Source organism: Symphalangus syndactylus, chromosome 1 (assembly GCF_028878055.3).
Source record: "Symphalangus syndactylus isolate Jambi chromosome 1, NHGRI_mSymSyn1-v2.1_pri, whole genome shotgun sequence".
Classification (NCBI taxonomy): domain Eukaryota; kingdom Metazoa; phylum Chordata; class Mammalia; order Primates; family Hylobatidae; genus Symphalangus; species Symphalangus syndactylus.
In genome coordinates, this window is record NC_072423.2 from 4,816,282 (window position 1) to 4,888,370 (window position 72,089).

Sequence of the window (72,089 nt, forward strand, 5' to 3'; positions counted from 1 at the left end):
GAGGATAATAATACATGAAGCTAAACTATGCCCTCTTCCATGAAAAATCATAGGCTCAAATTGTCTATGGAGGGGCTAGGCCACTCATAATGACAAAAGATGAAGACATTAATAAGAGTTATATAACATTTTTGTAGTTATATTAAGCTTCTAAGTGAGGGTAAAAAGTAGCAGAAATATTCCCAACCGTGTGATAAAAACAATAAAAAATTACTACAATTGACAGAACTCCAGGATCATAAGAGACTTGTTAGATTCTAAAGGAAGTTGCTAATGAATAAGGAAAGCTGTTAAACAGGCATTGAAAGTCTCCAAAGAACTAGGGCATGCATTAAAGAAATCCTCAGGAAAATGCAATATAGTAAAATTCAGAAAAAAATGTTTAACTGTGGTGTGGTATAAAATTCCAGTGGTGTGAATTTCAGAATCAAGAATAGACCTGAGAAAGAAGAGGAGGAGGAGGAGGAGGGGGACCTTTCTAGCAAAGATCATTACCTGTCAAAACCATGAAGTCTCTTAATAAAATAAGCTACTGACTAGATTTTAAATTTGCATTGGAAATGCCATGATTATTAAAAATTTTTACATAAAAAAAGGCCTGGGTTATTTGAATGTGTTCTCTAACTCTGGTTGTGTGCTTGGAAATAAAGCCCTATCACTGGCGTTCCAACTCTGCTGTGATCCTATTTTGGGGGTTAGTTCCTGGCAGTGCTGCTATGAGCGTATTTGCCAAATTGTCTAAAGACCACTTTTCTTGTTATGCAAATATCAGTTTAGTCGTCCAACTTGTGTATACAGTTCTGGAACAAGAAGCATCTGGAAAAAAAGAACATATTATGACAGTTAGCTAAAAGTGGGGGATGGTGATATTCTTTGGAGGAAAAGAATTCTATCAAGGACCTAATGTATTTAATTCTGTTCGTTAAAAACAAATTTCCAATGGTTTCAAGCCAGAAATTAATTAAAATAAAAATGGGAGTTAACATGAAATATTAACAAAACTTTATCATTTCTATTTGTTTTTGTTAACTGTGCTTAATAAGTGTTCAGAAAAAACATGGCATTATATTAATGTCTCCTAAATATTTGAAAATCTGTAATTTAGCACTTCTTACATTTCTTTATTATTATTATTATACTTTAAGTTCTAGGGTACATGTGCACAATGTGCAGGTTTGTATACATGTGCCATGTTGGTGTGCTGCACCCATTAACTCCTCATTTACGTTAGGTATTTCTCCTAATGCTATCCCTCCCCCAACCCCCCACCCCATGACAGGCTCTGGTGTGTGATATTCCCAACCCAGTGTTCAAATGTTCTCATTGTTCAATTCCCACCTGTGAGTGAGAACATGCAGTGTTTGGTCTTCTGTCCTTGCGGTAGTTTGCTCAGAATGATGGTTTCCAGCTTCATCCATGTCCCTACAAAGGACATGAACTCATCCTTTTTTACAGTTGCATAGTATTCCATGGTGTATATGTGCCACATTTTCTTAATCTAATCTATCATTGATGGACACTTGGGTTGGTTGCAAGTCTTTGCTATTGTGAATAGTGCCACAATAAACATATGTGTTCATGTCTTTATAGTAGCATGATTTATAATCCTTTGGGTATATACCCAGTAATAGAATTGCTGGGTCAAATGGTATTTCTAGTTTGAGATCCTTGAGGAATCACCACACTGTCTTCCACAATGGTTGAACTACTTTACAGTCCCACCAACAGTGTAAAATCCTTCCTATTACTCCACATCATCTCCAGCACCTGTTGTTTCCTGACTTTTTAAATGATGGCCATTCTAACTGGTGTGAGATGGTTTCTCATTGTGGTTTTGATTTGCATTTCTCTGATGACCAGTGATGATGAGCCTTTTTTCATGTGTGTGTTGGCTGAATAAAGGTCTTCCTTTGAAAAGTGTCTGTTCATATCCTTTGCCCACGTTTTGATGGGGCTGTTCGATTTTTTCTTGTAAATTTGTTAAAGTCTTCGTTGATTCTGGATATTAGCCCTTTGTCAGATGGGTAGATTGCAAAAATTTCCTCCCATTCTGTAGGTTGCCTGTTCACTCTGATGGTAGTTTCTTTTGCTGTGCAGAAGCTCTTTAGTTTAATTAGATCCCATTTGTCTATCTTGGCTTTTGTTGCCACTGCTTTTGCTGTTTTAGTCATGAAGTCCTTGCCCATGCCTATGTCCTGAATGGTATTGCCTAGGTTTTCTTCTGGGTTTTTACGGTTTTACATATAACATTTAAGTCTTTAATCCATCTTGAATTAATTTTTGTATAAGGTGTCAGGAAGGGATCCAGTTTCAGCTTTCTACATATGGCTAGCCAGTTTTCCCAGCACCATTTATTAAATAGGAAATCATTTCCCCATTTCTTGTTTTAGTCAGGTTTGTGAAAGATAAGATGGTTTTAGATGTGTGGTGGTATTTCTGAGGCCTCTGTTCTGTTCCATTCATCTATGTATCTGTTTTGGTACCAGTACCATGCTGTTTTGGTTACTGTAGCCTTGTAGTATAGTTGGAAGTCAGGTAGCATGATGCCTCCAGCTTTGTTGTTTTTGCTTAGGATTGGCTTGGCAATACAGGCTCTTTTTTGGTTCCATGTGAACTTTAAAGTAGTTTTTTTCCAATTCTGTGAAGAAAGTCATTGGTAGCTTGATGGGGATGGCATTGAATCTATAAATTACCTTGGGGAGTATGGCCATTTTCACAATAGTGATTCTTCCTATCCATGAGCATGGAATGTTCTTCCATTTGTTTGTATCCTCTTTTATTTCATTGAGCAGTGGTTTGTAGTTCTCCTTGAAGAGGTCTTTCACATCCCTTGTGAATTGGATTCTTATGTATTTTATTCTCTTTGTAGCAATTGTGAATGGGAGTTCACTCATGATTTAGCTCTCTGTCTGTTACTGGTGTATAGGAATGCTTGTGATTTTTGCACATTGATTTTGTATCCTGAGACTTTGCTGAAGTTACTTATCAGCTTAAGGAGATTTTGGGCTGAGATGATGGGGTTTTCTAAATATAAATCATGTCGTCTGCAAACAGGGACAATTTGACTTTCTCTTTTCCTAATTGAATATTTATTTCTCTTTATTTCTTTATTTCTTTCACTTGCCTGATTGCCCTGGCCAGAACTTCCAGCACTATGTTGAATAGGAGTGGTGAGAGAGGCCATCCCTGTCTTGTGCCGGTTTTCAAAGGGCATGATTCCAGTTGTTGCACATTCAGTAAGATATTGGCTGTGCGTTTGTCATAAATAGCTCTTATTATTTTGAGATACGTCCCATCAATACCAAATTTATTGAGAGTGTTTAGCACGAAGCGCTGTTGAATTTTGTCAAGGGCCTTTTCTAAATCTATTGAGATAATCATGTGGTTTTTGTCTTTGGTTCTGTTTATGTGATGGATTATATCTATTGATTTGCGTATGTTAAACCAGCATTGCATCCCAGGGATGAAGCCAAATTGATCTTGGTGGATAAGCTTTTTGATGTGCTGCTGGATTCGGTTTGCCAGTATTTTACTGAGGATTTTCGCAGCGATGTTCATCAGGGATATTGGTCTCAAATTCTCTTTTTTTGTTGTGTCTCTGACAGGCTTTGGTATCAGGATGAAGCTGGCCTCATAAAATGAGTTAGGGAGGATTCCCTCTTTTCCTATTGTTTGGAATAGTTTCAGAAGGAATGGTACCAATTCCTCTTTGTACCTCTAGTAGAATTCAGCTGTGAATCCTGGACTTTTTTTGGTTGGTAGGCTATTAATTATTGCCTCAATTTCAGAGTCTGTTGTTGGTCTATTCAGGGATTCAGCATCTTTCTGGTTTAGTCTTGGGAGGGTGTATGTGTCCAGGAATTTATCCATTTCTTCTAGATTTTCTAATTTATTTGCATAGAGGCATTTATAGTATTCTCTGATGGTAGTTTGTATTTCTGTGGGATCGGTGGTGATATCCCCTTTATCATTTTTTATTGCGTCTATTTGATTCTTCTCTCTTTTCTTCTTTATTTGTCTTGCTAGCGGTCTATCAATTTTGTTGATCTTTTAAAAAAAACCAGCTCCTGGATTCATTGGTTTTTTTGAAGGGTGTTTTGTGTCTCTATTTCCTTCAGTTCTGCTCTGATCTTAGTTATTTCCTGACTTCTGCTAGCTTTGGGATGTGTTTGCTCTTGCTTCTCTTGTTCTTTTAATAGTCATGTTAGGGTGTTGATTTTAGATCTTTCCTGCTTTCTCTTGTGGGCATTTAGTGCTATAAATTTCCCTCTACATACTGCTTTGAATGTGTCCCAGAGATTCTGGTATGTTGTGTCTTTTTTCTCATTGGTTTCAAAGAACATCTTTATTTCTGCCTTCATTTCGTTATGTACCCAGTAGTCATTCAGGAGCAGGTTGTTCAGTTTCCATGTAGTTGTGCAGTTTTGAGTGAGTTTCTTAATCCTGAGTTCTAATTTGATTGCACTGTGGTCTGAGAGATAGTTTGTTGTGATGTGTGTTCTTTTACATTTGCTGAGGAGAAGCACTTCTTACATTTCTGATGTGAAAACTGTTTAAACACTATGGCATCCTAGTTTAAAAATTACATATTGAGTGGTCCAAACAGACCGTAAAGTTTTCAGAAAGCAATATTCATATCACGTACATTGAAGTTAGTTTCGACTGGATATTATACGATACTGCTTATTTAGGCAAGATAGTGTTTTCTTTTAATATTGCAATGTGTGATGTACTAAAGAACTTTAATGTTGAAGCTTTAAAAAGACAGAAATAAGAGAAACCCAAACACATTCTGACTGGCTGTAAAAGTAAGAATAAATAGTACTTGCAAAGCATCATAAAATGGATATAACAGCAAAAAAAAAAAAAAAAAGGGTAGAAATGTTATCGTTGATTTTTCTTTGTTTCCTCAAGGAGGAAAAATAACACTTTTATCATGGTTGGGACATAACTTCTAAAGAAAAACAAGTTTAGAGCTTTCTATGTATTTTCTATTTCTTTCTTTAGACAATGTTACCACGTGGTCTGGTCTAATGCAGCTGTGACACATACACATACACACACATCACCGACCAGGATATGCTGTGCTATTGCTTTTGCTTCTTCGTGTGAATATTGAAAGGCCACAGGGTCACCTTCAGCTCCTTGGACACTGGCTTCCTGTGTGTCCTGCTGTGCATATAGGGCCTGCTACCGTGGTGTTTCCTCTGAGTCCCACACGCTGTGCCATTTTTGTACGAATTGAGCCAGATATTTTCTACATGGCATCATGGTCTGCCACTGGAATTTTACACTGAAAAGTTAGCAATAAGCATTTTACTACTCATTATTATTTATATGTTGCTATGTAATAAAGCACCGCAAAGCTTAATGACTTCAAATCACAGCCATTTTATTGGGTATGATGCCATGAGACAGCAATATGGGCAGGATGAAGAAGAGAGAACTCGTCCATGATTGACATGGTTTTGGCTGGGACAGCTCAGCTGGACATAGTGGAACCCATTGGCCTCATTTGCACGTGGGGCCTGGTACTTGCTGTTGGCTGGAATGCCATGGGTCTCTTCCATGTAGATTGTGTTTCTGCCTGTGGCCTGTCACTCTCCCGTCTCTCTGTGTGGTTACCCTCCTTAATAGGAGATTCCGGAATTCTTTATTCGGAGCTGAGTTCCGAAAGGGAAAGTAGAAACTGAAGACCTGAGCTCAAAAGTCCTAGAACATAACTTCTGTGACATTTCATTGATCAAAGCAAGCCACGTGGGCAACCCAGATTCAGGAGTTAAAGAAACAGACTTCACCTCTTGACAGGAGGGTGGCAAACACCTTAGAAAACGCGCATAGGCATGACCATTGGTGGGCAGTTTTCATCACTGTAGCACACTGCTTTTATGGGAGATGTGCAGTGGCCTTTGAAATGAACAGCTGTACCCAATATCATTTTGCTTTGAATAAGGCAGGAGCATGGATTCTAATTTTTCTCCCAAGTATTCCCTGAAGGAAAAAAATTTATATATCCATTTGTGGTTATAATGTTAAATTAGTTTTAAAAGTTTACAATTTTGATATAATCTCTTCCTCCTCAAGTAGCTTAGCTGGTTAATTCAGAAGGACTAAATGCATCTATTTCTATTTTTCTCCCTGTTTGAAAATAGACAAGTCACCTGTACTAATTTTCTATGATAAGACGTGGAGACTAGGTTATATATCTTTGCAGATAAGCACGCTCAGAACTGAAAGAATAAAGTTGAAAGTATGTTGTTTCAGTAGGGAACAGTGGGAAATAATTAATAACCCACATTAGTTCTGTGTGTTGGAATGTTGTTGTGGGGGTAGGAGAAGTAATTATTTTGCAGTTAAATTAATACAAGTCTACTTCCTGATGCTTCTGCTACAGTAACTTCTTTTTGTCTTACCACCTCGAATCCATGTGTTTTGTGATGTGCCATTATCTTGCTTTAAGCTCTTCAGTTTCTTCCAGTGGCTGGTAGAAAACAGTGAAAATTCCTTAGTGTGACATTTATGAGCCTTGCCTGGTTCCAGCTGTCACTCATCATGCCCCACCTCACGGCCTGTGCCCCAGCCAATCAAACTGCCTGTAATTTTCTCAGATGGCAGTCTGGGTCAGACCTGCAAGGCTGCTCGTTCAGTGCTCTCTGTTGTAGCTTCCTTTGGTCCCGGACTTCTTTTACTCTCCCACCTCCCAGAAAACTTGGTCCAAGAACAATGCTTCTCTCTTTAACCTTAGCCAATACTGAATCTTAAGTGAATCTTCTTTATAATCGCCTCCTCTTATGTAGAAGTGACTGTTTTATCCCATGTGTGCTAATTTCCAGACCTTCATAAGTTTTATCTTTGAAGCTATAGTATACTCCTGCATTTAATTACTTACTTATCTTTTTCTATGGCTGGACTGCGGTAAATATATCTTTATTTTTTTTTTTTCTAAATCCTCTCTTCCTAGGACAATGTCTGGCGCATGTTTGGTATTGAAGAAATGAGGCTTGCTGAATTAATGCACATATGCCAAAATCCCTTTTGATAGTGAGTCTTCCTAGTAAATATTCTAGACATGTTCTAAGACAGATGCATAAGTATTATCTCAGCATGGACTTTCCCTGTATGATTCAGAACAGATTACTCAAATATGATTCTTTGTTGTTTTTTTTTTTTTTTAATTGAGACTGGAACCATGATGAGAAGGTGAATGTGATCAGTCTGAGGATGTGCTCGGCTAGATTTCTGCAGGGTAAATTTTCTCCTCTATGCCATAAAATAACCAGCAGACTGTTTAAGAGCCACCAGGAACTCCAGTTTTTCTTTCAGAAGTCTGTTAAGACATAATGTTTGATGTGCTTGCTTTCCAAGGCATACATTAGTTGAGTGCAATTATATAAAGGAATGTTGTACCCACAAGCCATATTGCACTGAGTATGTTCTGCAGAAATGTACCTTGATATGCCACATAACACCCATACACATTTGCGGGCCTGCACTCATTATCGATTGAAAACAATCTGATCGAAAAGTGACAGTCTCGATTGCGATTTTCATTTGATCTTACAAGTTATTTCCAAGGGCCACGGTGTTGGCACATTTTTAACTCCTGTGTCTCCTTCACCCTCTAAAACAGACTTAGCCCCACCTTTTCATGGAAAAGCACAAGACCCTCAAATCATTGTGTTGTCCTAACGGCTTTCAAAGAATTACTTCCTTCGAAGTTATTTTCCTCTTTTTTTAACTTACGTTTCTAAAGCTAGAGTCAGGATAGTTGATTCTGGTGCTGAAAAAAATCAGTTAATAACCATTTTTATAAACTTCTACACATTTCTTTGGTGTAGGGTTGGTGTCGTGGAATATTGTGCATTTGGAGGTTAGAAAGAAACTGTTTCACTTCTTTTTTTTTTGAGGCAGGATCTCACTCTTGCCCAGGGTGGAGTGCAGTGGTGCGATCCCGGCTCACTGCAACCACCGCCTCCCGGGTTCAAGTGATTCTCCTGCCTCAGGCTCCCAAGTAGCTGGGATTACAGGCACCCGCCACCACGCCCAGTTAATTTTTGTATTTTTAGTAGAAATGGGGTTTCACCATGTTGGCCAGGCTGGTCTCAAACTCCTGACCTCAGGTGATCTGCCTGCCTCGGCCTCCCAAAGTGCTGGTATTACAGGTGTGAGCCAACGCGCCTGGCTGGTTCACATTTTAAATATGCAACTTTTTAACCAAATGATTTGGGGCAAGTTTCTCCTGTTTTTCTTTTTTTTTTTGAAATAGAGTTTCATTCTTGTTGCCCAGGCTGGAGTTCAATGGCGCAATCTCAGCTCACCACAACCTCTGCCTCCCAGGGTCAAGCGACTCTCCTGCCTCAGCTTCCCTAGTAGCTGGGATTACAGGCATGCGCCACCATGCCCAGCTAATTTCATGATTTTAGTAGAGACGGGGTTTCTCCATGTTGGTGAGGCTGGTCTCAGACTCCCGCCCTCAGGTGATCCGCCAGCCTCGGCCTCCCAAAGTGCTGGGATTACAGGTGTGAGCCAACGCGCCTGGCTGGTTCACATTTTAAATATGCAACTTTTTAACCAAATGATTTGGGGCAAGTTTCTCCTGTTTTTCTTTTTTTTTTTGAAATAGAGTTTCATTCTTGTTGCCCAGGCTGGAGTTCAATGGCGCAATCTCAGCTCACCACAACCTCTGCCTCCCAGGGTCAAGCGACTCTCCTGCCTCAGCTTCCCTAGTAGCTGGGATTACAGGCATGCGCCACCATGCCCAGCTAATTTCATGTTTTTAGTAGAGACGGGGTTTCTCCATGTTGGTGAGGCTGGTCTCAGACTCCCGCCCTCAGGTGATCCGCCAGCCTCGGCCTCCCAAAGTGCTGGGATTACAGGCATGAGCCACCGTGCCCAGCCATTTCTCCCCTTTTTCACATGTTTTCTCAGCTATAAAATATTTATCCCTGTAGATCTCTGTTCACCTCGAAAGTCAAGATAAAACTTTCCATTTGCTTCCCAGTATATATTTGGACATTTTGCCATAGTGAACTTACCCATGCCTGTTTTTAAGTGTGTTCATTTGTATTACTTTGGAAAAGCAATTATCTTGCCATCCTCTTTGTTGTCTTCAGATTTCTACTCCCTATTTTTCATTGAGATTTTCTTCTGCCCTCAAGTAGTACATGCTCATCCATCTCCATTGCATATCAATAGGCCTTTGAAAATAATCCTAGCTATAAATCCTGACTATTAAATAATTCAGAATTATTTACTCATCTGCATCATCCTGATTTATATTCCTATGTTTCCCACACCGTGTTCAGTGGTAGAAACACATGCTAAATTATGCATGTACATTTTCTTTTTTCTTTTTTTTTTTAGACAGAGTATCACTCTGTTGCCCAGGCTGGAGTGCACTGGCACGATCTTGGCTCACTGCAACCTCTGCCTCCTGGCTTCAAGCGATTCTGCTGCCTCAGCCTCCCAAGTAGCTGGGATTACAGGTGTCCACCACCATGCCTGGCTAATTTTTGTATTTTTACTAGAGACGGGGTTTCACCTGTGGGCTGGGCTGGTCTCAAACTCCTGACCTCGTGATCTGCCCTCCTCGGACTCCCAAAGTGCTGGGATTCGCATGTTCATTTTCCAGTCACTATTTACGCATTCTTCAATCATACTGCTTTTCTCAGCGTATACATACATAAAATGTTTTCTGTGCATCAAGCCTTATTCTAGGCACTGGGGATAGACTAAAAACAAACAAAATAGGATAATCTGTTCCCCTGCCCCCTTGAAACTCACGGTCAAACAGAAGAAAAATATATGAAACAAAAGAATAAAGTAAATAATTTTGTCATTTGAATAAACACAAAGATAGAGTGATATTATAGAACAAAATCCTTAACTACTTTTGGACAATGAGTAAGAGTTTTTAAAGAAATGCCATTTAAACAGATACTTTAAAAATAAAGAAAGATTCACCGAATGACAGGGATCAAGGAGGACGTATGAATAAGTAAAATTAACCTAGAGAGGAACTTAAGGAAGAAACGTAGATCAGAATGTGCAGAGCTTTGAAAGAGTCATTTTAAGAATGTTCTTACCTTTTCTGAAGGGTACTGGGAAGATACCGAAAAGTTTCAGCAGAAGGGTAACTTGACCTCATTTGTATTTTTAAAGAAATCATTCTAGTTTCTGTTTGTGGAGCAAGAAAAAAGAAAGATTGTTTGGGAAAGAACAGGAAGTGGGGGAAGATGGTGAGTAGAATTCTACAAGTAGGTTTTGCAAATATATGTGTAGAGCTAGAAGAAATATCTGGTACAGATATAAATTTGGGTCCCTTCAGTCTATCATTATTAAAGGAAAGAATGGGAGTAGGTGAGATTGCATTGAGTGTATATTGCATGAAGAGTGGGGAAAAGAAATTATGAGAAACTTCAACACTTTAAAATTAAGTAGAAAAGTAGGACCTGGTAAGGAACAATCAAGATGCAAGAATGATAGAGGTGTGAGGAACATCCTCAGAATGAGGTTACATTGTATGATGGGTGCTGTGATCACAGCCCTCTTTAAGGGTGGTCTCAACTGCCTGCAACCAATGACTGATCAATAGACGGATATGAAGGCACAGTCTACCCGTTCCAACTAGAACTTGGCCTTTATACAACTCTGAAGTGTTATTTTACCAGTGTCCCCATAGGCTGAAGCTGCGTCCAGCCCACTTTCTCTCCTTGTCCTACCATGCTTCTCTCTACTTTCCTAGGTATTGATCCCAAGAGAATTCCATAAAAGACATCCTTCTTGTTAGTATCCATCTGACATTCTCCTTCCCTGGGAACACAACTGGTAGCACATGGAAAACTGCATGTGTGTGTGTGTGTATGTGTGTGTGTGTGTGTGTATCTGTGTGTGTATGTGTGTGTATGTATGTGTGTGTGTATGTGTATGTATGTGTGTGTATGTGTGTTTATGTATGTGTGTGTATGTGTGTGTGTATGTGTGTGTGTATGTGTGTGTATGTGTGTGTATGTATGTGTGTGTGTATGTGTGTGTATGTGTGTTTATGTGTGTGTGTGTATGTGTGTGTTAAAAGAGTGTGCTAGATTGTGTCTAGTAATCTTGCACAGTCAATAAATAATGTCTGCAATAGGAACAAAGTAGTGATTCGCCCTTTTGTTTCAGTAGTGAATGCAGCTAAATTGGTCAAGTCATGCCAGCAGCAATGGAATTGGACCGTGTAGAGGAATAAGAGAGGGAGACTTAGGATGGGTAATGTTGACAATCTTCCTGAAGAGCTTAGGAGGAAACACAAAATCAGGACAGTGGTAACACATGTAAAATTTGTTTCAGGTGGAAGAAATGACATTGACTTTGGAATGTTCCTCCACAGGTGGCGGAGGGGACATAGGAAAGACTGGCGTTAGGTTGACTAGAGGAGGATGCAGCACAGTTTCCTGTCTTGGCTTTTGTTTGTTTCAGGGAAGAAAGAGACAAAGATTAAGGACAGCAGAGGGAAATACAGGTTGTGTTTGTGGTGAAAGATTAAAATAGTCATTCTGAAGGGTGATGGGTTGAATTGAGAAAATAAACGTGGTCTCTTTTTTTTTAGGCAGCATCAGGAGTTCAGTTGAGAGTAATGACAATGAATTTATACGGCACAAATGTAGGCAATCACATGTTCTACTTGTTTTCTTGTTTAATATAAATGGCCATGCATTTTGGGTTGGTTGGTAAATGGTGTTTGTGATGAAAACATCTGTTTCCCTTTTTTTTTACTCTCTTAAGAAAAATACCATTTAAAGAAAATTTAAATTACCTTGCATTTGAAAAGAACACATCAATAAGCTTATATAAACATTTTCTCTGTTGGGGAATACTTCCTAATGAATCGCATCCTTTGTCTATAGGGTAAAAGGAAAGAACATTATCTGACTAATAAGGAAGAAGGAGCTCTTTGTGAATCTATAATAATAAGCATAGATATTTGTCAGGCTAAACTTACCTGGTTGAGCCTCTATAATTAGAATATGACTGATGAAGAGAAGAAATATTTGTATATAATGTAATGAAAGGCTTTGTAAAGTTTATTTGCATAGGGGATGTAGGTGGAAGGCTGGCTCAAATTAATCAGTATTATCTGCGGAAGTGATGGCATTCCACTTCGGAGAATAAACGACATGACATCCTGTGGTTCCTTTGAATTCTGGACATTACATGAAAGGGGACATATTATTGCTCTCTTAAATAATATCCGACTTGTAATTAAAAATGAATGTAGGGTTTAATGACTTCTTTTGTCTTCTTTTTTGTGCAGAGAAAACTTCTAAAGCTCATTTTTAACATTTGCTATTCAATTTATAGATTTATAAGCCTAGTTCTTCTCTAGGTCTCTTTCATTACTGAGATTATTTTATTTTTAAAATGGGAAATTGCAGCAATTATTTTAAGGGCTTATGAATTTTTTTAATCTTGTTTACAAATGTAAGACATTTTCAAATATTTTTAAATTTATTTATAAACCTTTATAACTTATTTTTTGAGTGCTTCAAATTTAGGACAGTAAATTTTTTCTGCATATCTAAATAACTTTTATAAATCTAATTAATAAAAATAGTGACCCTAAAATGCATCTAGTTGTTCCAAAATAATATATAAATACTAAAATATCAATTTAAAATACCATGTCAAAATCAAGCAAATAATTACATATTTTAAGTTTGAAATTATGAAACCATCATTCCAATTCACTAGGAATTCCAAATGTAATATATTTTATTTCACTTAAGTTCTTTAGTGTCTGCATCTACAAACAAAATTTCCCCGATAATTTTATTTTTGTAAGAACAATCAATATGGTGAATCCAAACGCTTTGCCAAATGTTCCAATATTGTTTATATTAGTAAGAAATTTAAAATCAAATATCTGTTTCAAGTACTCAACTGCATATTAGATATTGTACCTTTAAAACTCACTCTCTGCTGGGCATGGGGGCTCATGCCTGTAATCCCAGCACCTTGGAAGGCAAAGGAGGGCAGATCACCTGAGGTCAGGAGTTCAAGACCAGCCTGGCCAACCTGGAGAAACCTTGTCTCTACTAAAAATACAAAAATTAGCCGGGCGTGGTGGGGTGCATCTGTAGTGCCAGTTACTCAGGAGGCTGAGGCAGGAGAATTGCTTGAACTGGGAGGGGAGGTTGCAGTGAGCTGAGATCCCACCACTGCCCTCCAGCCTGGGCGACAGACTGAGACTCTCTCTCAAAAAACAAAACGAAGCTTTCTCTCATAAGCGAAGTTCTCTTAAACATTACACGTATGTAGATTTCCAACACAGATTGGATCCTTTCCAATGCCAAACTATCTTTACTAGGATTTCAAATTTTTAAAGTATTTCTATGCTTAATTGGAAACCCTGCCGAGGCTAAGGAGACGTGTACACATCATGAGAGCAATGACTATCTGGTAACTGAAGATACTCACAATACCAAACGCTTAATTCTAAATCTTATGCTGTGGGAGATCATGTCATCCTGCGCGACTATGATTTATTATGACCGGAAATCTTTGCCAGGATTTTGACTGATCTTTTTAGATTCTATTTTTTTTCTGAGCTACTAATAAAAACTTATGTAGAGCTTTTATGTTGGAGACCCTCAGACCTCAAGGAGGAAGTTATACCACCCATTCCCTGGAGTTCCTTGGAACAGATTTTCTAATTCTCCTGTCTAATCACAGAACTCTGCCCTCCCACCCACATTGGTCCTTTGTCTGTATGTCGAATGCATTATTTTAGCTCTTAAGAAACATATGTGTATTTTCCAACTAAACCTTAAAACTTCATGGGAATACCAATGAATGCCTTTTCCATCTAACTTTAAAGAACTTTGAACTTCATAGAATTTTCTATTTTTTCGTGTTCTTAATACCACAAAACACAGGTATTAATATCATATGTTATATGGCATTTGGATATCTCTTATAGCTTTATCTGACATGGGTTTGGAAATTATAAGGTCATTCTATTGGCATTTATTTAATTATTGCTTATGACATTTTATGTTGATTGATCCCTACATTTTTGGCTTTTGGAAATAAAGACTGCTGTGATTTTGTCTGTAATGGCACAAACACATTGTCATTCATTGACATATGAATGTACTTCAAGTTTAAGAGATGTCCTGTTTCTCTTGATCATCAGAAATCTCAGAGCTGACAGCACCAGGCATGTGTGTTTGTGTGTGTGTGACAGAGAGTGAGAGAGGGAGAGAGAGAGAGAGAGATTAAAAAAAACACTCCAGAACATAGTAAAGTGACAGAAACAAATTAAAGATGAATTAAATTTCATCCAAACTTTAAATATGGTCATTTTGCATCTTTGAGAAAGTTGGGTAGCTTATTCTAGGACGATCATATTGCAGAAAGGATGGAATACCTGATTAGTACATTAACGTAATTTTGAAGACATGAAATGAATAAAGTACTTGATTCTAATGCATGATATGCAGGTGTATGTAAGAACTTTGCTAATAGTTGTCTTTTTGAAACAGTAATAGATGTTTCCAGGTGTGCACAGGTATGTGCGAATATCAGAGATTAAAATAGAAATGGAACCAAAAAGCTGTGCCATCATTGAAAATGTATTTGTTTAAAGACTATATGACACTTAGGAGGCATTTTAATACGGTATTTTATGTATGCAATTATTTACATATGTTTAAGTGATTTTTATTTGACTTCCATAAAGTTTAGATTTGTTGCAATCTTATTTTTACCCTTGAGGGAAGAGAGAGACCCTCTCATATTGTTTTATATTGTTTTATACTCAGTACCTGTTTTAAGAAAAAAACAAGGAAGTGAAATCAAAGACAGGCAGCCCAGCGCCAGTCCCAAAACCAGGCCTGGGCCTGCCTGGCCTAAACCTAGTAGCTAAAAATCAACTCATGACTTAGAACCCGATGTTACCCATAGATTTCAGGCATTGTATGGAAGAACATTGTGAAACTCCCTGCCCTGTTCCGTTTCACTCTGACCAAAGGTGCATGCAGCCCCTGCCACGTACTCCTTGCTTGCTCAAATCAATCACAACCCTTCCTTGTGAAATCCTTAGTATTGTGAGCCCTTAAAAGGGACAGAAATTGTGCACTTGGGGAGCTCGGGTTTTGAGGCAGTAGCTTGCTGATGCTCCCCACTGAATAAAGCCCTTCGTTCTACAACTCAGCGTCTGAGGGGTTTTGTCTGTGGCTTGTCCTGCTACACCCTTAGTAGTTTTTGAATCTTGGAAAGGAAGGGGAGGGAATATCCAAATATCTTAAACGGGGTTCTCAGACTTCTAATAAACAGTTAAAATTTTACACACAAGGTATTTAAAGCATACAGATGATTCTACATGTGTCCTAACAGATCATAGTGCCATGAATATTTGTCCATTAACGAACATTCCTTACGTGTAAGAACATTTTGCCACTGTGCTTTTAGTTATCTCCTTTTCACCTACTGTCCCCTGGAATAGTCTCTACCTTTCGTTTCTCAGAGGTCTTCTTGAGCCTGAAGCTTTTATTGGGCCTCACTTTTTGCTGCTTTATTCCTTCGCCAGTTCTGGGCCTTTGTGCTGCGTCGACTACAGGTTGAAAAAAGGAGAAAGCGCAACCCCAAGCTACTGACCTATGAGTAACAAGGTCACCGAATTCCCCTTAGTCCTGCTGGGGTCTGATCCTCTACTCTGTGAAGACCACGGCTGGGGAAGACCTAACCTTCACTCCAGCTTGCCTGGATTTGTCAGTCTTTGATGATGGAAGCCTGAAATGCAGACCTTATACCCTAACCAATTCTTCCTCGGCCAAAAAAAAACAACCAAAAACCAAACAAAACAAAACAAGAAAACACGGCCACCTCTTTATGACCAACCATACTTTTGGTTTAAGCCTTCAAGACGCCCTTGTCTACTTAATCCATAATTACTTTGTAGTATCACGCTAAGCCTGGAGTTAATATCAAGGAGCAAATGGCCTCTGGCCTTTTGGAATCCACATGATCTTGGAACTCTGTGGAGATTGTCTTCGGATCACTTTGCCCTGCTGTTGTCCCCCCACCCCGTGCATTTTGTCTTTTCTATCTCCTTCCCTATTGTCGTGTAAAGTTACATCACGATGTTGAGTGGTGTGTTTTACACCCCGATGTCCCATAAACAAATACTTTTAATACCCTTTTGTTGGTCTAATTTGTAAGTGACCATTTTATACGCCACAGTAAGTACCTGTAAAGTTGGAGACAAAGAAAAGAGAATTGTGTTGTTCTTGTGCTAAGAAAGGGCAGCATTAAACTCCTCCGTAACCTCATTTCTGTATTTCCGTTTTAACAAGGGTAAAGTTATCACAAAGTGGGTGAATGTAAGCATTCTTCCCTCAAACATCTGTGTTCTTCAGCCTGTCCCACTTCACCCTTTCCAAAGAAGGGCAGGTTTTTAAATAGAAGAGAAGCAATGTTGAATAAAGACTATATCAGAACGCTCCATAATTCATCTAACCTCCAGACAAGTTCTCAGGTTTATTGGTCAGAAAACACATGGTGACATTCACTACATTTTTGTTATTATTGTAAAGATTTCTGTGAGAGTGTGGGGCTCAGTCAAACTTTGTAGGGAGAAATAAGCCACAGTCACAGAGATTCATTCATTCATTCAACACGTAGCTTTGTTTCTATTATACCCCACTGTCCTAGGCTCTGGTGATGAGACAGTGACCAAAACTGACAGGTATTTAGCCTCATGGAGCTTAAAGCATATTGAAGGGAACAGACAAAACTCACATAGGAATATGCGATGTGCATAAATAAAATACTTTCGGTAAGTGCCATGACTAAAATACACCGAGGGCTGACATACAGTTGCATGTTGCGTAAGAGAGACTTGCGTTAGGTAAGGTGTCTAGGTTAGCTGTCTCTGAGGAAATTGCATTTCAGCTGGGACCTAAAAGATTACAGTGAGGTCGGAGAGTGTCCTAGGCAGAGATAAATAGAATGCGTAAAGGAATTTACGTTGAAAAATTCCTAAGCTGTTTGAAAAACTGATAGGGGCCAAGTTGCAGGTGAAATGGATGAGAGCAAGTCAAGCTATTTCCATTTTATTACAAACCACACATAGGGTCTTTAAATGTTCCAGAATTTTGATTTTTTTTATTACCTGGGAGAGAATGTAATTTTATTTTCATCAAATCTTGTTCTTATAAACTCCTTTTACATTTTGCTTTCATCTGAGTAAGCTGACCATATAGTGCCCTCGTGTGGCGTAGTGCTGTATTACACGATTAATACTGTAGACTCTTTGAGGCATGATTTTAGCAAAATTCTTTTACACCTTTTTCAGTTAATCTAAGTCACCTCTAGCTGCTCTCACTCAGACTCAAACATAGAATCTTATTTATTTGTATTGTTGTGTTTTACTACTTTCTCACATTCCACTGTGGAATGGACACGCGCTGGGAGCACAGACTCCAGTGACCTCAGGATCCAGGCAGACTGAGAACAAAAATGAGGGAGGCCAGACTAGACCTGAAACAAAGACTCTGAGAGATTTGGAGACGCAGGTTATAGGAAAGACTTTCAATTTTATGTATTTACTTTATAAATAAGTAATGCCAAAATAAATAGCCTTGGGGACCATTGTATTTTTCAGTCTCTGTCCCCAGATTTCTACGTTTAACAAATGTACATGGTTAATTTCTCAGTCAACACCACAAATGCTTTGTATCCTTTTGTACATTTTGACTATTTTAGAACTGATTATTTTGTGCATCAAGTTGTCTATTTCTGTTTCCAAGTTCAGCATTTTGCCACAGGTTTATTTTGGAAAGTATTTCAGGAATCTTTGTTGCTCAAAACCAAGCACTGTAGCTGGAGCTGGTTTCTTTCCTCCTCTCCCTTCCTCTCTCTTCCTTCTTCCTTCCTAAGGCTTGAGCCATTTTTCACTAGAAGAGTTTTATTTTTAATTTTATTTTTATTTATTTTTTTTGACAAATGACTGCCAGTATGATTTATGGAATGCAGCTGTTGAACTTTATTTCCTGCTTTTCTTTGCATTAAAGTAGTCCCAAAATTGTTTTCTGAGGAACTCTTCACTTTGACTGCCAGCGCTGCTTGTGTACCTTTCAAGTCAGAAATTGAGCGGTCTGTTCAGGCCCATCTTTATCCAGCTCCTGCTTTTCACATGAGGATGTTTGTGCTACATGCAATTTTGTTGACTTTTGGAGTGTAAAGCTTTGTTTGTAAATGAAAACATAGAATTACAGCTTTCCCGGTACTTGTCAGGGACTATAATCACGAATTCACTGCAGCTGGATACTTTTCAGACACGTGGATAAGATAAATAATATTTATGAAAGATGGCCTGGAGGAAACGAAGCCATCCATTCTGCCATGTTATCTAAAATCTGTTTCAAGATGAAGTGAGACCATCAAAAATGCCTAACTGGCCAGGCGCAGTGGTTCACGCCTGTAATCCCAGCACTTTGGGAGGCTGAGGCGGGCGGATCACAAGGTCAGGAGATCGAGACCATCCTGCCTAACACGGTGAAACCCCGTCTCTACTAAAAACACAAAAAATTAGCCGGGTGTGGTGGTGGGTGCCTGTAGTCCCAGCTACTCAGGAGGCTGAGGCAGGAGAATGGGGTGGACCCGGAAGGTGGAGCCTGCAGTGAGCCGAGATTGCGCCACTGCACTCCAGCCTGGGGGACAGAGAGAGACTCCGTCTCAAAAAAAAAAAAAAAAAAGGACCACATCATACTGGGCCCAACACAGTCGCTTCTTACTGAACTGCTTTAGCCATCATAAAACCTTCTCTTCATGAGGGGCCGTAGGAAATATTTTCTCTTATTTCATATTGGTGTTCTCCCAAATAACTAGAATATATCATGCACGGTCTTGTTACTGGTTATATTTTCTCCTTTCTGCATGTTAATTAGAAAACTAAAAGTCAAATTTGTGCTCTGCCCTGACTCAGTGCATGATTCGTCAAAGTGTCCATTTGTTCACTGACCACATTTCTGACACCATCTTCCTTCCCTATTTTTTGTATTTTCTAAAGGTTCTTTCTAAAGAGTTTAAGTATTTTATATTGCTATATTGTATGCATTTGCAAGCAACTTAAATGCATTTGGAACAGAAGTGATAGATAAGTAACAACCATGGGATCGCTATCGATTCTGTACCTAATTATAAGTACATAATTCCTGGCTTAACCGTCTGTAACCTAAATAAGTAAGAATTAATACACCCTATAATTCCTCGATAGCTGAAACCTCCCCCCAGATAAATTTTATAAGCCATGCTAATCCTATTTCTCAGTGCACAGAGGTTGAACTTGTGGACTAATAATGCATTAATATTCCTCATGAAAAATATAGCTAAATAGGGAGAAAGAGATGAAAAGAACCAAAAATATTCTTTTAAGGATAATATTTGATCCTCTGCATCCATTCATTAAAGCTAATATTCATTCTCCATTTCTCTCTGTCCGTCTGGTTCTATGAAAAGACCTAGCCTGCCCTCAACATGTGTGTGACATTAATAGATGTTAGTGATACAGAGATTGCCCTCAGTGCAGATTGACAGCACTGTGTGGAGGTGAGAAGGAGTCTTGTTTACCACTTAGGATCTGGATCTCTGGTCTGCTTTGTCATGCAACACAATCCTTCTGGGATTTGTAAGTGATGACAAGCCTCAGCGATGATTATATTAAAATGCTTTTAACTTAGTGTAAACATAATTTAATAAGATGTAGATGTTCCAGTAGGCTAGCCTTGAATTCAGTCTTGAGACCAGAGACAATATGCCTTTGTGCATGATGTATGTCTGGAAAGCATGTACATTCTTTGACCCCAGTTAATTTCTACGAAGAAGTGTGTTAGTCTCTGATCTAATAATCTCATCTGCAGATTACTACATTTTTATTACGATAAAGAACACCTGGGCTTTTAAAATATAGTAAGGTTATCTTACCTGGAATATTAAATATTATTGAAGTTACAACTTTGGAGAAATTATATTTTGAATGAATATGGTTATATTATACCTGTTTGTTATTAGAGTAGCCCTCAAAGTTGGCGATTTATCAATGCGTTGCTGCTGAATAACAATAGCTTTATTGAATGTCTGCTTGATACTGAGCGTTGTATTAGCGGCTTTTCATATATTATCTCATTTAGTCATCGTAAAACATTTTATGGAATGCATTGTCAACATGTTGAGAATGATAAGTGGAGTAAATTGTTTGCATTCCCTTAGGTGGGCAGGTATTTTATGCTAAAAAAAAAAGAAAATAGTTGCATTCACATCTCTTAACCTATATGCACACTTCCTTTGCACGGTGGGGTTTGGCAAAGCTCTATCTTCTGCTAGTGATAGGGCAATTCTGATTGAAATCATACCATTTTAGATAAAATTAAAATTAAACTTGTATTTGTATAACTTGAAAATTGTGAATTTTTCCTGCAATGACAGGGAGGCACACATCATGATTGGCACTCAGGTTTATGTTTTAGAGTAGCAAACAGACAGTGATAAGCCAGAAAAATGAGTTTGTACATAAACTGCAAATATTTTTACTTAATATAGTAAGCAGTAAATAATTAGTCAATGTTTTTGATCATATGAATGACAATTTGAACATGGGAATATTGCAGCCCTTATGCACTGCAGATGAGATTATGGATTGTCACACTGGTTGAAAAAACAATATGAAATTATACAATATGTTTTAAGATGCTCACAACCCCTAAAAAGCTAGCAAGGAAGCTCAGACACATGTGCATAAGGACACACAAGAGCATCCATGGCAGCTCTGTTTACGGTAACGGGGCACTGAAGATCAGCAGGAGAGCAAGTTAACAAATCATAGCATGTTTACAAATGGAATACTACACAGCAGTGTGAATGAGGGACCGGAACTGTAAATGTTAACAAGATTAATCTCAGGAACACAATGTTGAATGAAAATAGCACACCACAGAAACATACATACTTCTTGAGTATACTTGAATAAAGTTCAAAGCATGCAACACTAAACAACATATTAGAGGCACATATGATGGTACAACTATTAATAAAAATAAAGAGGAATTAAAAACCACACAAGATACAGGATAATGGTAATCTCTCTGGGGGAGAGAGTTGTCAGGTTGAGGGACCCTCAGGGACCCTAAGGGTTTCGGCAACTTCTTTTTTTTTTTATTTTTTTTTGAGGCGGAGTCCCGCTCTGTCACCCAGGCTGGAGTGCAGTGGCGCGATCTCGGCTCACTGCAAGCTCCGCCTCCCGGGTTCCCGCCATTCTCCTGCCTCAGCCTCTCCGAGTAGCTGGGACTACAGGCGCCGCCACCACGCCCGGCTAATTTTTTGTATTTTTAGTAGAGACGGGGTTTCACCGTGGTCTCGATCTCCTGACCTCGTGATCCGCCCGCCTCGGCCTCCCAAAGTGCTGGGATTACAAGCGTGAGCCACCGTGCCCAGCCTCAGCAACTTCTTATTTTGAGCTGGGTAGCTAGGCGGTGGGTGTAAGGAACCCCCTTTTACATTTAATCTCATTGTCTCACGTTTATCACAAGCATTTTTTGTTTTTGCTTTTGTTTTTTTGAGACAGGGTTTTGCTGTGCTGCCCAGGATGGAGTGCAATGATGTGACCACAGCTCACTGCTGCAGCCACGACCTCTTGGGCTCAAGCAATCCTGTCACCTCAGCCTCTGGAGTAGCTGAGACCACAGGCGCATGCCACCACCCCTGGCTAATTTAAGTGTATATATATATATTTTGTGTGTGTAGAGACAGAGTTTTCCATATTGCCCAGGCTGATCTCAAACTCCTGGACTCAAGTGATCCATCTCCCTCAGTCTCCCAAAGTGCTGGGATTACAGGCGAGAGCCACAGAGCCTGGCCACAAGCGTTCCTTTAGTGTCTATGTATTCAATATTCCAACAAGGACAAACAATGAGAAAATATTTAGACCTTAAATATTTTCTAAGTAAAGTTATTTATATCACGCTCTTTAGAGAAGCACCTCCTCTTACTTTATTATTTACACATATTCTTCTCTGAATTTAATTCATAAAAGTTATTGTCCAGTGTCCTCTAATTTGTGCCACTTTTTCATCAAACGAGGAAGATATGTGTGTGTCCTCGTACCCTGGGTGGCATGTTGCAAATTTTTCACTCCTGGTAGTGCATAGTCCCTCTCTGGAAATCAGGTCAATTGGTAGAGTCCTCTGTATTTCTGCCTCCTGCCCCAGTGTATTAAAAATGATAAAAAGATAGGCCTCTTCTTCTTCGTGTTGTAATACAACCCAAGCATAGCAAAGCTTTGATTAAATGAGTACAGAATAGTTGGTAGCTGATGCTTGCTATTCCCCAGTGTGATGGTTAATAACGAGTGTCAACTTGATTGGGTTGAAAGATGCAAATAACTGTTCCTGGGTGTGTCTTTGAGGGTATTGCCAAAGGACATTAGCATTTGAGTCAGTGGACTAAGAGACACAGACCCACCGTCAATCTGAGTGGGCGCTGTCTAAGCAGCTGCCATTGTGGCTAAGATAAAAGCAGGCAGGAGAACGCAGAAGGACCAGACTGGCTAAGTCCTCAGGTCTCCATCTTTCTCCCGTGCTGGGTGCTTTCTGCCCTCGAACATCGGACTCTTGAGTTCTTCAGCTTTCAGACTCTTGGATTACACCAGTGATTTGCCAGGGGCTCTCGCGTCTTCGGCCACACACTGAAGGGGACACTGCTTGCTTCCCTGCTTTTGCAGTTTGGGACTCAGACTGGCTTCCTGGGTCCTCAGCTTGCAGATGGCGTATTGGGGGCTTCACCTTAAGATCATGTGAGTCAATTCTCCTAATAAACTCCCTTTCATGCATACATCTATCCTATTAGTCCTGTCGCCCTAGAGAACCCTGACTAATACACCCAGCTAGGAGGTACAGTTAAGTTGTAAATACCACCCACAGGCTGGTTCTTGTGGCCACTGCCTCTTACAGTGTTTATTTCTCCATCGAGTTCGCAATGGCTGTGTGCTTGCTGTGCTCTCCCTCTTCTCTCTCAGTACCTGATGGCCAGAGCTGTTTCCAGATCTTTGCCTTTATAAATGCCTTCTTCCCTCCTACAGCTGATTCCTTCCAACAGGGCTCAGCAGGTGAAAGGCAGTTCACACAATTCTTCTCTAATGAATACTGCTGTGATGCTTTTTGAAATTACTAACATTCCTATCGTTTTCATTAAACAGTGAAGATAGAAGATTAAAGGCCACTATCCCTGCACAAGAGCTCCTCCTTGTGGCCTGCCCATGTTTTAAATGTGCAAACCTTGGTGATATATTGATATCCTGTGATGAGTTTATCCCACATCAACAATTGAGTTTTCTTCTGTTCTTTCGTATTTTATCACGTGTATAATTATTTTTCTCCAGATGAATCTTGTACTGTTTGTTATATTTACTTGTTCTTATATATATTGCCATATTGCCTAGGCTGGGAAAAAAATTGACGTATGCACTTACTTAGTGCCTCATTTGAAAAAAATGATGATTTCAGTGATATGAAACTCTAAAGTACATTTTCTTCATGTCTGTTTTCTATATTTTAAAAATGAAGTACTTTCATATGTATTCATGTCACTACAGTCATAAGTTCCCGTCCAAAGTTCCTCTGAAGAACCACCTTATCTTACACATCTCAAAGGAATTTAGCTGATGAAATAATTTGAACTACATTAATCACTGTTTCTGACAGGTAAAATGCTGAAATAAGCTTCTTGTAATGAATGTGAATTTTTTGGGGGGCTTGCAGAATATTGCAGATTAATATCACAGAAAGCATGTCTAGTTCATGCAACAATTATTTTCATGCAAATTTTGTGGGGCTTTACAAATAATACGTATTTGTTACCACTCTTCTTGACAGCAAAGAAAATAAAAATAATAAATATTTGAGAAAAGATCAGGTTCACTTATACTACATATACCACATTATCTTTCATGTCAATAGTTGCCTTGCACTTTAAACCTGTGACAAAACATGACAAATTTTAGAAGGGAAAATATTGTAAGATAAATTAATACCTCTGAAGCCTGTATTCCTATAAATTTAGTTGATAAAGCTCAGCTTATTTAGAGTTTTGAAGAGATATTTTCTCTTCAATGAAGAAATCTCCATAATTGAATGATCTAAATTTCAATGATTAAAAGTACTATTAAAAGAAAATATTTATAGAAAAGCTTTCCTTTAACAATTTTTACGTCCAAAATATGATTTATTTTTTCATGAAATGGGAATATGAATGATCATACATTCTTTTACACACACTTCATAAATTAAAAAGTTCTCAATCTATTTTAAAAACCCATATGTAAACAACAGTGTCATAGGATGTGTTAAGAACTACAGCAGTCAGAAAAAGTTAACAACCCTTGAAATGGCACAGGAAAGGACAGGATGTCTTCCAGGAAGAGGTGCCAATTCTGTTTAAAATTAAGAGACAACGGAGTAATGCAAATACTAACTTTACCCTGCAAATTGCAACATTTATCATCTAGCATCAAATGTGTATGCTGGGACTGACACATGCACGCATAGATGGTTTGTGTTCCATAATAAAGTTAATTGGTGAAATAAAATAATGGGTTTAATTTCTAGCAAAGAAATGCTTGGTTAATCTAAATTAGTAATGTTTGCTTATGGAATTTCCTACCCCAATTATTTCAGATGCTGTCCTTGAGATTCTTTTTGTTAAACTGCATGATACACATTTTGCGTGAAGTATTTTTAAAACTTAGGGTATCTCCTTATTTTCTGATTAAAGTAAAATTTCTCAGTGTTTCTGTAAGGACTTTGGCAAATACTCTTTCTGCTTTATAAAGCAAAATATAAGAACCAGAAATCTTTGTAATCCTTCACTATGTTGATGTCTTTTTACAGCAGATTTCTCAGGAATTATTGTTTGTGGTTCCAAATTGAAATTTTCCCTGCATAATCTAACATTCATATCTTCAGATCTGATGTGATAAACTGACCAATCTCTTTGTAAGTGATATTTTGTAAAACTCATTCTGTGTTTCGGACAAGGGAACACAAAGTTGTCACCTTCAAAATAGCTAATGGTCATATCACATGTTAAATTGACTGGGGAAATTCTAAACATTGAAAGTGTTCAAGTCTGGATTTTTCCTCTGGAAATATAACCTTTGGTTATTTATATTTGAAAGAAGCTAGTTTTATGAATTAAGCTTTAATTCTGAGATAATTATATGTTCATAGGCAGTTATAAGAAATAATACAGATATATTTTATTGCCACTTGCCTAGCTTCCCGCAGTGGTCATGTAGGCCAAACTATAGGACAGTATCGTAACAAAGATGCTGACATTGATATAATCCACTGAACTTATTCAGGGTCAGTTTTACTTTTTACGTTAAAGTACATGATTCATTTAGTTTTTGTTTTTAAAATAAAATATCTGAGGGCCAAGTCTGCTGACTTAGTTCTTTAAATTTTACAACTAATACAAAGTTACTGAGACTTACAGAGCTTTGAGAAGTGCACTGTTATTTCTAGAGTTAAATTTAAATAAAACACTTAAAGTCTGAGACTATTTTCTAGTTGTAAAAAGGTTAAAACTGCATTGTAGATGTTCTTTTCCTTTCATTTCAAAACCTAAACAACGTTCTATTATTTAAAGGTAGTTCATTAATAAGCAAAGATTTGTTACAACTGTGATGAGAATAACATGTATGTATATTTTAGCATTTGAATACATTCTACATGAAAACATTTCTTTATATTTAAACTATTATTTCATACAAATAGAAGTCAAAAGAAATGTTATCAGATGCTATAAAATAACTCTTCCATAATGTAGGATGCACTAGGAAAATAGTGAATACAATATCATGTGCTGTTTTGGCATTAGATTTTCCATACATTAAGATAAATGCGTTCATTAACTTCTTCCACCCATCTTTTTTATTTTGGAGATTGACTTCATATTACTGTGATAAGAGGCAAATTGAAATCCTGGCTTCCTGATGATATATCTTCTTGTATGAACTCTTGTTGATGTAGATTAAGTGGGCTAGCAGATACAGTAGTACTCATAAAATAGTTTTTCAGAGCTTTTTATAGTTTAATAAACATTTGCCTATTTCCCAAAAATATCGTGCAAACATACTAAATTTAAGTCAATAATCCGTACTTTATATATCTATTACCATTGTCTAACAATGTAATTTATCTATTTGAAACTAAATTGACCAAAGACATTAACAAACACATAGGGAAATTTAAGTTTTATGTCTTTATGGAAATATGTTTTAAGTCCTGCCTTTTTGTAATTGAGAGTTATATTTTTACTCGAATATTTAAATGTTATAAGTAATTACAATCATAAGGCAACCCCTATCATGAATGAATCCTGATTTGGTGAGGTGAAATGTCTTAGTTTATGTTTGTATAAATTGTATACAGTATTGTGTAATTTGTATAAAATATTTTATCTGAATTTAGTTCTTTAGTTCAGATTGAAAAACCTCTCCTGCCTAGCCCTACCTCCAATAATTGGAAAATCTACTTACTGACATGTCAAGTCACTTCTCTTGAGGAATCAACTTCTAAAAGTAGTAGTCATAGAGTGAGTTTAGACAGAAATTCAGAAACGTCAACTAAAGTTAACTATACCCCTGTTGTTCACTGTTATCATGACTTTCATTTTTCTATCCGGCCAAAAATACTTCTAGTTTTATTCCCTCCAAGTTTAATGCCTTCTTGTTTACATGCCTATTGCATGTTGTCACTTATAAGTAGGAGCTGAAGAGTAAGGACACATGGACATAAACAGAGATAACAGACACTGGGAATTCCAACAGGATTTGGATTATGTATTATATTATTCACATTAAGTCCTATGAGCCTATCAGTGGAGGTGCATAATAATTATTTCAAAAATAATTTTAAACATGGAAGTTTGAAACGCATTTTTGGCATAGTTTATCAGGGAAAGTTGGAGAGAAGAGCAGAGATTTTCTAGCTGTCCTCTTGGTATGCTTGCTTATGCATTAGCTTGCATAAACTGACACATCCCGTGTCAGCCCTGAAACCCTTAAGCTGGAGTTTGGGGAGGTGAGGAATCTCTGGACATATCCTTGAGTTGATTGATTATCAGTTTGAAAGGGCAGTGTACTAGTCTGTTCTCATGCTGCTAATAAAGACACACCCGAGACTGGGTCATTTATGAAGGAAAGAGGTTTAATGGACTCACGGTTCTACATTGCTGGAGAGGCCTCACAACCATGGCTGAAGGTGAATGAGGAGCAAAGTCACATCTTACATGGCAGCAGGGAAGAGGGCATGTGCTTTATAAAACCATCAGCTCTCATGAGACTTATTCAACATCACGAGAACAGCATGGAAAATAACCACCTCCATGATTCAGTATCTCGCACGGGGTCCCTCCCACAACCTGTGGGGATTCTGGGAGCTACAATTCAAGATGAGATTTGGGTGGGGACACAAAGCCAAACCATATCAGGCAGACCTTACTAATTGTCACCACCATCTTTTTATTGTATTTATCTTATGTCTAATTTTAGATACATAGATTATTTGTTACATGGCTATTCCATGCGTGATGGTAGGGAATGTGCTTCTAGTACACCTGTCACCCAAATGGTGAACATTATACACAATAGGCAGTTTATGAACCCTCATTCCCATCGCCCTCCCCGCTTTTGGAGTTTTCAGTGTCTGTTATCTCCATCTTTATGTCCATGTGTCCCCATTATTTAGCTCCTACTTGTGAGAATATGAAATGATTTGATTTCCTGCTTCTGGGTTTGTTCACTTAGAATAATAGCCTCTAGCTCCATCCACATTGCTGCAAAGGGCATGATTTTATTATTTTTATGACTGTATGGTATTCCATGGTGTATATATACATTTTTTAAATCTAATCAACTGTTGACTACCAGCTTTTATTTTATTTATTTATTTTTTTAATTTCATTTTTTGAGATGGAGTCTCACTCTGTTGCCAGGCTGGAGTGCAGTGGTGCCATCTCGGCTAGCTGCAACCTCCACCTCCTGGGTTCAAGCGATTTTCCTGCTTCAGCCTCCCAAGTAGCTGGGACTACAGGCACCACCACCACACCCGGCTGGACCACCAGCTTTTAAAAACAAACTTGATTGACTAATTTTACTAGTTTTTGTGACTCACGACTCATTCAACACTTTGGAGATGAAAAATACATCCTCTGGTTTTGCATCCATGGATTCAACCAAGTGCTAATTGAAAATATTTGAAAAAATGAAAAACAAAAAAAGATACAAATAACACAAATTAAAAACAATACAGTATAACAACTACATAGCATTCATATTGTATTAAGTATTATAACAACTCTGTAGATAATTTGAAGTATACGGGGGATGTGCATAGATTATATACACATATTACACCATTTTATGTAAAGGACTTGAGTATCTGCAGATTCTGAGGAGGGTCCGTTCTGGAACAAGCGCCCCACAGGTACCAAGGGATGACTGTATTCAGACTGAAACAAAATATTCTTAAACAGAAGCCATTGGCCCATATAATATAGTTCTAATACTAACCTTGCTTTTAAAACCTTTAAATTACATGATATTTTCTTTAAAAAATGGTGACTTTTTAAAAGGCACGATCATGTTGGTTGTATTTAATTTTAACTACATGTTCTAAAAGGGTCTCCAAAATAAAATCGAAAAAAAATAACCCATTCACTTTTAAAATACTGAGGTTTTGTTGCCTGTTTATAGAGGAGGTTACCAAAAAAAAAGAAAAGAAAAAGGATCTTACATGTATCACTACACTGAAGCAATTGCCTTCAGGATACTTAGCATAGACTTAAATTTGAGTCTTGTAACATTCTGAGGAACATTTATGATGGGAGGGTTGCAGATGTTTATGGCAATTTAAGGAGGTACACATCTTAAACATACATCAGTAGATTATGAATTCAGAAGTGGTGACTGGTAGCACTTTATAATCTGCAAATTGATTTGCTAAAGTCTACCCTATAATAGAGGAAAGTGTAATGTCAGATGTAGCAAATTGCAATTTTGGGGCATATGTTAATAGTATGCAGTTTCAATCCTTCATTAAAACAAAACAAAACAGCTAAAAATTATGGTCTTTTTTAAAAAAAAATAATTATGTTGTGTATGCATGTGTATGTATTTAAAATATGTTATTTACCTAAATATTCTGTCTACTTAATTTTGGAGTTCCCCAAATTTTCTAAAGACCAGTTAGAAACAAAATGAGATCTTAAAATATTTTATCATGAGCATCTGGATTCCGTTCCTTTGTGTGTAATATTTTAAGTTACCATCATCTCTCACCTTCTAGGGCCTTTTATTTATACGTGCTTCAATCTGATACTAGGCGTATGCAGGCTTATTCAAATGTGTGCCACTCACAGCCTGCAGTGCCTATGACATTGAAGGAGTTTCTTAAAGTCATTTAGACTCTCCATCCTTGGGTTTATACGACACATTTGTTACTTCAGTAATTCAGTATGAATGATCCTCAGTACCTCAGGAGGAACAAAGCTCTTATGCTTAGAGATGTTAATATTTAGAAGCTTTGGAAGGTTCGAAATACTTTAAAGGAGACAAGCATTCTCTTAAAAAGCTAGAATATTTCCATATTTCCTTTATAAACATGTTCATGGTTGATAAATAAGTCAGTTTTGGGTCACAAAAAGGGGTTGTGCTGCACACTTCTGCATTTGGAATTATCCTCAGCATAGTAAGCTTTCAGGGTGACACGTAGATGGAACTTTTTTAGAGATATATCACTTTCTCGGGAAAGTATTGTGGAGTAGAACAGATTTATAGAGCTGGAACCGTATTATACAGAGCTGTAGATCACTGCTGCTGACCAATGAGACCAGCTTTTTTTTCCCTTTTTGCAAATATTCACCAAATGTCCTTTGTTTTATCTTTCCTTGTTGAAGTAACAATTCAATTAGTTTTTTGGTCTGAAAAATAAGATCATTCCCTGTTCTAAATCATTTTTCTTGATTTTTGTTCCTAATCTCATACCATAAACAAATGTTTTTGTTTAGCTGTGTTTGTCAGGAATGACAGATTTAACAGCAAAGCATAAATGTAGATAGGTAGTTAAAAATCCAGTACAGTAAATCACTGCTTTTACCATGTGTTTGTGAAGGGTTATGATTAAAAATGGAACCTGAGTGAGGTAGATAAAAGAAATCCAATAATGTTATTTTAGGAGGATAGTGTTGTAACTTTCAGAATTGTAATCATTATAAAGAGCTTTTTTTTTCCCCTTTTTTAAACTATACATTCACTTCTGGGACACATGTGCAGAATGTGAAGGTTTGTTACGTAGGTCTACACGTGCCATGGTGGATAGCTGCACCCATCAACCCATCACCTCCATTAGGCATTTCTCCTAATGCTCTCCCTCCCATAAATCCCACCCCTGACAGGCCCCAGTGTGTGATGTCCCCTCCCTGTGTCCACGTGTTCTAATTGTTCAACTCCCACTTAGGAGTGAGAACACGCGGTGTTTGGTTTTCTGTAGAGAATATTTTTAAAAGGAAAACAGATACTATAGTTATTACTACTGAATGTATTTAGAAGTTCTAATAAGTTCATATTATGAATGTAATACTGCCTTTTGCCTGAAGCACCTAGTGGGTAATTATAAAACTCATTGCGACCTAATTGATTAAATAGGTAGAGTGACAATTTCCACTTGTTGATGAACGTTACACATGAACTATCACATGTCGAAACAGCAGAAACTCTTTTTTTTTTTTTTTTTGCTATTTGGTTGCAAGATGGTTTCTTTGCCTTTTTCTTTTAATTATTATTATACTTTAGGTTTTAGGGTCCATGTGCACAACGTGCAGGTTTGTTACATATGTATCCATGTGCCGTGTTGGTTTGCTGCACCCATTAACTCGTCATTTAACATTAGGTATATCTCCTAATGCTGTCCCTCTCCCCACCCCACAACAGTCCCCGGAGTGTGATGTTCCCCTTCCTGTGTCCATGTGTTCTCATTGTTCAATTCCCACCTATGAGTGAGAACATGTGGTGTTTGGTTTTTGTCCTTGTGACAGTTTACTGAGAATGATGGTTTCCAGCTTCATCCATGTCCCTACAAAGGACATGAACTCATCCTTTTTTATGGCTGCATAGTATTCCATGGTGTATATGTGCCACATTTTCTTAATCCAGTCTATCACTGATGGACATTTGGGTTGGTTCCAAGTCTTTGCTATTGTGAATAGTGCCTCAGTAAACATATGTGTGCATGTGTCTTTATAGTAGCAACGATTTATAATCCTTTGGGTATATGCCCAGTAATGGGATGGCTGGGTCAAATGGTATTTCTAGTTCTAGATCCCTGAGAAATCGCCACACTGACTTCCACAATGGTTGAACTAGTTTACAGTCCCACCAACAGTGTAAAAGTGTTCCTATTTATCCATTTATCCACATCCTCTCCAGCACCTGTTGTTTCCTGACTTTTTAATGATGGCCATTCTAACTGGTGTGAGATGGTATCTCACTGTGGTTTTGATTTGCATTTCTCTGATGGCCAGTGATGATGAGCATTTTTTCATGTGTTTTTTGGCTGCATAAATGTCTTCTTTTGAGAAGTGTCTTTTCATGTCCTTCACCCACTTTCTGATGGGGTTGTTTGTTTTTTTCTTGTAAATTTGTTTGAGTTCATTGTAGATTCTGGATATTAGCCCTTTGTCAGATGGGTAGGTTGTGAAAATTTTCTCCCTTTCTGTAGGTTGCCTGTTCACTCTGATGGTGGTTTCTTTTGCTGTGCAGAAGCTCTTGAGTTTAATTAGATCCCATTTGTCAATTTTGGCTTTTGTTGCCATTGCTTTTGGTGTTTTAGACATGAAATCCTTGCCCATGCCTATGTCCTGAATGGTATTACCTAGGTTTTCTTCTAGGGTTTGTATGGTTTTAGGTCTAACATGTAAGTCTTTAATCCATCTTGAATTAGTTTTTGTATAAGGTGTAAGGAAGGGATCCAGTTTCAGCTTTCTCCATATGGCTAGCCAGTTTTCCCAGCACCATTTATTAAATAGGGAATCCTTTCCCCATTTCTTGTTTTTGTCAGGTTTGTCAAAGATCAGATGGTTGTAGATGTGTGGTGTTATTTCTGAGGGCTCTGTTCTGTTCCATTGGTCTATATCTCTGTTTTGGTACCAGAGAAATTCTTTTATATATTTTTAAGACATTATCACATCAAGGTATTTTGGTGTGATTTCCAACAGAATCGGCTAGAAAATGTTTTTTTTTAAAAAAAGAAAATGTGATTTGAGTATTTGATTATCATCACTGACTATAACTATAAATCATTTCCATGCTCTTATAATCCAAAAACTACCTGTGGGAAAATTATTAGCAATCACATCTATGCTGAATGTTCATTCATACATAAATTAAAAAGCATTTTCACACAGAGACCTGATTTTTGTGTACATCAGAAATAGAATAAAACCTAATATGGGTATTGTATTAATAATCCCATGTGGTGAAGGAACGATTAACTATATCTGTAACCATAATCTTGAGAAATATCTTACCTTTTAGTAAATAATAAAACCCATCTGCTGTTGCATCTCTCTGAGGTTTATAAAATTATGCTAGGGTTAGTTATTTTAATCAGCACAGGACATTTTGGCCCCGGATCTGTTGTCTTCTGGGAAAACATTGGCTTCCACAGAAGGTGGTCGTTTCGAAGGCTGGCAGCGATTTCTGCTGGTGACTGTCACCGAGGATTTTCATCCCTAACAATGGGAAGTGTAAATATAATCTGACTGCTGTGGCTAATTTGGGTCCCTTTACAACTGTAAATAACTAGTCCAAGGTTTTTGCTTAAGGTGTCACACCAATGTTACAACTCTTTTGAATTTTTTCAAGTCAGGAATAGACATCTCCTTCTTACTGCTGTGTGAAAGATAATTAATAGATCTTGTCTGTGACTCTTAACTTGGAAAAATGATTTGTTATGGGCAGAGAAATAACAGAGAATAAGAAATCTCAAACTTCGCCATCTCATGATCATCCCTGTTCCCAACTTGGAATTTGATTTAATGTTCTTTCACCTTGGACAGCGGTCAGTGTTTCAACATTAGAAATCCTAGAAGCATGTTCTTGCTATAGTTTCACCCCAAGGACAAGATTATTGCAAAACTCCACTCGATTTGAGGATTTTATTTTCCCTGGTATGATTTGCAGCCACCTGGAAAATGCCATGTTTATTTATGTTATTCTTCTTTATAAAGATTGCGAAAAATCAATGTCAAGGTGAATTCACATGTGCAAATTCTCAGCAACAAGTTAATTTAATGTCAAAGTTTAAAAAAAATGTCGTTATCATTCCTAAAACCAATTTTAGAAGCTGGAATTGTTTTACTGAATAAATTCAGGTAAAGTGCATGCTTCCTTTGAACACCTGCATCCTGCATCTCATGGTCAGCAACCAAGTTAATAATTAGGAAACACATCGCATTTCAGCTGAGTTGTTTGAGCTCTCTGTGTTTAAGTATAGTCTCATTATTCAGATTGTTTTTTTCTTTTTTTGGTAAGATGTATTTTTTACTTTTAAAGGAACCTGTAGTCATTGTTTACTCTGTAACTAAAGGTGGACACAGATATAAAATATTGCTTGCCTGTATTTTCTATATTTGACCAGGAGTTATTAACAGAGTTGTTTGATAGTAGAGACATGTTCTGTTGAAATTTGTGAAAAAAACATATTTTATCTAGATGAACCTGTTTACCAAATACTTTTTGGATATACAGCTGGAAGCACCAGAAATTTCCCTCCTGGAGAAAGTAAAGTCACACTTTTTAATTGTGTTAGTTCTATGCAGCTGCTGTAACAAATTACCTCTAATGGCTTGGTGGCTAAAACCCCAGAAATCCATTATCTTAAATTATGTATCTTAGAAATTCAACAAGGGTCTCAGTGGGCTGAAATCGAGGTATCAGCAGGACTGAATTCCTTTCTGGAGGTTCTACAGGGTCCATTTCCTTTCTTTTTCTATCCGGCAGGGGCCACCCGCATTCCTTTGGTCCCACAGCATCCTCAAAGCCAGCAACACTGCTCTCTCTGTTTCTTTCTTCCATAGTCACATCTCCCTCTGACTCTCGCTCTTCAGCTTCTCTTTCCCATTTTAAAGACCATTCTGATGTCACTGGGCTTGCTGGGATGACTCTAAATAATCTACCTATTTTGAGGCCAATTGGCTAGCAATCTTAACTTTCCCTGTGCCATGTAACCTAACATATTCACAGGTGTACAGAGATTAGAATGCGGACATTCTTGGGGGATATGGCCTAGTTCTGCCCACCACAAAGATGGAGCCAACTCTTAAAACAATCTTTGAAAGGCATAACTGATTTTTGGGTGCAACAGTAAAATTTAAATATTAATAAGATAATCAAAACAGCACGTCTAAAATAATTTGTTTTAAAAGTTAACTTACAAATTTCAATTGAAACATATTTTTTTTTATCAGAAATCCTAGCAGAGTTATATGCTGTCCGACTACTTCACTAATGTGATCCCCAAACAATTACAGGTGTACGAGTCACTGTAGTTTTACGACATTAGCAAAACTTTGTACCAGGTTTTGTCAGTCACAAAACGCGAAATTTCAAATCCAAGTTTCTCCCTCCTTCATTGATAAAAAGTGAAGTCAATACTCAGTCTTACCTGGCATTCTTCTTCTTACTTGGGTTATAGGCCTGTGTTCTAGATGCAAAGGAAATTGGGTTTTTGCTTTCATCTTAGAGAAGAATTTATAAGGTGAAATTTTCCCAGACACAGGCACAGTATTCAAAGAAAGGCAGATCAAAAAGCATGAACAGTGTTAGCTATAGGGCTGTCAGAACGGAATCGTTGCTTGACCCTAGCAAATCATAGCTTTGTTCTGTTTTCCCCCAGATAATGGTGAGAAATCACAGAAAACATTTGGGGAGATTTCAAAATTGTTAAAATCATATATGTTGGAGTTAATATAGGATAAAATTATGCCTACTGATACTAATATTTGTCTATGTCATTTTTAACAATCAGAGTTCATTTAAGTGATTTTCTATTCATAAGTAAGAAATCTATTACTGTAAGTTCTTGATTAAGCTTATTAGATTCATTCATTCTAAAAGCCTGGTTACATTTTGTCACATATCAGCTCATTTAAACAACTGATACTCAAATACTTAACCTATGTTTATGCAAGGTAACACTAACTATAGTCTTTAAAGAGGGAATGAGTCACCATACTTGGCAGCTATGCAAAAGTTTTGCATTGTTAATCATGAGCGTAATGTAATGTGGCAGAGGGCATGGGGCCTTTTGAGTTACTGGGCGAAGTCTAAAAATAGCTGCCATTCACTGAGTCCAGACCGTAGACGTTGCTCTGAGAATTTTTTTATGCTGCCCTTCTCCCCCCCTTTTTTTTTTTTTGAGGCGGAGTCTCACTCTGTCACCCAGGTTGGAGTGCAGTGGCACAATCTTGGCTCACTGCAAACTCCACCTCCCGGGTTCACGCCATTCTCCTGCCTCAGCCTCCAAGTAGCTGGGACTACAGGCGCCACCACCACGCCCGGCTAATTTTTTTGTATTTTTAGTAGAGACGGGGTTTCACCGTGGTCTCGATCTCCTGACCTCGTGATCCGCTCGCCTCAGCCTCCCAAAGTGCTGGGATTACAAGCGTGAGCCACCGCGCCCGGCCTTTTTTTTTTTTTTTTTTGAGACAGAGTCTCACTTTGCTGCCCAGGCTGGAGTGCAGTGGTGCAACGGTGGCTGACTGCAGTCTTGACTCCCTTTGGGCTCAAGCAATCCTCCCACCTCAGACCCCCAGGTAGCTGAGACTGCAGGTGTTGCCACCACACATGACCAATTTTATTATTTTTTTTGTAGAGATGAGACCTCACTCTGCGATCCAGGCTTGTCTTGAACTCCTGGCCTCAAGCTATCCTCCCATTTCGACCTCCCAAAGTGCTGGCAATACAGGCATAAGCCACTGTACCCAGCCTGTGTTAACTTTTCTTTCTACCAAACTTTTGAGATAGGTGCTAAGCTTATTCATATACTGAGATGTAACTTGACAAAGGTCACTCAGCAGACTTATGGCAGAGTAAAATCTCTGTACATCTGTTTTGTCTCCTGTGTACATGTGCTTTGTTTAATACCCTACCTTTAAGTGGAATTGGTGTGTGTGAATATAACTAAGCAAATTATACCACAAGAGTGATCCTCTTGGGATTATTTCTTGTTACATAAGCCTCCCTTATAGCAGGCTGGAGAGTTTCCTCTAGCTTTAGAGAAGTAAGCTGCTATGTGTTGAGAGGGCCATATGGCTTGGATCTGAAGGTGGCCTCCAAGAGCTGAAAGCAACTCTCGTTGACAACCAGCAGAGAAACAGGGACGTCAGTCCTCTAACTGCAAGAAGCTGAGTTCTGCCATCAATCAGAATGAGACTGGAAAAAGACCTCCGAGTTTCATGTGAGAATTGCAGACCGGTTGACACCTTGATTTCAGACTTGTGAGACCCAGAGCAGAGGATGCAGTTGAGTCACACACTCAGATTCCTGACCCATGGAAAATGTGAAATAATACACTTGTGTTGTGTTACACTTCTAATTTTGTTGTAATCTGTTATGCAGCAAGAGGAAACTGACATATTATGAAGGTTACACAGCTGATGAGGAGTTAAGTATTTTGCTGAGGAAGCTCAGCTGCAAATCCTCTGGCCTCTCCCATTATAGATGGTTGCCTTCAAATTCGAGGACTCAGCCGTGAACCAGTCCAGGGAACTAGCACAACCCTTGTCCTCTGGGCCAAGCTCCTAGGTAGTTCCACTGTCATTAGAGAATTACGGTTTGGTCCTCTGATGACCAAATTTAAAGACAAATTATTGGTGATTTGAAATTTATCTGAATGCTAATATATGATTAGCTCTAACAATCCTTAAAAAGAAAGAAAGATTTTCTAATAATTACTTTTATTCCTTTAGCAAATATAAGTACATCTGAATCAGGTCTTTTAAACTGATTTTCTTTTAATGAAAATAAAAGTTGGGGGCCTGAAAGAATACATACAATGTAAAAGCACAATAGAGCTAAGATATTTGAGGAAGTGTCTATTCAGGGCAGCTTGAATCTATGCTCCTGGAAATAACATTTTAAAAATAAAAAAGAGAAAGATCTAAATATTTTAAAGGGTGTATGTACCTAATAATACCTATCTTTTCCAATTTTATTTCAAATGTGCCATGCTGCCATAAAATAAAGGTAAGTTTTTTTTCTTTGTTTGTTTGTGTTTGACTTGTATATCTTTATCACAGGAGTATAACAAAGATTATATGTATAGTCATTAATCAATTTGCATTCCAGATTGTTATTATATATATATTTGCATTCCAGATTGTCCATATATAGGGAAATAGATAAGTTGAAACAACTTTCAGAAAGAAATGAAGCAAAAGTGGTTAATAAATATAATAGCATAAAAATTATTGTAAGAAACCGAAAGATTTGTAGCCCGTAAAGATTTCATTAATGTGGTGAGAGACACAGGCTCCGTATCTCTCTGTTGTCAGAGTTAACTTGATTTCCTCACAAAAAAGTGCTTTCAACAATCATTGTGGTTGCTTATCCTAGAATTATAGAATATGTTTTTCTTTGCTCAATTGTAAAGTAGTAATTAGTGCTTATTCTCAGGATATTTTAAATAATGTGCGAGAACAATTTACAATCTCAAGGAAGATGACTGCAAAGCGGCTTTTAAAACACTGTGTATATGATTCAAAAATCATTGGTAAAGACATAACAATCGTGTTGTGTTGAATACTTACTTCCAAATCGATGCCAAAGATTGTTGGCCACTAGTTAACCATATTTTGAACTATAAGAAACAAAATCTTTGGCAAATTCTCTCTGTAAAAGCATCAGAAACCTAAAAAGCCTCTACTTAGAAAATGAAATTTCCCTTATAATAACCTTTCCTCCAAAGGGTTATATTTTTGTAATGTTATGGAAGAAATAAAAATTATTTGACAAAGTAAAATTTTAAATGCCTAAAAATACAGTCTGATATGAGTTTTCACATTCATACCAATTTTTAAACTAAATATAAGCATGTGTATATATATATACACTCACATATATGCTGCCATTTGTAGTTTTACTTAGACATGTTGATTCAGTGCAGTGGTTATTCCAAATTTTGTCTGAAATATTTTAGATTAACTATTTAAAGAATAGTCCCTGTATTGAAAAATTGTCCATCCCATGGCAGTGCAGATGATAAGCTTTCTGTACTTCTGTATTATTCCCTGCTCTCAACAGCTGCTCTTAATTGAACCCTAGGTACGATTTAGGATTGTTTTCTTTTGCTTTGTTGTTCTAAGAATTCTCACTTTAAATCCGTCTAAGGTTACAACAGCCTCTTATCATGTAGCTTTCGTACAAATGTGACATGGTCTCATTATATTTCTGCCAATGGATTTTATCGCTTTAATAATCCTTTGCAATATTTATAGAATGTCATGATGAATCATATTATATTTATCATATCACACAATAAATAGCATGACATGCTAATAAATCATTCCAGTTTGGAGAGTGTTGAAATTATTCTTTGTAAGCTTACATCAAAATGATTAGTCAGCATCCAGTCTCTGCATTAAATCTGTAGTCTTACACCAATTTATAACTTAGAATGGATAATGCAAATGAATACTCAAAATTATTTAATTATTTGCTAATATTTTATATAAGTTAACTTCTTTAGTTGTACAAAATACTAAATTACGGAACCAAATATTTTTTATAATGAACCATTTTCTTAAGAATAATACAATAGACATAAGTCTAATAAGACTTTGCAAAAATTGAGATGTTTGTTGAACATTTTTCAAATTAGCAAGAATAAATTTAAGAGAAAACTTTATTTTAAGGATATTAGAATCCACAGAGAAGAAAGGAATAGAGAAATATGATTTAGTCTGCCAATTTTATATGTGAAAAAACATAGGCTCACCTATGTTAAGGAATGCAATCAGTTAGACTGACAAAGAAATGAAATTAGAAATTAGGTTTTCAGACATTTATCTTAGTGGTACTTTATAATAAGTTCTTTTCTGTTCTCTTTAAAATTTCATGTTGAGTTTTAAGAATTTAAGAAATAATATATAAATATTAAAAGATAATTAAGCTGATAGATATAATCAATCAAGTTAGCTTAGATTGCATCAGAATCTTTTGGAATCCGGGTGTTATCTTCTTGGCTGCGTGTTTGAAGCCAGCAATTTCTTTTCAATTGTCTTTTGCCTTAATGTGAATTCTTTATTAGCTCTTTCGAAACAAAGACACTTTCCATGGACAAATACGAGTCTCCAGCTCGATGACTGTAGGGTTCCTGAGGTTGTGTGGCTGACACAGGAAGCCCGAGGCAATAGCTGAGCAAAGTGGTTCAGGTTGTGAATTCTGGAGTCGGCTTTTTTGGTTTGAATCCCAGATTAGACACAAATCAGAAATGTGATCACAGGCCAGTTATCTGATTTTTCTAAGCCCCAGTTCCCTTCTGTTAAAAATGGGGATAATAAAGAATACAACACAGCTCACATCTGTTGTATGATTAATTATTGTATATCAAGATCAAAGGAGGACAATATCTGCATAATAATCAGCAAATAACAGCTATTGTGTATACTAGTAACAGGGACTAAGAGGAATCTTTCTGAACAAATGTTTGGAAAACATGGTAGAGATTGGCAGCCAAATTTAGTCAAATAGTTTACAGAATTCCTGCGATTCACTGCTTTTCTTTACAATAGATACCAGAGCCTTGGAAATGTTTTTTTTAAAAAAAACTATTGTTTACCTAAAGATCCATAAATATATCAGGCTCCGCACAATTAAGTAGAAAAAGAATCTTTTTTATATTATTATTATCCTGTAGCATTTATCTGTACTTGGTGTCATATCAAAAACCTTTGCGAGAGGGCCTGGTTTCTTCCAATTACAAAGTAGGAAATGTATTTATTTTGTAAACTTTCACCAGTGCTCTAGTTACCAGTATTTATTTTTGCCTTCTAGTCTTACGAGAAATCTCACTGAAAACTACAATACCCTCTAGTGTACATGATTGCATATAGTTTAAACATTGTTGTTTTAGGATTTTTATGCAAAGTAGTAAAAATTTGAGGTTAAGCCCTAAAATATCATTTTATTCATTTATCTGGCAAACTTACTGAACATGTAATATGTGATGGATAGTAATTTAGCTGCTGGATATATAGCAGTGAACGACGGGTAAAAATTTGTGTTCTCTTAAAATCTAAAGGGGTAAGACAATTATCAAAGAAAATATTTAAAACTCTTAATATGTCGTGTATTGGTGAGTGCTAAGGAGAAGAAGTACACGTGGAGGGTGGAGGGTTACAAGGTCAGGAAAGACTTCATTAAGCAGGTGAAATGTGAGCAAAGGCACAAATGAAAAGAGAAGGCAAGCCCTGCAGAATAGCCTAGTTGTTAAGAGCACAGACTTTGCAGGTACAGAGGCGTGCAGGTGTCTGGTGTGTTTGAGGGAGGGTAAGGAGTTCTGTCTGACTGGGCTGTAGTCAGCAAAAGGACAGAGAGAGCAGAAGGGGACAGCGGGGTAATGGAGCCAAATTACATAGTTCCTTGTAGGCCTCCGTAACACCTCAGGCTTTTACTTTGAATGAGATGGAAAGCCACTGAGGAGTTTGTAACCAGTCATACCTTATGGTCTGGTTTAATACGAGAAACTGTCACTGTGGGTGCCATGGAGAAGGTGCCCTAAGAGGCCACAGTGTGTTCATAGGAAATGCTAAGTCTTCTACCTGTGTGCCAGACACTGTCACCTCTCACCTAATGCAGGAACATCATTCCCCCAACTTTTCCCTTTCTTCTGCATCATCAATTCTCCTCTTGCTAATTAATAATATTCTTCATATGCAAACATGCTACAATTATTCTTATTTTAAAATACCTTTCCACATTCTACAAATCTCTCAAGATACTGCCTCCGTTCTCTGATCCTCAGAGCAAAACTCCATGCACCCATTATACCCAAATCCTTTCATCTTGGTTTTTAAAGATTCCACCCCAATCTGCCTTCTCCTTTTCTACTGTCCAAAATTTGTTGTTGCCAAGGACAACATTGATCTCCATATTCTTCAACTTTTAGTCCTTTTCACAGAATTTGACACAGGTAATCACTGACTTCTCCTTGAAACATGTTTGTCACCTGGGTTCCAGGTCACAGTATTGTCAGTTCCATTCACCTTGTTACAGCTGCTGCTTCCTGCGTTCCTTCGTTCACCACCATCTTCCTGATTTCTCAGTTACAGCACAGAAGGGATGATTCTGGCATTTATTTACTTTATTTAAATGCATTTTCTTTTTTATCTCAGATGGTGTCATGCTTTAACTCCTATGCGTATACTGCCGATTTTCAAGTGTTTAATCCCCAGCCTTCATTGTGCTGTAGAACTCTAGAATTGTACATTGAGCCACCTAGTTGATATCACTTCTTGAAATCTAATAAGTAACTCAAGGTTATTATTTGCAAAATTGACCCTCTGATTTTCTCCCTAAACCTGGTTCTGCCGCAACTTGGCCAGCTCAATAAATGACAGTTTTATTCTTCGATAATTTAAACCAAACTCTATGAAGTTATCCTTACCTGCTATTTCTAGTTTTCCCAGATTCAATCCATCAGGAAATCCTGCAAGTCTACTTTTAAACTGAATGCCTGTTGAGGTAATTTGCACTGACACTACTTGGTATAAACCACCATCAGCTCTCAATGGAATATTGCCTTAGTTTCCTGTTTGCGTCTAGAGCTGATGAAGCCGGACAGCAGGCTGATGGCTAGTTTTTTTTTTTTTCCTGAAAGAAATAAATTATTGTAATTTGGTGGGTCTTAAATAACTGACTTAGAAATTATGTAATCTCATTAAAATTCCTACACTATTTTTTAATGAAAATTAGAAACATCCTAAACTTTGTTTAGTAAAGTCTTGACAAGTTCTTTCTGTGTGAGTTTTAATGGCGAAATCTTGTTCAAGAACAAAGAACACGTTCAGACGTGTTAGGTAAGGGAAGGTCTAAGCTAAACTCAGAGAGAAGAGGCCTATTGCTTTATTTGAATTTGTGATTCTTTGAGATTCTTAATGTCACAAAAACAAGTATAAAAAGAAACCATACAAATACCTCATTAGCCATCTAGTTTTTAATATGCTGTCTAACCAAGGGTTGCATTTCTTGAGTCAAAGGTAGCATTTTATGATTCATAGTTTCTACCATTGCTAAAATTTTAAATTTGGTCTTAACATTTGATTGGTTCTCTTTCATAATTGCAATTTCAGGGCCTATAGTTTGTCTGGGTTGATAATTATTCAGATGAATGATTTATCCATTTAGATAAACATCAACTGGTTCTAATAATTTGCAGTTACTGTTTATGTCAGGTTGCTTAATCATAAATGCTTTCTTGAGACCCCCTCTTTGTCAAAACTGTTCTTTAGATTCCCACAAAACACTTTTGGAGTTAGAATTTTCCCTATCATTTCTAAAGATAAATGGAAGAACTCAGAAATTAATTTGACCTCTTTGCTGCCTTGCCATCCTGCTTAATTACTACAGAGTTAACTATAAAAGCTATTATCTCATCAGTAACTATCTAATTTATAATATCCTATATTGAGTATAAAATGTATGAACTGGTTGGGTTATCTGGCTTTATGTTACATAATTGCCCATTCAAATTTTTATTTCAACCTGGTTTATGTGCTTTGCGACATTTCGGATATATTCGTATTTTTAGGTATTTCTCGTTTTAGTAGAGACTGATGTTCTTAAATACAAGCTTTTACTTTGATTTTTATCAGCATTGTGAGCAATTTGCTCATTTTCTAATCGGACGTTTTCAGGTCATAGAAAAATTAAGGAATGATATTGTCATTTAAATTCACTAAGAGAGTTGGAAACACCAGTAGTGATTTACAAGTTAAGGAAAGTAAACAGACGCTTTAAAAATATATATTTTTTAATGATTATATTATTATTAATTGAAAGCTGATTTTTAGGAATGGAAACAAATGTAGATTTGTGGGTTCTTAATGTCAAGCTAACACCTGTTTCTGGTAGTTTAATTTACTTTGGTTCACTGTCTTCTTCATGTAAGAGTAAAAACTGTTTTGTGGAACACACTTCAGTACCAAGAAAAGCTTGTTAATAGCTGTTCTACAGTATATATTCTCAAATTCGTGTCATGCCACATCTTTTCATATGTTGTAAGTCAGTGGTTTAGGACATTAAAAAATGATGTTTCTCAAAACACTTGTTATTTTCTCACACATACTGTGTTCTAGCATTCTAGAAGTGTTTTGGTAGATTTAAAGATTGGTTTGCTCTGTCACACTATAATCTAACAAAGTTTTCTTTGGCTTTTAAATCTAATCTCTGAGGCTGGATAGTAGGCTTTCTTTCCCCCACAAAAAAACTCTTCGTTGGATTTTTTTTCCTTGAGGCATATCAAATTCTTATTTCCTTTAGGTTATAAAGAAATAGAGACTCAAAACATTGTGTCAAAACTTTTTCATATTTTACCCCCTATTTTGTGGAGAAATGTTTCGAAAAGTAGCCAATGCTATATTTCTTAGTTGTATTTTATTTTTATTTTTACTTCATATTATGTTGAATATAAAATAAAACTTGAGAGATGCATTTACCAGTTTATTCAATAAGGCCTTTTCTTTATATATACTCCTAGATAAATTTTAGCAGGAAAGTCAGAAACTTGTACTAAATTAAAGCTTAGTTTTTTTTTTTGTTTTTTTTTTAAGACCTACAAACTCCTCTTGTATCAGCACACTTCATATTATGGCTTAAGCTGTTATCAGAAATACTATTTCTTAATATCATATATTATTTTTAAAGCGCAAAAATTTAATACAGCTCTATTTATTAAGACCCTCACAGATCAAGAGCTGAGGGTGTTTATAAATGAAACATAAAAGATGACAGACATAGGGCCAGTGGTCTCGAGCAATGTCCATGAAACCCCAGTGCAGGAATGCAGGCAGGCCTCAGAGGTAGTAAAGTTATACTAAGAAGTAGAAAGTTGACAATTGTTTCTCTACCTATTCAGACCTCTGTTTCCTCATTTGTCAAATGAAATCAATAATAGAAAGTACCTCCCAGGACAAACGATGGGATGGATATAAAGCATTCTTACACTTTAGCACATAATAATTTTTCAGTGTTCCACAAGAAACCTTTATTTTGATTTATTTTATTTTGTCCCTATTCTTTCCCCAGTCACTTGAAATGTTGGAATGAAGGTGAGGGGACTGATCTGCTTACTGCTCTTGTGTTGTGGCTGAAATTTGTAGGGGAGGCTGCTCTCCATAATTAAGTCTAGTATCATTGTTTCATACGTGTGCCTTTAATATTTTTAAAACATTTATTTAAAAACTTAAGCCTAACTGATTTGTGAACTTCTCAGAATGAGTATTCTTCTGAAAATGTTAAATTAATAAGAAAATTAAGCACAATATAAGGAAGACATTTATATAAAAACTGAACAATAAATTAAATTGGAGTGTAGTCAAAGGCACTTGGGATGCTAGAGCTGTTATAAGTGAGCTTTCAATTTATGTCAAGAGTCCTGGTAGATGGAAGATTAAGAGTCTTTGTATCTTACCATCTTATAAAGTAAGTTATACGGGTTCAACTAGAGAGATAAGCAGTGTCCTGACAAACGTGAATACGGGTTCCCTTTTAAAAACGTTTCTAATAAAGGCATTGCGTTGAGCTTGCCTCCAATGTGGCATCTCGGTGGAGACCTGAAGCTGAGGCTCCAGGTCCGTGGAGGTCATTTCTCACTCTTCAGTTCCATCAGATGATGTGCCAGGGGTTAGGAGAAGCTACACCCCGTCTCACATTTCAACTCTGCTGCAATGAGAAGGAAATAAGCCAAGGAAAATGCCTTACTGCGTTAAGGCAGGGGCAAGAGAGAAGAAGAGCACCATGGTTTGCTCATGATTAAAAAATATTCAGCCAGATGGCCCACAAGTAAATGTGGCCCAATTAATTGGTAATGTGTAATCAGATTAGAATCTCTTGCCTTCTTAGAGGAGTAAGAAATGGGCAAAGATATGGACAGAGGTGCCAAACATATCTTCTTTCTTAATTTCTCATCAGGAAAAATGTTGATTATGAGTAAAAAGGAAGGAATTAATTGAAGTTAAACTAATATTAAGTGAGATGGATCAATATGTTAGGTTAAATACTTGTCATTAATCTGGAGGAATTAGTCTAAAGTAAAATATAAGACTGTTCATTGTAAAATAGTCAATAAAATGAATATAAAGGCACATAGCCCACATATGCTAGTTTTTTAATGAAAAAGGAAAGTTCTGTTTCAGATATGGCCCTTCAAAATATATGTAAAGAAGACACAAAATAAATTGATCAAAAAATGGTAAAGTAACATGTCAGATTACTTTTAAAAATTGTTCCTTTAAGCAAAAGTTAATGAAATGGTGGTAGTTGCATATAAAGAAAGAAATATGTGACAATAGGGTCTTTCATATTCACTAGAAACATACTTGGGGATGAGACTTAACCCATAAGGCATGAATACGAACAGAAATGGAAGACATTCAGACACAAGTGATCATTTGTGAGACATGAGATTGGTCGTATTTATCCTGCTGAGTTCTTTGTTGAAACGACATTGCTTCCCCACATGATATTTCCCACAGCCCGTCTGAATTATGCTGTGTGGAGCCGTGTCACCCAGGCTTTCTGTGCCAGGGCCACCGTGTGATGGCTCATCCAGTATCTACTATCCACTAGCCAGTAACTTCCAAGGCTGAGAGTGGCCAGGGGAGGAAGAAAGATTATGTCATTATTACCAGGAAGGCAAGGTACACTGGTGATATCTACAGCCTGAATGTTTCTACAGGAAGAGTGTTTCAGAAAGGCTCAATCAAAAATATAGTTCAACTCTTTTAGTTGAATGCAAAGAACAGAACGAAGTTTCACAGAATGCTTCTGTGTAGTTTAGATTTGAATATATTCCTTTTTCACTATTACCCTCTTAGCGCTCCGAATGTCCACTTGCATTTTCTACAGAAAGAGTGTTCAGAACTGCGCAATCAAAAGTATGGTTTAATTCTGTTAGCTGAATGCACATATCAGAAATAAGTTTCACACAATGCTTCTGTGTAGTTTTTATTTGAAGATATTATTTTTCCCAATATAGGCCTCTTAGCGCGCAGAATGTCCAATTGCAGTTTCTACAGAAAGAGTGTTTCAGAACGGCTCAATCAAAAGTAAGGTTCAACACTGTTAGTTGAATGCACAGAACAGAAAGAAGTTTCATACAATGCTTCTGTGTAGTTTATATTTGAACATATTCCTTTTTCCACTGTTACCCACTTAGCGCACCGAATGTCCAGTTGCATTTCCTACAGACAGAGTGTTTCAAAACTACTCAATCAAAAGTATGGTTTAATTCTGTTAGCTCAATGCTCAGATCAGAAAGAAGTTTCACAGAATGCTTCTGTGTAGTTTATATTTGAATATATTACTTTTTCTACTACTACCCTCTTAGCGCTCCAAATGTCCAGTTGCATTTTCTACAGAAAGAGTGTTCAGAACTGCTCAATCAAAAGTATGGTTTAACTCTGTTAGCTGAATGCACAGATCAGAAAGAAGTTTCACAGAATGATTCTGTGTAGTTGATATTTGAAGATATTACTTTTTCCACTATTACCCTCTTAGCGCTCCGAATCTCCACTTGCATTTTCTACAGAAAGAGTGTTTCAGAACGGCTCAATCAAAACTAAGGTTCAACTCTTTTAGTTGAATGCACAGAACAGAAAGAAGTTTCACAGAATGCTTCAGTGTAGTATTTAGTTGAAGATATTCCTTTTTCGACTATTACCGTCTTAGTGCTCCGAATGTCCACTGGCAGTTTCTACACAAAGAGTGTTTCAGAACTGCTCCTTCAAAAGTAAGGCTCAGCTCTGTTATTTGAATGCAGAGAACAGAAAGGAGTTTCAGACAATACTTCTGTGAAGTTTTTATTTGGAGATATTCCTTTTTCCACTATTACTAAATTAGCGCTCCGAATGTCCACTTGCATTTTCTACAGAAAGAGTGTTTCAGAACGGCTCAATCAAAACTAAGGTTCAACACTTTTAGTTGAATGCACAGAACAGAAATAAGTTTCACAGAATGCTTCTGTGTAGTCTTTATTTGCAGATATTCTTTTTCCCAATATAGGCCTCTTAGCGCTCAGAATGTCCAATTGCATTTTCTACAGAAAGAGTGTTCCAGAACGGCTCAATCAAAAGCAAGGTTCAACTCAGTTAGTTGAATGCAGAGAACAGAAAGAAGTTTCACAGAATGCTTCTGTGTAGTTTATATTTGAGTATATTCCTTTTTCCACTATTACCTTCTTAGCGCTCCGAATGTCCACTTGCATATTCTACAGAAAGAGTGTTCAGAACGGCTCAATCAAAAGTATGGTTTAGCTCTGTTAGCTGAATGCTCAGATCAGAAAGAAGTTTCACAGAATGATTCTGTGTAGTTTATATTTGAAGATATTCCTTTTTCCACTATTACCCTCTTAGCGCTCCGAATCTCCACTTTGATTTTCTACAGAAAGAGTGTTTCAGAACGGCTCAATCAAAACTAATGTTCAACTCTTTTAGCTGAATGCACAGAACAGAAAGAAGTTTCACAGAATGCTTTTGTGTAGTTTTTATGTGTAGATATTCTTTTTCCCAATATAGGCCTCTTAGCGCTAAGAATATCCAATTGCATTTTCTACAGAAAGAGTGTTTCAGAACGGCTCAATCAAAAGCAAGGTTTAACTCAGTTAGTTGAATGCAGAGATCAGAAAGAAGTTTCACAGAATGCTTCTGTGTAGTTTATATTTGAATATATTGCTTTTTCCACTATTACCCTCTTAGCGCTCCGAATGTCCACTTGCATTTTCTACAGAAAGAGTTTTCAGAACTGCGCAATCAAATGTATGGTTGAACCCTGTTAGCTGAATGCACATATCACAAATAAGTTTCACACAATGCTTCTGTGTAGTTTTTATTTGAAGATATTATTTTTCCCAATATAGGCCTCCTAGCGCTCACAATGTCCAATTACAGTTTCTACAGAAAGAGTGTTTAAGAACGGCTCAATCAAAAGTAAGGTTCAACTCTATTAGTTGAATGTGCAGAACAGAAATATGTTTCATACAATGCTTCTGTGTAGTTTATATTTGAACATATTCCTTTTTCCACTATTACCAACTTCGCGCTCCGAATGTCCAGTTGCATTTTCTACAGACAGAGTGTTTCAAAACTGCTCAATCAAAAGTATGGTTTCACTCTGTTAGCTGAATGCTCAGATCAGAAACAAGTTTAACACAATGCTTCTGTGTAGTTTATATTTGAATATATTCTTTTTCCACTACTACCCTCTTAGCGCTCCAAATGTCCAGTTGCATTTTCTACAGAAAGAGTGTTCCGAACTGCTCAATCAAAAGTATGGTTTAACTCTGTTAGCTGAATGCACAGATCAGAAAGAAATTTCACAGAATGATTCTGTGTAGTTCATATTTGAAGGTATTACTTTTTCCAGTATTACCCTCTTAGCGCTCCGAATGTCCACTTGCATTTTCTACAGAAAGAGTGTTCAGAACGGCTCAATCAAAAGTATGGTTTTACTCTATTATTTGAATGCCCATATCAGAAATAAGTTTCACAGAATTCTTCCGTGTAGTTTTTATTTGAAGATATTCTTTTTCCCAATATAGGCCTCTTAGCTCTCAGAATGTCTAATTGCAGTTTCTACAGAAAGAGTGTTTCAAAACGGCTCCATCAAAAGTAAGGTTCAACTCAGTTAGTTGAATGCACAGAACAGAAAGAAGTTTCACAGAATGCTTCTGTGTAGTTTATAGTTGAATATATTCTTTTTCCAGTATTACCGTCTTAGCGCTCCGAATATCCACATGCATTTTCTACAGAAAGAGTGTTTCAGAACGGCTCAATCAAACATAAGGTTCAACTCTGTTAGTTGAATGCACAGAACAGAAAGAAGTTTCATACAATGCTTCTGTGTAGTTTATATTTGAATATATTACTTTTTCCACTACTACCCACTTAGCGATCCTAATATCCAGTTGCATTTTCTACAGAAAGAGTGTTCAGAACTGCTCAATCAAAAGTATGGTTTAATTCTGTAAGCTGAATGCACACATCAGAAACAAGTTTCACAGAATGATTCTCTGTAGTTTATATTTGAAGATATTCCTTTTTCCACTATTACCCACTTAGCGCTCCAAATGTCCACTTGCATTTTCTACAGAAAGAGTGTTTCAGAACTGCTCAATCAAAAGTATGGTTTAACTCTGTTAGCTGAATGCACAGATCAGAAAGAAGTTTCACACAATGCTTCTGTGTAGTGTTTATATGAAGATATTCTTTTTACCAATATAGGCCTCTTAGCGCTCAGAATGTCCAACTGCAGTTTCTATAGAAAGAGTGTTTCAGAACGGCTCAATGAAAAGTAAGGTTCACCTCTTTTAGTTGAATGCACAGTACAGAAAGAAGTTTCACAGAATGCTTCTCTGTAGAATTTAGTTGAAGATATTACTTTTTTGACTATTACCCACTTAGCACTCCGAATATCCACTTCCAGTTTCTACACAAAGAGTGTTTCAGAACTGCTCCTTCAAAAGTAAGGCTAAACTCTGTTAGTTGAATGCAGAGAACAGAAAGGGGTTTCAGAGAATGCTTCTGTGTAGTTTTTATTTGGAGATATTCCTTTTTCCTCTATTACAATCTTAGCGCTCCGAAGGTCCACTTGCATTTTCTACACAAAGAGTCTCTCATAACTGCTCAATCAAAAGTATGGTTTAGCTCTGTTAACTGAATGCACAGATCAGAAATAAGTTTCACAGAATGCTTCTGTGTAGTTTTTATTTGAAGATATTCTTTTTCCCAATGTAGGCCTCTTAGCTCTCAGAATGTCCAATTGCAGTTTCTACAGAAAGAGTGTTTCAGAACGGCTCAATCAAAAGTAAGTTTCAACTCTGTTAGTTGAATGCACAGAACAGAAAGAAGTTTCACAGAATGTTTCTGTGTAGTTTATATTTGAATATATACCTTTTCCAGTATTACCGTCTTAGCGCTGCGAATATCCACTTGCATTTTCTAAAGAAAGAGTGTTTCAGAACGGCTCAATCAAAAATAAGTTTCAACTCTGTTAGTTAAATGCACAGAAGAGAAAGGAGTTTCATACAATGCTTTTGTGTAGTTTATATTTGAATATATTACTTTTTCCACTACTACCCTCTTAGCGCTCCAAATGTCCAGTTGCATTTTCTACAGAAAGAGTGTTCAGAACTGCTCAATCAAAAGTATCCTTTAACTCTGTTAGCTGAATGCACAGATCAGAAAGAAGTTTCACAGAATGATTCTGTGTGGTTTATATTTGAAGATATTCCTTTTTCCACTATTACCCACTTAGCGCTCCAAATGTCCAGTAGCATTTTCTACAGAAAGAGTGTTTCAGAACTGCTCAATCCAAAGTATGGTTTAACTCTGTTAGCTGAATGCACAGATCAGAAAGAAGTTTCACAGAATGCTTCTGTGTAGTGTTTATATGAAAATATTCTTTTTACCAATATAGGCCTCTTAGCGCTGAGAATGTCCAATTGCAGTTTCTACAGAAAGAGTGTTTCACAACGGCTCCATCAAAAGTAAGGTTCAACTCAGTTAGTTGAATGCACAGAACAGAAAGGAGTTTCACAGAATGCTTCTGTGTAGTATTTAGTTGAAGATATTCCTTTATTGACTATTACCCACTTAGCGCTCCGAATGTCCACTGGCAGTTTCTACACAAAGAGTGTTTCAGAACTGTTCCTTCAAAAGTAAGGCTCAACTCTGTTAGTTGAATTCAGAGAACAGAAAGGAGTTTCAGAGAATGCTTCTGTGTGGTTTTTATTTGGAGATAATCCTTTTTCCTCTATTACAATCTTAGCGCTCCGCATGTCCACTTATATTTTCTACACAAAGAGTGTTTCATAACTGCTCAATCAAATGTATGGTTTAGCTCTGTTAACTGAATGCACATATCGGAAATATGTTTCACAGAATGCTTCTGTGTAGTTTTTATTTGAAGTTATTCTTTTTAACAATGTAGGCCTCTTAGCGCTTAGAAAGTCCAATTGCAGTTTCTACAGAAAGAGTGTTTCAGAACGTCTCAATCAAAAGTAAGGTTCAACTCTGTTAGTTGAATGCACAGAACAGAAAGAAGTTTCACAGAATTCTTCTGTGTAGTTTATATTTGAATATATTCCTTTTTCAACTATTACCCTCGTAGCGCTCCGAATGTCCACTTGCATTTTCTACAGAAAGAGTGTTCAGAACGGCTCAATCAAAAGTATGGTTTTACTCTGTTAGTTGAATGCACAGATCCGAAAGAAGTTTCACAGAATGCTTCTGTGTAGTTTTTATTTGTAGATATTCTTTTTCCCAATATAGGCCTTTTAGCAGTCAGAATGTCCAATTGCAGTTTCTACAGAAAGAGTGTTTCACAACGGCTCCATCAAAAGTAAGGTTCAACTCAGTTAGTTGAATGCACAGAACAGAAAGAAGTTTCACAGAATGCTTCTGTGTAGTTTATAATTGAATATATTTCTTTTTCCACTATTACCGTATTAGCGCTCCGAATGTCCACTTGCATTTTCTACAGAAAGAGTGTTCAGAACTGCGCAATCAAAAGTATGGTTTAACTCTGTTAGCTGAATGCACATATCAGAAATAAGTTTCACACAATGCTGCTGTGTAGTTTTTATTTGAAGATATTATTATTCCCAATATAGGCCTCTTAGAGCTGAGAATGTCTAATTGCAGTTTCTACAGAAAGAGTGTTTCAGAACGGCTCAATCAAAAGTAAGGTTCAACTCTGTTAGTTGAATGCACAGAACAGAAAGAAGTTTCATACAATGCTTCTGTGTTGTTTATATTTGAACATATTACTTTTTCCATTATTACCCACTTAGCGCTCCGAATGTCCAGTTGCATTTTCTACAGTCAGAGTGTTTCAAATCTCCTCAATCAAAAGTATGGTTTAACTCTGTTAGCGGAATGCTCAGATCAGAAAGAAGTTTCACAGAATGCTTCTGTGTAGCTTATATTTGAATATATTCCTTTTTCCACTACTACCCTCTTAGCGCTCCAAATGTCCAGTTGCATTTTCAACAGAAAGAGTGTTCAGAACTGCACTATCAAAACTATGGTTTAACTCTGTTAGCTGAATGCACATATCAGAAAGAAGTTTCACAGAATGATTCTGTGTAGTTTATATTTGAAAATAATCCTTTTTCCACTATTACCCTCTTAGCGCTCCGAATCTCCACTTTCATTTTCTACAGAAAGAGTGTTTCAGAACGGCTCAATCAAAACTAAGGTTCAACTCTTTTAGTTGAATGCACAGAACAGAAAGAAGTTTCACAGAATGCTTCTGTGTAGTATTTAGTTGAAGATATTCCTTTTTCGACTATTACCCTCTTAGCGCTCCGAATTTCCACTGGCAGTTTCTACACAAAGAGTGTTTCAGAACTGCTCCTTCAAAAGTAAGGCTCAGCTCTGTTATTTGAATGCAGAGAACAGAAAGGAGTTTCAGACAATGCTTCTGTGAAGTTTTTATTTGGAGATATTCCTTTTTCCACTATTACTAAATTAGCGCTCCGAATGTCCACTTGCATTTTCTACAGAAAGAGTGTTTCAGAACGGCTCAATCAAAACTAAGTTTCAACACTTTTAGTTGAATGCACAGAACAGAAATAAGTTTCACAGAATGCTTCTGTGTAGTCTTTATTTGCAGATATTCTTTTTCCCAATATAGGCCTCTTAGCGCTCAGAATGTCCAATTGCATTTTCTACAGAAAGAGTGTTCCAGAACGGCTCAATCAAAAGCAAGGTTCAACTCAGTTAGTTGAATGCAGAGAACAGAAAGAAGTTTCACAGAATGCTTCTGTGTAGTTTATATTTGAGTATATTCCTTTTTCCACTATTACCCTCTTAGCGCTCCGAATGTCCACTTGCATATTCTACAGAAAGAGTGTTCAGAACGGCTCAATCAAAAGTATGGTTTAGCTCTGTTAGCTGAATGCTCAGATCAGAAAGAAGTTTCACAGAATGATTCTGTGTAGTTTATATTTGAAGATATTCCTTTTTCCACTATTACCCTCTTAGCGCTCCGAATCTCCACTTTGATTTTCTACAGAAAGAGTGTTTCAGAACGGCTCAATCAAAACTAATGTTCAACTCTTTTAGTTGAATGCACAGAACAGAAAGAAGTTTCACAGAATGCTTTTGTGTAGTTTTTATGTGTAGATATTCTTTTTCCCAATATAGGCCTCTTAGCGCTAAGAATATCCAATTGCATTTTCTACAGAAAGAGTGTTTCAGAACGGCTCAATCAAAAGCAAGGTTTAACTCAGTTAGTTGAATGCGAAGATCAGAAAGAAGTTTCACAGAATGCTTCTGTGTAGTTTATATTTGAATATATTGCTTTTTCCACTATTACCCTCTTAGCGCTCTGAATGTCCACTTGCATTTTCTACAGAAAGAGTTTTCAGAACTGCGCAATCAAATGTATGGTTGAACCCTGTTAGCTGAATGCACATATCACAAATAAGTTTCACACAATGCTTCTGTGTAGTTTTTATTTGAAGATATTATTTTTCCCAATATAGGCCTCCTAGCGCTCACAATGTCCAATTACAGTTTCTACAGAAAGAGTGTTTAAGTACGGCTCAATCAAAAGTAAGGTTCAACTCTATTAGTTGAATGGGCAGAACAGAAATATGTTTCATACAATGCTTCTGTGTAGTTTATATTTGAACATATTCCTTTTTCCACTATTACCAACTTCGCGCTCCGAATGTCCAGTTGCATTTTCTACAGACAGAGTGTTTCAAAACTGCTCAATCAAAAGTATGGTTTCACTCTGTTAGCTGAATGCTCAGATCAGAAACAAGTTTAACACAATGCTTCTGTGTAGTTTATATTTGAATATATTCTTTTTCCACTACTACCCTCTTAGCGCTCCAAATGTCCAGTTGCATTTTCTACAGAAAGAGTGTTCAGAATTGCTCAATCAAAAGTGTGGTTTAACTCTGTTAGCTGAATGCACAGATCAGAAAGAAATTTCACAGAATGATTCAGTGTAGTTCATATTTGAAGGTATTACTTTTTCCAGTATTACCCTCTTAGCGCTCCGAATGTCCACTTGCATTTTCTACAGAAAGAGTGTTCAGAACGGCTCAATCAAAAGTATGGTTTTACTGTATTATTTGATTGCCCTTATCAGAAATAAGTTTCACAGAATTCTTCCGTGTAGTTTTTATTTGAAGATATTCTTTTTCCCAATATAGGCCTCTTAGCTCTCAGAATGTCCAATTGCAGTTTCTACAGAAAGAGTGTTTCAAAACGGCTCCATCAAAAGTAAGGTTCAACTCAGTTAGTTGAATGCACAGAACAGAAAGAAGTTTCACAGAATGCTTCTGTGTAGTTTATAGTTGAATATATTCTTTTTCCAGTATTACCGTCTTAGCGCTCCGAATATCCACTTGCATTTTCTACAGAAAGAGTGTTTCAGAACGGCTCAATCAAAAATAAGGTTCAACTCTGTTTGTTGAATGCACAGAACAGAAAGAAGTTTCATACAATGCTTCTGTGTAGTTTATATTTGAATATATTACTTTTTCCACTACTACCCACTTAGCGATCCTAATATCCAGTTGCATTTTCTACAGAAAGAGTGTTCAGAACTGCTCAATCAAAAGTATGGTTTAATTCTGTAAACTGAATGCACAGATCAGAAACAAGTTTCACAGAATGATTCTGTGTAGTTTATATTTGACGATATTCCTTTTTCCACTATTACCCACTTAGCGCTCCAAATGTCCACTTGCATTTTCTACAGAAAGAGTGTTTCAGAACTGCTCAATCAAAAGTAGGGTTTAACTCTGTTAGCTGAATGCACAGATCAGAAAGAAGTTTCACACAATGCTTCTGTGTAGTGTTTATATGAAGATATTCTTTTTACCAATATAGGCCTCTTAGCGCTCAGAATGTCCAACTGCAGTTTCTATAGAAAGAGTGTTTCAGAACGGCTCAATGAAAAGTAAGGTTCACCTCTTTTAGTTGAATGCACAGTACAGAAAGAAGTTTCACAGAATGCTTCTCTGTAGAATTTAGTTGAAGATATTACTTTTTTGACTATTACCCACTTAGCACTCCGAATATCCACTTCCAGTTTCTACACAAAGAGTGTTTCAGAACTGCTCCTTCAAAAGTAAGGCTAAACTCTGTTAGTTGAATGCAGAGAACAGAAAGGGGTTTCAGAGAATGCTTCTGTGTAGTTTTTATTTGGAGATATTCCTTTTTCCTCTATTACAATCTTAGCGCTCCGAAGGTCCACTTGCATTTTCTACACAAAGGGTCTCTCATAACTGCTCAATCAAAAGTATGGTTTAGCTCTGTTAACTGAATGCACAGATCAGAAATAATTTTCACAGAATGCTTCTGTGTAGTTTTTATTTGAAGATATTCTTTTTCCCAATGTAGGCCTCTTAGCTCTCAGAATGTCCAATTGCAGTTTCTACAGAAAGAGTGTTTCAGAACGGCTCAATCAAAAGTAAGTTTCAAATCTGTTAGTTGAATGCACAGAACAGAAAGAAGTTTCATACAATGCTTCTGTGTAGTTTATATTTGAACATATTCCTTTTTCCATTATTACCCACTTAGCGCTCCGAATGTCCAATTGCATTTTCTATAGACAGAGTGTTTCAAAACTGCTCAATCAAAAGTATGGTTTAACTCTGTTAGCTGAATGCTCAGATCAGAAAGAAGTTTCACAGAATGCTTCTGTGTAGTTTATATTGAATATATACCTTTTTCTACTACTACCCTCTTAGCGCTCCAAATGTCCAATTGCATTTTCTACAGAAAGAGTGTTCAGAACTGCTCAATCAAAAGTATGTTTTAACTCTGTTAGCTGAATGCACAGATCAGAAAGTAGTTTCACAGAATGATTCTGTGTAGTTTATATTTGAAGATATTCCTTTTTCCACTATTACCCACTTAGCGCTCCGAATCTCCACTTTCATTTTCTACAGAAAGAGTGTTTCAGAACGGCTCAATCAAAACTAAGGTTCAATTCTTTTAGTTGAATGCACAGAACAGAAAGTAGTTTCACAGAATGCTTCTGTGTAGTTTTAATGTGTAGATATTCTTTTTCCCAATATAGGCCTCTTAGCGCTCAGAATATCCAATTGCATTTTCTACAGAAAGAGTGTTTCAGAACGGCTCAATCAAAAGCAAGGTTTATCTCAGTTAGTTGAATGCAGAGATCAGAAAGAAGTTTCACAGAATGCTTCTGTGTAGTTTATGTTTGAATATATTGCTTTTTCCACTATTACCCTCTTAGCGCTCCGAATCTCCACTTTCATTTTCTACAGAAAGAGTGTTTCAGAACAGCTCAATCAAAACTAAGCTTCAACTCTTTTAGTTGAATGCACAGAACGGAAAGAAGTTTCACAGAATGCTTCTGTGTAGTATTTAGTTGAAGATATTCCTTTTTCGACTATTACCGCCTTAGCGCTCCGAATGTCCACTGGCAGTTCCTACACAAAGAGTGTTTCAGAACTGCTCCTTCAAAAGTAAGGTTCAGCTCTGTTAGTTGAATGCAGAGAACAGAAAGGAGTTTCAGAGAATGCTTCTGTGAAGTTTTTATTTGGAGATATTCCTTTTTCCACTATTACAATCTTAGCGCTCCGAATGTCCACTTGCGTTTCCTACAGAAAGAGTGTTTCAGAACGGCTCAATCAAAACTAAGGTTCAACAATTTTAGTTGAATGCACAGAACAGAAAGAAGTTTCACAGAATGCTTCTGTGTAGTTTTTATGTGTAGATATTCTTTTTCCCAATATAGGCCTCTTAGCGCTCAGAATGTCCAATTGCATTTTCTACAGAAAGAGTGTTTCAGAATGGCTCAATCAAAAGCAAGGTTTATTTCAGTTAGTTGAATGCAGAGATCAGAAAGAAGTTTCACAGAATGCTTCTGTGTAGTTTATATTTGAAAATATTGCCTTTTTCCACTATTACCCTCTTAGCGCTCCGAATGTCCACTTGCATTTTCTACAGAAGGAGTGTTCAGAACTGCGCAATCAAATGTATGGTTTAACTCTGTTAGCTGAATGCACATATCACAAATAAGTTTCACACAATGCTTCTGTGTAGTTTTTATTTGAATATATTATTTTTCGCAATATAGGCCTCCTAGCGCTCACAATGTCCAATTACAGTTTCTACAGAAAGAGTGTTTAAGAACGGCTCAATCAAAAGTAAGGTTCAACGCTGTTAGTTGAATGTACAGAACAGAAATATGTTTCATACAATGCTTCTGTGTAGTTTATATTTGAACATATTCCTTTTTCCACTATTACCCACTTAGCGCTCCGAATGTCCAGTTGCATTTTCTACAGACAGAGTGTTTCAAAACTGCTCAATCAAAAGTATGGTTTCACTCTGTTAGCTGAATGCTCAGATCAGAAAGAAGTTTCACAGAATGCTTCTGTGTAGTTTATATTTGAATATATTCTTTTTCCACTACTACACTCTTAGCGCTCCAAATGTCCAGTTGCATTTTCTACACAAAGAGTGTTCAGAACTGCTCAATGAAAAGTATGGTTTAACTCTGTTAGCTGAATGCACAGATCAGAAAGAAATTTCACAGAATGATTCTGTGTAGTTCATATTTGAAGGTATTACTTTTTCCAGTATTACCCTCTAAGCACTCCGAATGTCCACTTGCATTTTCTACAGAAAGAGTGTTCAGAACGGCTCAATCAAAAGTATGGTTTACTCTATTAGTTGAATGCCCATATCAGAAATAAGTTTCACAGAATTCTTCTGTTTAGTTTTTATTTGAAGATATTCTTTTTCCCAATATAAGCCTCTTAGCGCTCAGAATGTCCAATTGCAGTTTCCACAGAAAGAGTGTTTCAGAACGGCTCCATCAAAAGTAAGGTTCAACTCAGTTAGTTGAATGCAAAGAACAGAAAGAAGTTTCACAGAATGCTTCTGTGTAGTTTATATTTGAATGTATTCCTTTTCCAGTATTACCGTATTAGCGCTCAGAATATCCACTTGCATTTTCTACAGAAAGAGTGTTTCAGAACGGCTCAATCAAAAATAAGGTTCAACTCTGTTAGTTGAATGCACAGAAGAGAAAGAAGTTTCAAACAATGCTTCTGTGTAGTTTATATTTGAATATATTCCTTTTTCCACTACTACCCTCTTAGCGCTCCAAATATCCAGTTGCATTTTCTACAGAAAGAGTGTTCACAACTGCTCAATCAGAAGTATGTTTTAACTCCGTTAGCTGAATGCACAGATCAGAAAGAAGTTTCACAGAATGCTTCTGTGTAGTGTTTATATGAAGATATTCTTTTTACCAATATAGGCCTCTTAGCGCTCAGAATGTCCAATTGCAGTTTCTATAGAAAGAGTGTTTCAGAACGGCTACATGAAAAGTAAGGTTCACCTCTTTTACTTGAATGCACAGAACAGAAAGAAGTTTCACAGAATGATTCTGTGTAGAATTTAGTTGAAGATATTCCTTTTTTGACTATTACCCACTTAGCGCTCTGAATATCCACTTGCAGTTTCTACACAAAGAGTGTTTCAGAACTGTTCCTTCAAAAGTAAGGGTAAATTCTGTTAGTTGAATTCAGAGAACGGAAAGGAGTTTCTGAGAATGCTTCTGTGTAGTTTTTATTTGGAGATATTCCTTTTTCCTATATTACAATCTTAGCGCTCCGAAGGTCCACTTGCATTTTCTACACAAAGAGTGTTTCATAACTGCTCAATCAAAAGTATGGTTTAGCTCTGTTAACTGAATGCACAGATCAGAAATAAGTTTCACAGAATGCTTCTGTGTAGTTTTTATTTGAAGATATTCTTTTTCCCAATGTAGGCCTCTTAGCGCTCAGAATGTCCAATTGCAGTTTCTACAGAAAGAGTGTTTCAGAACGGCTCAATCAAAAGTAAGGTTCAACTCTGTTAGTTGAATGCACAGAACAGAAAGAAGTTCCATACAATAGTTCTGTGTAGTTTATATTTGAACATATTCTTTTTTCCACTATTACCCACTTAGCGCTACGAATGTCCAGTTGCATTTTCTACAGACAGAGTGTTTCAAAACTGCTCAATCAAAAGTATGGTTTAACTCTGTTAGCTGAATGCTCAGATCAGAAAGAAGTTTCACAGAATGCTTCTGTGTAGTTTATATTTGAATATATTCCTTTTTCCACTACTTCCCTCTTAGCGCTCCAAATGTCCAGTTGCATTTTCAACAGAAAGAGTGTTCAGATCTGCTCAATCAAAAGTATGGTTTAACTCTGTTAGCTGAATGCACAGATCAGAAAGATGTTTCACAGAATGATTCTGCGTAGTTTATATTTGAAGACATTGCTTTTTCCACTATTACCATCTTTGCGCTCCGAATCTCCACTTGCATTTTCTACAGAAAGAGTGTTTCAGGACGGCTCAATCAAAACTGAGGTTCAACTATTTTAGTTGAATGAACACAACAGAAAGATCTTTCACAGAATGCTTCTGTGTAGTTTTTATTTGTAGATATTCTTTTTCCCAATATAGGCCTCTTAGCGCTCAGAATGTCCAATTGCAGTTTCTACAGAAAGAGTGCTTCAGAACGGCTCAATCAAAAGTAAGGTTCAAACCTGGTAGTTGAATGCACAGAACAGAAAGAAGTTTCATAGAATGCTTCTGTGTAGTTTATATTTGAATATATTCATTTTTCCACTATTACCCTCTTAGCGCTCCGAATGTCCACTTGCATTTTCTACAGAAAGAGTGTTCTGAACTGCGCAATCAAAAGTATGGTTTAACTCTGTTAGCTTAATGCACATATCAGAAATAACTTTCAAACAATGCTTCTGTGTAGTTTTTATTTGAAGATATTATTTTTCCCAATATAGACCTCTTAGCGCTCAGAATGTCCAATTGCAGTTTCTACAGAAAGAGTGTTTCAGAACGGCTCAATCAAATGTAAGGTTCAACTCTCTTAGTTGAATGCACAGAACAGAAAGAAGTTTCACAGAATGCTTCTGTGTAGTATTTAGTTGAAGATACTCCTTTTTGGCCTATTACCCACTTAGCGCTCCGAATATCCACTGGCAGTTTCTACACAAAGAGAGTTTCAGAACTGCTCCTTCAAAAGTAAGGCTCAATTCTGTTAGCTGAATGCGGAGAACAGAAAGGGGTTTCAGAGAATGCTTCTGTGTAGTTTTTAATTGGAGATATTCCTTTTTCCTCTATTACAATCTTAGCGCTCCGAATGTCCGCTTGAATTTTCTACAAAAAGCGTGTTTCGTAACTGCTCAATCAAAAATATGGATTAGCTCTGTTAACTGAATTTACAGATCAGAAATAAGTTTCACAGAATGCATCTGTGTAGTTTTTATTTGAAGATATTTTTTTCCCAATGTAGGCCTCTTAGCGCTCAGAATGTCCAATTGCAATTTCTACTGATACAGTGTTTCAGAACGTCTCAATCAAAAGTAAGGTTCACATCCGTTCGTTGAATGCACAGAACAGAAAGAAGTTTCACAGAATGCTACTGTGTAGTTTATATTTGAATATATTCCTTTTTCCACTATTACCCTCTTAGCACTCCGAATGTCCACTTGCATTTTCTACAGAAAGAGTGTTCGGAACTGCGCAATCAAAGTATGGTTTAACTCTGTTAGCTTAATGCACATATCAGAAATAAGTTTCACACAATGCTTCTGTGTAGTTTTTATTTGAAGATATTATTTTTCCAATATAGGCCTCTTAGCGCTCAGAATGTCCAATTGCAGTTTCTACAGAAAGAGTGTTTCAGAACGGCTCAATCAAAATTAAGGTTCAACTCTGTTAGTTGAATGCACAGAACAGAAAGATGTTTCACAGAATGCTACTGTGTAGTTTATATTTGAATATATTCCTTTTTCCACTATTACCGTCTTAGCGCTCCGAATGTCCACTTGCATTTTCTACAGAAAGAGTGTACGGAACTGCGCAATCAAAAGTATGGTTTAACTCTGTTAGCTGAATGCACATATCAGAAATAAGTTTCACACAATGCTTCTGTGTAGTTTTTATTTGAAGATATTATTTTTCCCAATATAGGCCTCTTAGCGCTCAGAATGTCCAATTGCAGTTTCTACAGAAAGAGTGTTTCAGAACGGCTAAATCAAACGTAAGGTTCAACTCTGTTAGTTGAATGCACAGAACAGAAAGATGTTTCATACAATGCTTCTGTGTAGTTTATATTTGAACATATTTTTTTTCCACTCTTACCCACTTAGCGCTACGAATGTCCAGTTGCATTTTCTACAGACAGAGTGTTTCAAAACTGCTCAATCAAAAGTATGGTTTAACTCTGTTAGCTGAATGCTCAGATCAGAAAGAAGTTTCACAGAATGGTTCTGTGTAGTTTATATTTGAATATATTCCTTTTTCCACTACTACCCTCTTAGCGCTCCAAATGTCCAGTTGCATTTTCTACAGAAGGAGTGTTCAGATGTGCTCAATCAAAAGTATGGTTTAACTCTGTTAGCTGAATGCACAGATCAGAAAGAAGTTTCACAGAATGATTCTGTGTAGTTTATATTTGAAGACATTCCTTTTTCCACTATTACCCTCTTAGCGCTCCGAATCTCCACTTGCATTTTCTACAGAAAGAGTGTTTCAGAACGGCTCAATCAAAACTAAGGTTCAACTCTTTTAGTTGAATGAACAGAACAGAAAGAACTTTCACAGAATGCTTCTGTGTAGTTTTTATTTGTAGATATTCTTTTTCCCAATATAGGCCTCTTAGTGCTCAGAATGTCCAATTGCAGTTTCTACAGAAAGAGTGCTTCAGAACGGCTCAATCAAAAGTAAGGTTCAACCCTGGTAGTTGAATGCACAGAACAGAAAGAATTTTCACAGAATGCTTCTGTGTAGTTTATATTTGAATATATTCCTTTTTCCACTATTACCCTCTTAGCGCTCCGAATGTCCACTTGCATTTTCTACAGAAAGAGTGTTCTGAACTGCGCAATCAAAAGTATGGTTTAACTCTGTTAGCTTAATGAACATATCAGAAATAACTTTCAAACAATGCTTCTGTGTAGTTTTTATTTGAAGATATTATTTTTCCCAATATAGGCCTCTTAGCGCTCAGAATGTCCAATTGCAGTTTCTACAGAAAGAGTGTTTCAGAACGGCTCAATCAAATGTAAGGTTCAACTCTCTTAGTTGAATGCACAGAACAGAAAGAAGATTCACAGAATGCTTCTGTGTAGTATTTAGTTGAAGATACTCCTTTTTGGACTATTACCCACTTAGCGCTCCGAATATCCACTGGCAGTTTCTACACAAAGAGTGTTTCAGAACTGCTCCTTCAAAAGTAAGGCTCAATTCTGTTAGCTGAATGCGGAGAACAGAAAGGGGTTTCAGAGAATGCTTCTGTGTAGTTTTTAATTGGAGATATTCCTTTTTCCTCTATTACAATCTTAGCGCTCCGAATGTCCGCTTGAATTTTCTACAAAAAGCGTGTTTCGTAACTGCTCAATCAAAAATATGGTTTAGCTCTGTTAACTGAATTTACAGATCAGAAATAAGTTTCACAGAATGCATCTGTGTAGTTTTTATTTGAAGATATTATTTTTCCCATAGTAGGCCTCTTAGCGCTTAGAATGTCCAATTGCAGTTTCTACAGAAAGAGTGTTTCAGAACGGCTCAATCAAAATTAAGGTTCAAATCTGTTAGTTGAATGCACAGAACAGAAAGAAGTTTCACAGAATGCTACTGTGTAGTTTATATTTGAATATATTCCTTTTTCCACTATTAACCTCTTAGCGTTCCGAATGTCCACTTGCATTTTTTACAGAAAGAGTGTACGGAACTGCGCAATCAAAAGTATGGTTTAACTCTGTTAGCTGAATGCACATATCAGAAATAAGTTTCACAGAATGCTTCTGTGTAGTTTTTATTTGAAGATATTATTTTTCCCAATATAGGCCTCTTAGCGCTCAGAATGTCCAATTGCAGTTTCTACAGAAAGAGTGTTTCAGAACGGCTAAATCAAACGTAAGGTTCAACTCTGTTAGTTGAATGCACAGAACAGAAAGATGTTTCATACAATGCTTCTGTGTAGTTTACGTTTGAACATATTCTTTTTTCCACTATTACCCACTTAGCGCTACGAATGTCCAGTTGCATTTTCTACAGACAGAGTGTTTCAAAACTGCTCAATCAAAAGTATGGTTTAACTCTGTTAGCTGAATGCTCAGATCAGAAAGAAGTTTCACAGAATGCTTCTGTGTAGTTTATATTTGAATATATTCCTTTTTCCACTACTACTCTCTTAGCGCTCCAAATGTCCAGTTGCATTTTCCACAGAAGGAGTGCTCAGATGTGCTCAATCAAAAGTATGGTTTAACTCTGTTAGCTGAATGCACAGATCAGAAAGAAGTTTCACAGAATGATTCTGTGTAGTTTATATTTGAAGACATTCCTTTTTCCACTATTACCCTCTTAGCGCTCCGAATCTCCACTTGCATTTTCTACAGAAAGAGTGTTTCAGAACGGCTCAATCAAAACTAAGGTTCAACTCTTTTAGTTGAATGAACAGAACAGAAAGAACTTTCACAGAATGCTTCTGTGTAGTTTTTATTTGTAGATATTCTTTTTCCCAATATAGGCCTCTTAGTGCTCAGAATGTCCAATTGCAGTTTCTACAGAAAGAGTGCTTCAGAACGGCTCAATCAAAAGTAAGGTTCAACCCTGGTAGTTGAATGCACAGAACAGAAAGAAGTTTCACAGAATGCTTCTGTGTAGTTTATATTTGAATATATTCCTTTTTCCACTATTACCCTCTTAGCGCTCCGAATGTCCACTTGCATTTTCTACAGAAAGAGTGTTCTGAACTGCGCAATCAAAAGTATGGTTTAACTCTGTTAGCTTAATGAACATATCAGAAATAACTTTCAAACAATGCTTCTGTGTAGTTTTTATTTGAAGATATTATTTTTCCCAATATAGGCCTCTTAGCGCTCAGAATGTCCAATTGCAGTTTCTACAGAAAGAGTGTTTGAGAACGGCTCAATCAAATGTAAGGTTCAACTCTCTTAGTTGAAGGCACAGAACAGAAAGAAGTTTCACAGAATGCTTCTGTGTAGTATTTAGTTGAAGATACTCCTTTTTGGACTATTACCCACTTAGCGCTCCGAATATCCACTGGCAGTTTCTACACAAAGAGGGTTTCAGAACTGCTCCTTCAAAAGTAAGGCTCAATTCTGTTAGCTGAATGCGGAGAAGAGAAAGGGGTTTCAGAGAATGCTTCTGTGTAGTTTTTAATTGGAGATATTCCATTTTCCTCTATTACAATCTTAGCGCTCCGAATGTCCGCTTGAATTTTCTACAAAAAGCGTATTTCGTAACTGCTCAATCAAAAATATGGTTTAGCTCTGTTAACTGAATTTACAGATCAGAAATATGTTTCACAGAATGCATCTGTGTAGTTTTTATTTGAAGATATTTTTTTCCCAATGTAGGCCACTTAGCGCTCAGAATGTCCAATTGCAGTTTCTACTGATAGAGTGTTTCAGAACGGCTCAATCAAAAGTAAGGTTCACATCTGTTCGTTGAATGCACAGAACAGAAAGAAGTTTCACAGAATGCTACTGTGTAGTTTATATTTGAATATATTCCTTTTTCCACTATTACCCTCTTAGCGCTCCGAATGTCCACTTGCATTTTCTACAGAAAGAGTGTTCGGAACTGCGCAATCAAAAGTATGGTTTAACTCTGTTAGCTGAATGCACATATCAGAAATAAGTTTCAAACAATGCTTCTGTGTAGTTTTTATTTGAAGATATTATTTTTGCCAATATAGGCCTCTTAGCGCTCAGAATGTCCGATTGCAGTTTCTACAGAAAGAGTGTTTCAGAACGGCTCAATCAAATGTAAGGTTCAACTCTCTTAGTTGAATGCACAGAACAGAAAGAAGTTTCACAGAATGCTTCTGTGTAGTATTTAGTTGAAGATACTCCTTTTTGGACTATTACCCACTTAGCGCTCCGAATATCCACTGGCAGTTTCTACACAAAGAGTGTTTCAGAACTGCTCCTTCAAAAGTAGGGCTCAACTCTGTTAGTTGAAAGCGGAGAACAGAAAGGGGTTTCAGAGAATGCTTCTGTGTAGTTTTTAATTGGAGATATTTCTTTTTCCTCTATTACAATCTTAGCGCTCCGAATGTCCACTTGCATTTTCTACAAAAAGAGTGTTTCATAACTGCTCAATCAAAAATATGGTTTAGCTCTGTTAACTGAATTTACAGATCAGAAATAAGTTTCACAGAATGCATCTGTGTAGTTTTTATTTGAAGATATTATTTTTCCCAATGTAGGCCTCTTAGCGCTTAGAATGTCCAATTGCAGTTTCTACAGAAAGAGTGTTTCAGAACGGCTCAATCAAAATTAAGGTTCAACTCTGTTAGTTGAATGCACAGAACAGAAAGAAGTTTCACAGAATGCTACTGTGTAGTTTATATTTGAATATATTCCTTTTTCCACTATTACCCTCTTAGCGCTCCGAATGTCCACTTGCATTTTCTACAGAAAGAGTGTACGGAACTGCGCAATCAAAAGTATGGTTTAACTCTGTTAGCTGAATGCACATATCAGAAATATGTTTCACACAATGCTTCTGTGTAGTTTTTATTTGAAGATATTATTTTTCCCAATATAGGCCTCTTAGCGCTCAGAATGTCCAATTGCAGTTTCTACAGAAAGAGTGTTTCAGAACGGCTAAATCAAACGTAAGGTTCAACTCTGTTAGTTGAATGCACAGAACAGAAAGATGTTTCATACAATGCTTCTGTGTAGTTTATATTTGAACCTATTCTTTTTTCCACTCTTACCCACTTAGCGCTACGAATGTCCAGTTGCATTTTCTACAGACAGAGTGTTTCAAAACTGCTCAATCAAAAGTATGGTTTAACTCTGTTAGCTGAATGCTCAGATCAGAAAGAAGTTTCACAGAATGCTTCTGTGTAGTTTATATTTGAATATATTCCTTTTTCCACTACTACCCTCTTAGCGCTCCAAATGTCCAGTTGCATTTTCTACAGAAGGAGTGTTCAGATGTGCTCAATCAAAAGTATGGTATAACTCTGTTAGCTGAATGCACAGATCAGAAAGAAGTTTCACCGAATGATTCTGTGTAGTTTATATTTGAAGACATTCCTTTTTCCACTATTACCCTCTTAGCGCTCCGAATCTCCACTTGCATTTTCTACAGAAAGAGTGTTTCAGAACGGCTCAATCAAAACTAAGGTTCAACTCTTTTAGTTGAATGAACAGAACAGAAAGAACTTTCACAGAATGCTTCTGTGTAGTTTTTATTTGTAGATATTCTTTTTCCCAATATAGGCCTCTTAGTGCTCAGAATGTCCAATTGCAGTTTCTACAGAAAGAGTGCTTCAGAACGGCTCAATCAAAAGTAAGGTTCAACCCTGGTAGTTGAATGCACAGAACAGAAAGAAGTTTCACAGAATGCTTCTGTGTAGTTTATATTTGAATATATTATTTTTTCCACTATTACCCTCTTAGCGCTCCGAATGTCCACTTGCATTTTCTACAGAAAGAGTGTTCTGAACTGCGCAATCAAAAGTATGGTTTAACTCTGTTAGCTTAATGAACATATCAGAAATAACTTTCAAACAATGCTTCTGTGTAGTTTTTATTTGAAGATATTATTTTTCCCAATATAGGCCTCTTAGCGCTCAGAATGTCCAATTGCAGTTTCTACAGAAAGAGTGTTTCAGAACGGCTCAATCAAATGTAAGGTTCAACTCTATTAGTTGAATGCACAGAACAGAAAGAAGTTTCACAGAATGCTTCTGTGTAGTATTTAGTTGAAGATACTCCTTTTTGGACTATTACCCACTTAGCGCTCCGAATATCCACTGGCAGTTTCTACACAAAGAGTGTTTCAGAACTGCTCCTTCAAAAGTAAGGCTCAATTCTGTTAGCTGATTGCGGAGAACAGAAAGGGGTTTCAGAGAATGCTTCTGTGTAGTTTTTAATTGGAGATATTCCTTTTTCTTCTATTACACTCTTAGCGCTCCGAATGTCCGCTTGAATTTTCTACAAAAAGCGTGTTTCGTAACTGCTCAATCAAAAATATGGTTTAGCTCTGTTAACTGAATTTTCAGATCAGAAATAAGTTTCACAGAATGCATCTGTGTAGTTTTTATTTGAAGATATTATTTTTCCCAATGTAGGCCTCTTAGCGCTTAGAATGTCCAATTGCAATTTCTACTGATAGAGTGTTTCAGAACGGCTCAATCAAAAGTAAGGTTCACATCCGTTCGTTGAATGCACAGAACAGAAAGAAGTTTCACAGAATGCTACTGTGTAGTTTATATTTGAATATATTCCTTTTTCCACTATTACCCTCTTAGCGCTCCGAATGTCCACTTGCATTTTCTACAGAAAGAGTGTTCGGAACTGCGCAATCAAAGTATGGTTTAACTCTGTTAGCTTAATGCACATATCAGAAATAAGTTTCACACAATGCTTCTGTGTAGTTTTTATTTGAAGATATTATTTTTCCAATATAGGCCTCTTAGCGCTCAGAATGTCCAATTGCAGTTTCTACAGAAAGAGTGTTTCAGAACGGCTCAATCAAAATTAAGGTTCAACTCTGTTAGTTGAATGCACAGAACAGAAAGAAGTTTCACAGAATGCTACTGTGTAGTTTATATTTGAATATATTCCTTTTTCCACTATTACCCTCTTAGCGCTCCGAATGTCCACTTGCATTTTCTACAGAAAGAGTGTACGGAACTGCGCAATCAAAAGTATGGTTTAACTCTGTTAGCTGAATGCACATATCAGAAATAAGTTTCACACAATGCTTCTGTGTAGTTTTTATTTGAAGATATTATTTTTCCCATTATAGGCCTCTTAGCGCTCAGAATGTCCAATTGCAGTTTCTACAGAAAGAGTGTTTCAGAACGGCTAAATCAAACGTAAGGTTCAACTCTGTTAGTTGAATGCACAGAACAGAAAGATGTTTCATACAATGCTTCTGTGTAGTTTATATTTGAACATATTTTTTTTCCACTATTACCCACTTAGCGCTACGATTGTCCAGTTGCATTTTCTACAGACAGAGTGTTTCAAAACTGCTCAATCAAAAGTATGGCTTAACTCTGTTAGCTGAATGCTCAGATCAGAAAGAAGTTTCACAGAATGCTTCTGTGTAGTTTATATTTGAATATATTCCTTTTTCCACTACTACCCTCTTAGCGCTCCAAATGTCCAGTTGCATTTTCTACAGAAGGAGTGTTCAGATGTGCTCAATCAAAAGTATGGTTTAACTCTGTTAGCTGAATGCACAGATCAGAAAGAAGTTTCACCGAATGATTCTGTGTAGTTTATATTTGAAGACATTCCTTTTTCCACTATTACCCTCTTAGCGCTCCGAATCTCCACTTGCATTTTCTACAGAAAGAGTGTTTCAGAACGGCTCAATCAAAACTAAGGTTCAACTCTTTTAGTTGAATGAACAGAACAGAAAGAACTTTCACAGAATGCTTCTGTGTAGTTTTTATTTGTAGATATTCTTTTTCCCAATATAGGCCTCTTAGTGCTCAGAATGTCCAATTGCAGTTTCTACAGAAAGAGTGCTTCAGAACGGCTCAATCAAAAGTAAGGTTCAACCCTGGTAGTTGAATGCACAGAACAGAAAGAAGTTTCACAGAATGCTTCTGTGTAGTTTATATTTGAATATATTATTTTTTCCACTATTACCCTCTTAGCGCTCCGAATGTCCACTTGCATTTTCTACAGAAAGAGTGTTCTGAACTGCGCAATCAAAAGTATGGTTTAACTCTGTTAGCTTAATGAACATATCAGAAATAACTTTCAAACAATGCTTCTGTGTAGTTTTTATTTGAAGATATTATTTTTCCCAATATAGGCCTCTTAGCGCTCAGAATGTCCAATTGCAGTTTCTACAGAAAGAGTGTTTCAGAACGGCTCAATCAAATGTAAGTTTCAACTCTATTAGTTGAATGCACAGAACAGAAAGAAGTTTCACAGAATGCTTCTGTGTAGTATTTAGTTGAAGATACTCCTTTTTGGACTATTACCCACTTAGCGCTCCGAATATCCACTGGCAGTTTCTACACAAAGAGTGTTTCAGAACTGCTCCTTCAAAAGTAAGGCTCAATTCTGTTAGCTGAATGCGGAGAACAGAAAGGGGTTTCAGAGAATGCTTCTGTGTAGTTTTTAATTGGAGATATTCCTTTTTCTTCTATTACACTCTTAGCGCTCCGAATGTCCGCTTGAATTTTCTACAAAAAGCGTGTTTCGTAACTGCTCAATCAAAAATATGGTTTAGCTCTGTTAACTGAATTTTCAGATCAGAAATAAGTTTCACAGAATGCATCTGTGTAGTTTTTATTTGAAGATATTATTTTTCCCAATGTAGGCCTCTTAGCGCTTAGAATGTCCAATTGCAATTTCTACTGATAGAGTGTTTCAGAACGGCTCAATCAAAAGTAAGGTTCACATTCGTTCGTTGAATGCACAGAACAGAAAGAAGTTTCACAGAATGCTACTGTGTAGTTTATATTTGAATATATTCCTTTTTCCACTATTACCCTCTTAGCGCTCCGAATGTCCACTTGCATTTTCTACAGAAAGAGTGTTCGGAACTGCGCAATCAAAGTATGGTTTAACTCTGTTAGCTTAATGCACATATCAGAAATAAGTTTCACACAATGCTTCTGTGTAGTTTTTATTTGAAGATATTATTTTTCCAATATAGGCCTCTTAGCGCTCAGAATGTCCAATTGCAGTTTCTACAGAAAGAGTGTTTCAGAACGGCTCAATCAAAATTAAGGTTCAACTCTGTTAGTTGAATGCACAGAACAGAAAGAAGTTTCACAGAATGCTACTGTGTAGTTTATATTTGAATATATTCCTTTTTCCACTATTACCCTCTTAGCGCTCCGAATGTCCACTTGCATTTTCTACAGAAAGAGTGTACGGAACTGCGCAATCAAAAGTATGGTTTAACTCTGTTAGCTGAATGCACATATCAGAAATAAGTTTCACACAATGCTTCTGTGTAGTTTTTATTTGAAGATATTATTTTTCCCAATATAGGCTTCTTAGCGCTCAGAATGTCCAATTGCAGTTTCTACAGAAAGAGTGTTTCAGAACGGCTAAATCAAACGTAAGGTTCAACTCTGTTAGTTGAATGCACAGAACAGAAAGATGTTTCATACAATGCTTCTGTGTAGTTTATATTTGAACATATTTTTTTTCCACTATTACCCACTTAGCGCTACGAATGTCCAGTTGCATTTTCTACAGACAGAGTGTTTCAAAACTGCTCAATCAAAAGTATGGCTTAACTCTGTTAGCTGAATGCTCAGATCAGAAAGAAGTTTCACAGAATGCTTCTGTGTAGTTTATATTTGAATATATTCCTTTTTCCACTACTACCCTCTTAGCGCTCCAAATGTCCAGTTGCATTTTCTACAGAAGGAGTGTTCAGATGTGCTCAATCAAAAGTATGGTTTAACTCTGTTAGCTGAATGCACAGATCAGAAAGAAGTTTCACAGAATGATTCTGTGTAGTTTATATTTGAAGACATTCCTTTTTCCACTATTACCCTCTTAGCGCTCCGAATCTCCACTTGCATTTTCTACAGAAAGAGTGTTTCAGAACGGCTCAATCAAAACTAAGGTTCAACTCTTTTAGTTGAATGAAGAGAACAGAAAGAACTTTCACAGAATGCTTCTGTGTAGTTTTTATTTGTAGATATTCTTTTTCCCAATATAGGCCTCTTAGTGCTCAGAATGTCCAATTGCAGTTTCTACAGAAAGAGTGCTTCAGAACGGCTCAATCAAAAGTAAGGTTCAACCCTGGTAGTTGAATGCACAGAACAGAAAGAAGTTTCACAGAATGCTTCTGTGTAGTTTATATTTGAATATATTCTTTTTTCCACTATTACCCTCTTAGCGCTCCGAATGTCCACTTGCATTTTCTACAGAAAGAGTGTTCTGAACTGCGCAATCAAAAGTATGGTTTAACTCTGTTAGCTTAATGAACATATCAGAAATAACTTTCAAACAATGCTTCTGTGTAGTTTTTATTTGAAGATATTATTTTTCCCAATATAGGCCTCTTAGCGCTCAGAATGTCCAATTGCAGTTTCTACAGAAAGAGTGTTTCAGAACGGCTCAATCAAATGTAAGGTTCAACTCTCTTAGTTGAAGGCACAGAACAGAAAGAAGTTTCACAGAATGCTTCTGTGTAGTATTTAGTTGAAGATACTCCTTTTTGGACTATTACCCACTTAGCGCTCCGAATATCCACTGGCAGTTTCTACACAAAGAGTGTTTCAGAACTGCTCCTTCAAAAGTAAGGCTCAATTCTGTTAGCTGAATGCGGAGAACAGAAAGGGGTTTCAGAGAATGCTTCTGTGTAGTTTTTAATTGGAGATATTCCTTTTTCCTCTATTACAATCTTAGCGCTCCGAATGTCCGCTTGAATTTTCTACAAAAAGCGTGTTTCGTAACTGCTCAATCAAAAATATGGTTTAGCTCTGTTAACTGAATTTACAGATCAGAAATAAGTTTCACAGAATGCATCTGTGTAGTTTTTATTTGAAGATATTTTTTTCCCAATGTAGGCCTCTTAGCGCTCAGAATGTCCAATTGCAGTTTCTACTGATAGAGTGTTTCAGAACGGCTCAATCAAAAGTAAGGTTCACATCTGTTCGTTGAATGCACAAAACAGAAAGAAGTTTCACAGAATGCTACTGTGTAGTTTATATTTGA